This window comes from Gastrolobium bilobum, unplaced genomic scaffold (assembly GCF_033153095.1).
Source record: "Gastrolobium bilobum isolate Gb01-03AN ecotype WA unplaced genomic scaffold, APGP_CSIRO_Gbil_v1 utg43723, whole genome shotgun sequence".
Taxonomy (NCBI): Eukaryota; Viridiplantae; Streptophyta; class Magnoliopsida; order Fabales; family Fabaceae; genus Gastrolobium; species Gastrolobium bilobum.
Genome location: NW_026899130.1, coordinates 5,497 through 73,035, shown reverse-complemented (window position 1 = coordinate 73,035; position 67,539 = coordinate 5,497). Strand labels below are relative to the sequence as shown.

Sequence of the window (67,539 nt, the reverse complement as noted above, 5' to 3'; positions counted from 1 at the left end):
TATCATCATCAACATTCAAGTAATAAACACAATGATCATAACTACACCTATTGAAACCTTATGATATCACAAAGTCATCAAATCTCTTGTACCATTGCCTAGGTGATTGTTTCAGGCCGTACAAGGATTTCCTAAAAATTTGTCTTTGGAGCCTTTCTTTATGAAGCCATCAGGCTGCTCCATAAAAATTTGCTCCTCTAAATTACCATGCAAAAAGGCAGTTTTGACATCTACCTGTTCTAATTCTAAATTGAAAATAGCAACAGCGGATAAAAGAAGTCTAATAGAAGTGTGTTTAACTACAGGAGAGAAAATTTCATTATAATCTACTCCCTCTACTTGGGCATAGCCTTTGGCTACCACCCTAGCTTTATACCTTGATCCTTCTACACCAGGGATAGCAGGTTTTCTTTTGAAAACCCACTTACATCCAATTACCCGTTTATGTTGAGGTCTGTCCACTAAGAGCCGCGTTTGGTTCTTCATCAGTGAATCCATTTCATCCTCCATTGCTGCATGCCACTCCTTCCAAGTACTTGTCTTCATTGCCTCCATGTAGGATGTTGGTTCCTCTTGTTCCATCAATTCACCAACCTGCAAAGCAAAAGCAATGATATCAGCATGTGCAAATCTGCTAGGAGGTCTTATTGCCTCCTAGCTCTATCCCTGGACAACAAATAATCAGTAGGAACTTATCCTTGTTGGTTATTTTCAGTCTCTAGTTCCCTAGGGACATCAGAAGTATTTTCTTGTTCATTTTCAGAAGAATCCTCATGATCCTCTCCTGGATCAAAGACATTAGCATTCTGCCTTGTATGGGCAGATTGCTCCACCTCCAGCTGGACCTTATTGGGGTGGTTATTTTGCTCCTTAACCTGCAAAATATCTTTGTAGAAAGTCAGCTCATCAAAAGTGACATCCCTACTAATTATACATTTCTTTTCACTAATCAGCCACAACTTGAAACCCTTTGTGCCTTTAGGGTAACCAATGAAAACAGCTTTTAATGCCCTTGGCCCAAGCTTATCTTGCTTAAAATGTACATAGGCCAAGCACCCAAAAGGTTTCAAGTAGTTCAGATTAGGAATTCTATTATTCCAAAGCTCCATGGGAGTTTTAAAGGCTAAAACAGATGAGGGAGATCTGTTTATCACATGGCATGCTGTTGAAACAGCCTCAGCCCAAATTTTTTTACCCAAGCCAGATTCAGATAACATGCATCTAACTTTATTTAAGATTGTTCTATTCATCCTCTCAGCTATACCATTTTGTTGAGGTGTTTCAACACATGTTCTATGTCTAGCAATACCATGTTCCTTACAATAATCAGAAAATTGACTATTGCAAAATTCAAGACCATTATCAGTCCTAAGTACCTTAACCTTCATGCCTTTCTCAGTTTCAACAGCAACCTTCCATTCCTTAAAGCAATCAAAAGCCTGATCCTTTTGCTTTAGGAAGTAGGTCCACACCCTCCTTGAATAGGAGTCTATAAGGGAGAGGAAGTAGTGGCAACCCGAAAGGGAACTAGGAATATTGGGAGAACCCCAAAGATCAGAGTGAATGTAATCAAGGGTCCCTTTTGTTTGATTCTTGGCTGCTGTGAAGCTTTGCCTATGGGACTTCCCTAGGATGCAGCTCTCACAGAAGTCAAGAGGGGAAAAATTCTTTAAAGGAAGAATCCCTTGCTTACATAGCTCTTGCAACCCTTGGTTGCTAATATGCCCCAATCTTTTATGCCAAAGAAAGGGCAGATCAGAACTCTTCAAGGCCACACAGGACTCCAGTCCTATGGCCTCACCATCTAAAATGTACAATCCATTCACTAGCTTACCCACTATACCCACCCTAGACCCCTTAACAACCTTTAGAGTTCCTTTCTCACTCTTAAAGTTGTAACCATTCAAGTCTAACATCCCCAAGGATATTAGATTTCTCCTTAGGGTGGGGACAAGTCTCACATCCCTTAGGACTTTGACAGTCCCATCACTCATCTTGAAACTGACTGACCCAATACCTGTTACTTGACAAGTATCATCATTTCCCATTAAGACTTTACCTCCCTCAAATGGTTTAAAACCACTTAACCACTCTCTCTTGGGTGTCATGTGAAATGTACACCCAGAATCCAACACCCACTCCAAATCAGTGGAGTTATCAGACAAGACCAGCAGCTCACCATTCTCATAATCAGTCAACAGATTTGCTGTCTTGTGATTATTAGAAGGGGCAGCTTATTGTTTTCCCTTCTCCGGGCAGTTCTTTTTCATGTGCCCTTCCTTGTGGCATAACCAGCAGATTAACTTCTGCTTACCTTGGTCTTTGTTTTTATTTTGATTATTATTATTTCCCTTACTCTTGTTAAACTGGGATTTCCTTTTGGATTTCCCTTTGACATTCAGCCCCTCTATAGGATCCTTTTTATTGGAGTTCATCTCCAATTCCTTAGACCTAAGAGCTGCCAACACATCCTCAAGGGACAAAGACTCCCTACCATACTTAATTGCAGCTTTCACATCCTTGAAAGCATCAGGCAAGGCATTTAGGAGTGTAATGGCTTGGTTTTCATCACAGATCTTCTCATCCGTATTAGCCAAGCTTATAGTTATCCTCTTAAATTCATCTAAGTTCTCATCTAATGATTTATTAGAGTCCATTTTAAATCCAAACAATTTTTCTTTAAGATAAATTTTGTTTGAGAAGGACTTAGTCATGAAAAGGGATTCCAGCTTTAACCAAACCCCAGCAGCAGTGGTTTCATCATCCACTTGTCTAAGCACATTGTCAGTCAAGTGCAAAATCAGCAAACTGAATGCAGTTTCTTGTATTTCCTCCTTATCCTCAGCACTCATGGTGTCAGGAAGATCCCTAGCACCACCTAAGGCCTTGGAACACTTTTGGTGAACCAGTACAACCTTCATTTTCTTCCTCCACATATTGAAGTCTCCTTTGCCATCGTATTTCTCCACCTCCACGCGTGCAGTGCCCATCTTGATGACTTTCAGCAACCAAGATAGCAAACAGAACAGATGCGATACAAGAAAGAGGGGGAGAGGAAGCGCGAAAAAGATAACAGATAATATTCTTGAAATAAAGAATTCAGAAACAGCAGTAATTGCAGAAGCAGAATAAAGCATACAATAAAGAATTGCAAGAAAGAAGGCAATCAACATGAATCAGCAATTACAAAAGCGCAGAAGCAGGCAACAGGAAGCACATAACCTAAGCTCTAGATACCAATTGTTGAACTTTCAGTGGAGAAATTTCTGGTTTCTTTTATTTCTTTAAACGAAAAAGAGGAGTAAAGAGAGAAAAACACACGTAGGATTTTTACTTGTTCAGAAACTTGTGTTACCAAGTTTCCTACGTCAAGGATCAATTAGGGAGACCACTCCCTGGCACTTGCACTAATTAAAACAAGAAAGAACAGGGTACACAATATTCAGTTACAGACTTAAAACCAAAGCCCCACATAAAACCCTAAAGCCCCAAATATTACACGGACCAAATAAAGAAATCAGCCACTGTCATGCTATTACAAACACAGCAGTATACCAAATCGCACATGCATATGCTCAGGTTACCAGGAATCCACAACACAAGAGAATCCTCCTCTCGCACCGCATGAAGCTCCTAGACGAACCAACCCTGAATCTGTCCTCTTCAAGAACACCACCAACCAGTCGATTGGAACCTGCAATCAAAGCCACAAGGACAAACAGAAGAGAACAAAACCAGAAAATAGCAAGGAGCAAGATCAAATTGGTCACAATGGGTTTTGATTGAGAAACCCTAGCAGAGCTTCACAAGGGAACCGAAGAAAAGAATATCGTGAAAGTGAGAGAGCAAGAAAACGATTCAGAACAACAAATGATACTGCACAAGTCTATTAACTATATGAAATAAAGAAACGCAGCGTTTCATTTTATGTATTAACATAAAATGACTTAAATGCCCTCTAACAAATATGCATAACAGAACATACTATAAGGCTACTTATGGGAATACTCAATGCATATATAACACTATCCTATTTTTTAATTATTATCTTAGTATTACTGAAAAACTCTGGAAAAATATTATTATCATTTGTTTGTAGATAAGTTTTAATTTGGTTTCTTCTATTATAAAAGTCTGATTTTTAATTTATTAATTAAAATATATTTTTATATATTACTTTTAGATATCTAACGTAATTGACGTTGCATTTAAAAGCGTAATTTACTCTCCTTTTTCTTATAGCATACGTAAATATTTTTGTCTTTATTTCTTCTAGCATACTCTTCTTAGAAATGCATTGATTCAGTGCCCCATGTTCAGCGAAAAATATTTAAGGGTCCTTGCACCAAGTTAGGTGGATGTGAGGGGTTAAGAAGCTAGCGTTAGGCCATTATTCACAAAGTGATGCACCACATTGGTGCCCAGATGTGGTGAAATGTGAGCTAGGCTCTTCACAATTTTATGTGCTAGTATGGGGGGTAAGAAATGCCTAGGGGTGGGGATCACTTGAGTAGTTGGAATATAGGAACTTTAATAGGAATTTTGAGGGAATTAGTACATACCTTTGTTAGAAGTAGGGGTGTGTAAAGAACCAAAAAAATTAAATTGAATTATGAACTGAACTGAACTGCTCTTAAAATAATTAATTTTTAAAAATCAGTTCATGAACCGAACTAATTTTTAAAGAATCAGTTCAAGAACCGAACTGATTTTTAGAAATCAGTTCAAGAACTGAACCGAATCATTTTCAAATTGAACTGAATCGATTTTCAACTGAACCGAATCATTTTCAATCTGAACCGAACCATTTAAACCAATTCAGTTCGATTCTTCAAAAATTCAGTTCAATTCAACCCATGCAGATCCTAGTTAGAAGGGGAGTAACTAAATGGGTAGAGGAGAAAATGGTGAGTGGAAGACATTTGTTTCAAGCTATGGTACGTATGCACACAAAAAGGTAAAAATCGAGCTAAGGTTATGATGGATTAAAGTTTCAAAGATAGGATGGTTATGCTAGTTGTGAGGGAATTGATCTTGACTATCCTTAGTATGCATGCCTCCTATGTTGGAATGCAAATACTGATAAGAACAAATTTTGGAAAGATCTAGAGGAAGTATTAAGGGGGATACCACACGAGGAAAATATATTCATAGAAATAGATCTTAATGGACATATTGGAGAAACTAATGAAGGTTTCAAGTAGAGTTTATGGAGGTTATTGCTCTGAGAGTATAAATTAGGTTGTCAAAATTATGATAGCTAAAATCGGGATTTAAAACGTAAAATTGGGATTTTAATGCTTCTTTTGTCAAAACAATTTCGCTTGCAAGTAAAATCGTTTTACATGTGAAATCGATAAAATCGTCTCCATTAAACGTAAAAGCGCAAAATCGTACATTTTTTTTCTTCAGATTGATCGATTTTAAAACCCCAATTTTTTTCGTCGGCTCTTTGACCTATTTGGAGTTTTTATCCCTTTTATTTTTCAATTTGATATTCGATTCACGATATTTACTAATGAGAGTCATTGAGTGATGCAAGGGGGACCCAACGACATTGACTTAGTCCGGAAAAGAGTCAAAATCCATAATAAGATGAATTTGATTTGATGTTGGTGAATTCCTTCTTTAAGAAAAAAGAGTCACATCTAATAGCGTTTCGTAGTGGTTGAAATCATAGCCAAGTTAATTTCTTTTTTGATAGAAGAGAAGATAAAGCCTCGTGTGTAGATTGCAAAAACTACAATGGAGAGTGTTTAGCTATACAACATAAGTTGGTGATTTTAAAGCTTTGATATGACAAAGTATAAAAAATGTAGAGAAGTGTTCAAATCCATAATAAGATTGTGGAAGTTAAATAAGAAAAAACAAATAAATATTAAGGAAAGAGTGCTTCAAGAACGACCATAATAACTAGTTGGAGAAGCAAATATTACGAGCAACAACATAATTAATTATATCCAAAGCCATATTATTCAAGCAAACAAAATGGTCCAATTTAATCAAATAAGATGTTAAGCAAACAAACCAGTCTGAAACTATTGAACTAGCATTAAACCAACACCAATTTTTTTTTTTTTTTTTTTTGGTGAACTAACACCAATTTTTTTAGTTCAACCTATCTTTGGAATTTTGTGTAAATCCTTTTAGTTCCACTTATTTGAATTTTTCTTTATTCCGATATAATGGTGGCACTGAAATTTAAATTTATAACTTCGTGCAAACTATCAACTCCCCACACCACTAAATCAATCCTAGTGACTTATTTGAACTTTAGTCTTTAAAAAAATTAATACCTTAATAATTGGAAATCAGAACTTTATAGTATATAAGAACCAATACCTTAATAAGTAGAAACTATAAAAACTAAAAATCAAATGAGTCGAGAAATATAAAGATAAATACCTTAACGGTTAGATCAAAATTCAAATGAATAACCCTTAAGGGTAGCTCACTTGATAAGTGAGTACCCAAAGGATTGCTTTGCTCAATGTTCAAACCTTAAATAAAATAATTTCTTGAAATTCTTTGTGGATCAGAGAGAAATTACCTTCTTCTCGAAAGAGGATTAGTCTCACTCTTTCTCTAGTGATAGTGGTCCAATGCATCCTTTGCTTCACTGAGGAGCTAAGCTAGCCTTAGAGTCCTACTTCGAGGGCTGGGTGAGAGAAGGTTGAGTGAGGATATCTCCTAGTTACAAACCAGAAAATTATTAAAAAAAAAAATTCAAATGAAAAAAATAAAAACTGATACTTAGAAAAATTAATAACTACAGAAATCAAATTTAAATAAAAAATTAGAGAATAATTATTTATTTGAACGAAATATATTTCTTGTATCAGGTAAATTGCACCATTTCACGTAATACATTCAACATGAATGGATCAAAATAAGCTAGCTAACAAAATTATAATATATTTTTTTTTTAAATTTCATTTTAATTATAAAGTTCAAAATTAATATTTAAATAGATATTTCAAATTTAAAATCCCAAATGTCGAAATTCCAAACTGATTAAGAGAATCTTTCGGATTTAAACTTTTTTCTTATTTTCTAAAGAAATGTTTTTCTCTCGGATAATTGATTTCAAACTCCTCAAAGTAAAAACTCTTATTGGCTGATGGCAAAAGTCACAGTGATTTGAACTGGGTCTTCTTTTTGAAAAATAAATTCCTTTTTTTAATTTTCTTTTGCTATTAAAAACTAAAGAACAGACAGATTCTTCAAAAGAGTATATTTAAAATTGAAAATATAACTCATACTAATAATCCTGTCATAAATCTGAATATATAAATAGAATTTATTATTTTTCTTACGACTTTAATTATCAAAGTATATAATTTGTTTTACTCCAATCCAAATCTATGTGGTTTTGGATTGCTGTAAATAGGAGAGAATCATTATTCTAAGTGTCGTTTGGTACGCGGGGGGTTTTGGGAATTTTTGAGAAACTGAATTTTTTTAAATTTTAAATTTTTAGATATTATAAAAAGGGGAATGATATTATAACAACCAAATTATGTTACTACCAATCAATCTCACCGTTAGATCTATTATGTTGATCCAACGGTTATATTTATTTCCATCTTTATATGGTCATGATTTCCCATATTTAAAGTGAAAGCATAAAATATAGAAAATCATAACCATATAAATGTGAAAATAAATATAAAGTATTAAATTTAGGAAATCATGACCATACAAAAGTGAAAATAAATATAACATAATCGATCTAACGGTAAGAAATAAATTCAGTGGTCCCTTTCTCTCTCTCCCTTCTCCTCACTCCTCTCTCTTCTCTCTCACGGTGCATTGGGTCGGGAGCGTGCAATATTTGCTCCTAACGGTGAGATTGATTGGTAGTAATATAGTAGTAACACGACTTGATTGTTACAATATTTTTCCCCTTATAAAAAAGCTGAATGTAAAAATCATATTTTAAAAATTGAGATTCTGAATAAAAAAAATTTATCGTCTTCCAAACACCCGTGAACAGCAGCTGAACAAGAAACATATTTTCATTTCTTTAGTTGTTAGGGTATTGGGTATCCTTTCACCCTCACTACTCTCGTTTTTGGAGCATTTGAACTGAATTCTCTCATCTTCTCCCACAAAACGCATCGTTGCTGCATCCTTATTATCATGTTGTTCAATTCTCAGTTCTACAGAGCCCTTGTCCATCTCAAGGCCCCTAAATTTTACCCTCTTTTGTCATTGCCGTTTTCTCTGAAACTGGGATTCTGTACAAGCACTTCAGAATCAGAGTCAGAAACAGAATCACACTCTTTTACGGTTTCCTACCTCATCAACAATATTGGGTTACCCCCAGAAACTGCTGTAAAAGCTTCCAAACGACTTCGTTTCAAGTCCTCAGAGAAACCCGATTCAGTTCTCACCTTCTTCAGAGACCGTGGTTTTTCAGACTCGAACATACGTGACATTGTCAGAAGGGAACCGTGGCTGATTTCGACGGATCCCCACAAAACGATTTTGCCAAAGTTTGAATTTTTTCTCTCCAAAGGTGCTTCTGCCTCTGACATTGCTCGCTTGTTGACAGCGAACCCTAGAATCCTACAAAAAAGCTTGGAGAAACGTATAATCCCTGTCTATGAATTGGTAAATAGATTCTTGCAATCTGACAAGAACACCATTGCTTGCATAATTCGTAACTCGATTTCCTTCTCTTATACTCTGTCCATAGATAATCTCAAATTGTTGATTGATTGTGGAGTTTGTGATTTAAGCATTGCCAGATTGCTTGTCACGCGGCCATCTTTACTTGGCTCAAATGACTTGCTAAAGACTGTGGAGGAAGTAAAGGGTTTGGGATTTGACCCTTCAAAATCAACTTTTGCTGTGGCTATGACAGCAAAGAAAGCTGTTAGTAAAGCCAGGTGGGATGATAAAGTTGATATCTTGAAGAAGTGGGGGTGGTCTGATGAAACTGTTCTTCAAGCATTTAGGAGGCAGCCTAACTTGATGTTGGTATCCTGTGATAAGATTAATTTAGTCATGAGTTTTTGTGTCAATCAGTTGGGTTGGGATGCTTTGGCCCTTGTCAAAAAGCCAGGGTTTTTTGGATATAGTTTGGAGAAAAGGATGGTTCCAAGGGCTTTGGTTCTCCAGAATTTACTCGCTAAAGGCTTGAGAAAAAAGAATGCCAGCTTGTTTACCCCATTTACTATTCCTGAAAAGTTGTTTCTTGAAAAGTATGTGAAATGTTTTAAGGAGGAAAAATATCAACTCTTAAAGTTATACCAGGGAAAAAAAAGAGTATTCAAGAAAACCGGGACGATGGTGCAGTGTAGCATCTAGCCTTTATCAGATGGTTAACTTATGAGTACAAATTTCGTGTAATTCAACCTTGTTATGCTTCTTGATCCCATTCAAATACTTGTGTTAATCCTGTCTAAATTGCAACTGATTTAACTGAATTGTTTCATTTTGCTGGGTTGGAACTCTTGTTGCACTCTTCAGATGTCTAGCTGGGAAATATAGTGTGACAGATTCTGGATACAGCATTGTAGTCTAGGTAGAACTATTTAGTTTGTAGTTTGTTTGGTCGCATGAGATGGATAAGTGAAGCTAAGAGGATATTAACTAAGGATCGGTAGCTTACTTTCTACTTCAGTTTTGCAGTTCCTTCACCAGGTTTGATCAAGAAAAAACTTAGCTGGTTTACTGTGTTTATTCCTCTGAAAAAAGGTGCTTCGAGAAAAGCTTTTGACCTATGAGGGAGAAGCTTCTAAGGATTCAAGTTATGTGAAGATAGTTATGTTCTTCTTTGCAGCATAGTGATCATGTCAATAAGATAGGGCAAATGTGAGATCAGTTCTTTCATTGGAGAAAGATGAGGTAAGCAAGTGAATGTTTAAATGTTGGATTATGATACAATCAATAGAAGCCATAGGAATTTTTATTTTAACATTTTGTGGTTCTGTCCCCCCCCCCCCCAAAACAAACTAGTTTGGGATAAAGGTATGATTGATGTTGATGTTGTTTGTGGTTGTGTTCCTCTTTCGCTCCATCCCCGCAGGGGCAGAGAACCCATCGCTTTCTGGGGGGGCCCGAGCCATCAGTGAGATACCACTCTGGAAGAGCTAGAATTCTAACCTTGTGCCAGGACCTACGGGTCAAGGGACAGTCTCAGGTTTCCAAAAGCTTCTTGTACTTTTCAGGGGGGGTTATATAGAGGATAAAAACAAAAAAATTGGAATTGTTGGTTTATTCCCCCCCCCCCCCTCTCTTTTTTTTCTTGGACTTTATTGTTTTAATTGAGTTATAATATCAGCGTTCAGATGTGAGTAATTGTTAAATGAGTTATATTAAGTTAAAAAATTGTTGTCAACATGGGTTTATTTCTAACTTGCTTTTCTGAATTTAACAATTTATCTAAATATTGATTGAAAGTGGTAATGCATTGCATTGTTTTGGTTATAATAAAGGTACAGGCTAAGGTTGAGCCTTGGTGCCATACCTCATGATTTGGTGGTGAACGGATCAAGTCACAGAAACAACCTCTTCGCTCGTGGGGACAAGGTTTCATACATTTGACTCTCCAAAACCCCACAATGCATCACACCCATCTTAAGCATCGAGACCGATGCAACTTGAGCTTGTAGCTCATTGACAATTTAGTGCATTGTATTAACATAACTATGCCATTATTTTTGCATGCACTGCTTAATCTGCTGTTTCAATTTTGGAACTAATTTCACTTGTCAACTTTTGGTAAACCTGTTAAATGTGTATAGTTCGTGAACACCTCCAAATTTGCGTGGAAGCTCACATGAGCTTGCAACATAGGTGCAAAATCTCTGGGTACCCATCAATCGATGTTTGAAGAAGTTTCATGCAGATAATTTTCATTAGATTGTTAAGCTAGGCCTGTATGCTTGGGATGCCATAAGGGGAAGAAGCCTAAGGAACTTTTGGGCTTGTCATCAAGAGCTCCTTTGTATGGCATAACAATGGAGTGATTTACTAGCTGTAACGAGAACGTTTGTATAGTGAGGATACTATCTTCTGTGGATTGGATATGATATATATAAGATATTATCTTCTGAAGATATCGGTAGAATTAGATAAGATTACCAATTTTTTTATTTTTTAAAATAGAATAGTTTGTAACGACCTTTGTATTCCCACGTCTATATAGACGTATTGACTGATTAATAAATTTACACAAGTTTTCTCCAAATTTTATCATATGGTATCACAGCAATATCCAAGAGAATTTGTGCCACCACTTCCTGACTATCTTTTTACAGACTAACTACTTCCAATTAAATATGCCTAGAAAAGAAAAGAAAAGATTAAATATAACTGATTACAATTTAATCAGTATTAAACACATCTAAAATAAGAAAACAGTTCAAATTAAATTGACCTAATAATTGAAAGATTAGGAAAAAGAAGCAACATCACTTCTAAATTTCAGCCTTCCCATATAAACCAGTTCTAGTTGCATCACTCGGTCATTAATTTTTGTGTTAAATTATGACATAATTTAGTGATTGCTGTCCTTGGTTGAGCCTTCCCCATCATCTGCTGTGTGTTGCTTGCAGGAAAAATACCTCATGAACTCCTATTTCATGTTCAACCTTGTTACAATCATTTCATGGTGTTTGGCTGCTTATGTTAGGTATTCACTAGTCTTAAATCCAGCAATAAATTTGTTGTCAGATATCGCAAATGTGTGTTTCTTGGGTATCCTTACAAGAAGAAGAAAGGATGATGTCTCAACTGGGTTGAATCTAATACATTTTTTAGTTTCAAGGGTGTTCAATTTCATTAAAATATATTCCCTTGCATTGAACCTGGATCTCTTCATGGTCAAACTCCTCGATTGCGACTGCCAAGCTTTGTTATGCTCTTCAGGCATTTGCTTTTCTTCAACCTTGTGCAAATTATACACTCTTCACTCTTCAACATAATGATGTATTTCTTGCTTTGCTTGTGTATGTCAATGATATAATGCTTGCAGGCAATAATTCCACTGCTTGCTAGAAAGTATTTCCTTGCAGAGAAGTATACAAGTCATTGATGGACCTTCACTTGATAAATTTTTGGGTTGAATTAGTTCTTTACATAGTATGTTTTAGTGATCACAAAGTCACAAGTTCGATCCTTACCGCTTTCGTTTTTTCTTATAAATTTTAATGGTAGGTGGACCTGTATATTATCCACTCTTCCAGTGGATTCTCGTACAAGAGGATGTGTTAGAAAAATATATAAACCATTGATGGACTTTCATTTAATAGCTTAAATTTTTGGATTAAATTAATTTTTTACACTTCATAATCAAAATTTTAAGATACTCAGATCTCAAGTGTTTCCTTGGAATCAAGATTGTTCTTGTGCCAACGCAAGTATGCTTCAGACATCTTATCCGAATCAGGAGTACTTGGTTGTAAGCTTGTAGGTTTTTCGGTAGATCAGAATCGTAAACTTGCTTTTCTTGATGGTTTGATTATTGTGATCCAGGACGCTATAGTCATCTCATTGGAAGTTTTGTTTACCTTACTATTACTTGTCTCTATCTTAAAAAATTATAATAAAAAAGATTATTATAATCCTGAAGTAAATTATAATTATAAAAATATCTTAATTTTTGTCATAAAATGACGTTATTTTGAGCTCAATGCAAATAATTTGTCTACATTGATTGTAGAAAAAATGAATACACACACATATATATATATAAAGATCTTTTAATATTGATGTCAAATTAAAAAATTTAACATCAAATCTTAACTATTAGTTTTTATTAATTTAATAATTATAATACATTAAAAATTAATAATTAATTAATAAATATTATTCAATAAATTATAACCATTATTCACAAAATTAATTGTTAAGATTTGATTTGAAATTTTTTAATTTGATAATAGATATGACATAATATGTACGGAAGGAGATAAGAAAATACATTTCATGAGGAGGAAGTATTTGATTGAAAATTGAGTCATCCGTGTGCCCAAAAATTTAATTCAAATGATTTTTTCTGTGCTTAAACTAATCCAATCCAAATTGCTTAACACTATATTTCCATTTCATCTCCAGTGGTTAGGTTATATACAAGTACAACACTTTCAACTCAAAGCACGATTATTTCCTTCCTCCACCATTACTCATGTTCGAAAAAGTTGATGTAAATTATCTTTTCTTCTCCGACAAAACTTTCGTATCTATATCCTTAATACCATGTTCGATTCCCTGCGCTGTAGAGCCCTTGTCCATCTCAAGACCCCAAAATTTTACCCTCTTTTGCCATTGTCGTTTTCTCTGAAACTGAAATTCTCCACTAGCACTTCAGAATCAGAATCAGAATCACACTCTTTCGTGGTGTCCTACCTCATCAACAATGTTGGGTTCCCCCCAGAAACTGCTCTAAAAGCTTCCAAACAACTTCGTTTCAAGACCTCAGAGAAGCCCGATTCAGTTCTCACCTTCTTCAGAGACCGCGGTTTTTCACACTCAAACATATGCCACATCGTCAGAAAGGAACCGTGGCTGCTTTCGTGGGACCCCCACAAAACGATTTTGCCAAAGTTTGTTTTTTTTCTCTCCAAAGGTGCTTCTGCCTCTGACATTGCTCGCTTATTGACAGCGAACCCTAGAATCCTACAAAGAAGCTTGCAGAAACATATTATCCCTCTGTATGAAATGGTTAATAGATTCTTACAATCTGATAAGAACACCATTACTTGCATAATTCGTAACTCAATTTCATTCTCTTATACTCTGACCATACAAAATGTCAAATTGTTGATTGATTATGGTGTTTGTGATTTAAGCATTGCCAGATTACTTATTACGCGGCCATCTTTATTTGGCTCTAATAACTTGCTGAAGACTGTGGAGGAAGTAAAGGGTTTGGGATTTGACCCTTCAAAATCAACTTTTGCTGTGGCATTGTTAGCCATGAAAACTGTTAGTAAAGCCAGGTGGGATGAGAAAGTTGATATCTTGAAGAAGTGGGGGTGGTCTGATGAAATTGTTCTTCAAGCATTTAGGAAGCAACCTAATTTGATGTTGGTATCCGGTGATAAGATTAATTTAGTGATGAGTTTTTGGGTCAATCAGTTGGGTTGGGATGCTTTGGACCTTGCCAGAGGACCTGATATTTTTGGGTATAGTTTTGAGAAAAGGATGGTTCCAAGGGCCTCAGTTCTGCAATTTCTTTTGAGAAAAGGCTTACGAAGTAAGAGTGCAAGCTTACTCATTCCATTTACTATGCCTGAGAAGTCGTTCTTGAGCAAGTTTGTTCACTGTTTTAAGGAGGATGCTTCTTATCTATTGAAGCTGTATGAGGAAAAACTGAATCTTGAATACTCCAGGGAGAAAACTGGCATGCCATTCAGCAAATACTTTTTCTGTCTAGACTAGGATTGGAGCTAGTTTATCTGACTTGTTTCATTTGTTATCATCAATTTTGGTCACAGTTGTCATGCATCGGTCATACGAATACTACAATACTTTACCTGATGTAAATGCTTTATGTCTAGTACATGTAAAGTTCAAATGGTCTTTTGTATGGGCATGGAATACTTTTCTAATTGTGTTACTTTGCCTTGCTAGTTTATTTAATCCAAGAATTCATTGTTTATATAAACTTTCTATGCTGGTTACAATTTCTTGATTAAGGCTTTAAGCTTTAGATTGTCAAGTACTTCTGCTAACTACTTTTCCTTTGGTTCTTTACACATTGTCAATTTACTTTGTTATGATTTAAAGGAGTTTCTATTACTGGTATGCAAGAGATTATACAATTGTGGTCTCTTTGACCCTCCCGGTATTACTTTTGGACTTTGCAATGGGGGCCAGCCCACAGCTTGGAGGGTGTATCATCATAGGAACAAACCTAACAAGGATGACCAGATCACCCAGGGGCTGATTTTTGGTTGGGTAACAGGTGTATAGGCACTTAGGAAGTTAGGAGTTTCTGTTAGGCAGTTAGGAGATTTTAGACTTATGAAAGAAGCTAGACCTTGTATATATTGGCTAGCATAGTCCTAGTAGAGGGCATCTGAGTATCTTGTAACAGAATTGGGAAATTGGCCAATGAAAGGGAGAGCTCTCTTGTAAGAGGATTCCTCTTGTAGATTTCTTTCATATTTGATTGAACAACACCATTCTTTTACTTCTGTTTCTTGTATTTACCTCTATTATTTCCATTGAACCTAGCCCCAAATCTGTGTTACTGCTGTTCAAGAATTCAGGATCGCAACACCATGGCTCACTGTTTTCTTAGATTTTCAATTTTGGAGAATATCTTATCTACCCGTCGGGGGTGGTCTGAAGAAACAATTTTGGAAGCATTTAGGAGGCAGCCCAACTGTATGTTAGTATCCAATGATAAAATCAATAGGTTGAGGTGATTTTGGGTCAATCAGTCAGGTTGGAGTTCTTCTTACTTGGTCAACGGTTCGCGGATTTTTCGATATAGTTTGGAGAACAGGGTTATTTCAAGGGCTTCGGTTGTCCAGTATCTTCTATTCAAAGGTTTGAGAAGCGAGAGTGCCAGCTTACTCACACCGTATTTTTGGTCTGAGAAGTTGCTCCTGCAAAGGTTTGTTGAATGTTTTGGAGAGGAGGAAACTTCACAGCTACTAAAGCTATATAAGGAGGAAACGTTCATAAAATATTTGAATTATGATGAGTTTTTGAAATGTTTTAAGAAGGAATCTTTTCAATAAAATTTGTATGAGGATGAATCTAGCATACAGTAGACCAAGGAGGACACTGGCATGTAGTGTTCATAAAAATATTTCGTTATTTAATCCATATTTGGTGTAATTTAACATTATCAGATTGTTTCTTTATTTCTTCAAAATTCTTTGTCATGCACTGTCTATACTTGGCTCAACCAACCTGCTGAAGACGTTGGAGAAAGTAAAGGGTTTCAGATTTGATCCTTCAAAATCAACTTTTGCTGTGGCAGTGATAGCAAAGACAGCTGTCAGCAAAGCTCGGTGGGATGAGAAAGTTGATATCTTTAAGAAGTGGTGGTGGTCTGATGAAATCGTTCTTCAAGGATTTAGGAGGCAGCCTAACTTGATGTTGGTTCCTGTGATAAGTTTAATTTAGTGATGAGTTTTTGGGTCAATCAGTTGGATTGGGATGCTTTGGCCGTTGTCAAAGGACCAGATATTTTTGGGTATTGCTTCGGGAATAGGATGGTTCCAATTCAAGGGCCTCAGTTCAGATGTTTCTTTTGAGGAAAGGCTTACAAAATAAGAATCCAAGCTTAATTAGGCCACTCACTATGCCTGAGAAGTTGTTTTAAAGTAAGTTTGTTCACTGCTTTAAGGAGTCTTCTTATTCATTGAAGCTGTTTGAGGAAAAACTGAATCGTGCATACACCAGGAGAACACTGTGTTGCTATTCACCAAATATGTAACTTCTTAATTTTATTTTATTTTTTGTCTTCTCTTTTTTTATGTAATTTAACCTTAGTTTGTTCCCTCTTTGATTTAAAATACTTGTTCTGTCTAGGACAGGATTGGAGCTAGTTTAGCTGACCTGGTTCATTACTTCATTTGGTATCAATTTTGATCACAGTTGTGATGTATATCAGTAATAACAATACTTTACCTAATGTTAGTGCTTTATGTTTAGTACATGTAAAGGGAACTTCTCTACACGTTGTCATTTTAAGGGAACTTCTATTTTGCTATGATTTAAGGGAGTACTAAAATTATTTTCTGTAGTAGAAGACATATGAGTATTTTGTAAGAGATTTGGGAAATTGGCCAATGAAAGGGAGAGTTCCCTTGTTAGAGGATTCCTCTTGTACGTTTCACTCATCTTTGATTGAACAAACCATTCTTTTACCTCAGTTTCTTGCATTTCCCACTCTAATTCCCATTGAATCTAGCCCCATATCTGTGTAATGAGCAAATAATTTAAAGAACCATCATCTACTTGTAAGCAAAAACCCGGTGCGATGTGAAAGTTGATGCCTATAAGGTGGTAGTGACAATCAATGAATAAGATCTTAGTCTTGGATCCTAGAGGAACAAGTAAAAATTCACTCACGTGATTATATTCGAAGATTTCTTCCTGTAAAAAGGTTACTCCACTAACTAGCCCTTCAGTGTCGAGGGATTTCAAACATGTGTGTGCGTGTGTGAAATTTCATGTCCTTAATTTGCAATTTTAATTGCTTTCCCGAATATGAATGCATGACTATTGGTGAATTATCTAAGGATGATGTTGAATAGAATTATCTGGCTCTTTGACCCATGGGGTTTTTTACCCTTAATATTTCAATTTGGTATTGGGTCGATATATTTTACTATTGGGGGTTGTTTAGTTCCGTGGGCGAGCCCAATGGATTTGAGTTCCATCCACATCCTTTCGTGGAACTTTTTTATTTTTAACCAGTTCCACCCCTCCCTTGGCGGAACTTGTTTACCATTTGATCTCACGGGTTATGACAGTGTGATGGTTTTATTAACTATGATCAACCAGAAAGAAAGAAAGCATGGAAGAAAAAGGTCATTGTATATTCCATTAAAAAGAAAAAGGATACAGGAGTGTATATATAAGGAGAGTCACACACGAATGGTGCACATCAGCACTAAAAGGCATAACAGAAAAGTGAAAAATAGCACTACTAATAGAAAAAGATAACAGCACTACAAAAAGATACAATCAGTAATAAAACGGTTACAACCAAAATGACAATAAGTTAAAAAAATAAAGTATATACAAATAGTCCCCCTCAAGATGGAGAGTGAATGTTGAGAACTCTCATCTTGGATAACAGAGCTGAAAATTTTAATGGAAGCAGTGGTTTAGTAAACAGATCAGTGAGTTGTTTCGTAGAAGGAACTAGAAAAGTCTTCAAGTGGCCTTTGATGATGTGCTCACGAACAAGATGACAGTCAATTTCTATATGCTTTGTGCGTTCATGGAATACCAGATTTGCTGGTACATGTAAAGCAGACTGATTATCACAAAAAAGGTGATCAGGTCCTGAATGCAGAACATGAAGATCCTTAAGCAGAGAAAATAACCATAACAATTCACAAGTAACATTAGCCATGGACTGATACTCAGATTTAGTAGATGACCTGGAAACAGTGCTTTGCTTCTTTGATTTCCAAGAGATGATGGAATCTCCAATGAAAACACAAAGGATGACTTTCAAGGCAAGCAGCTCAATCAGAGTCATAAAAAGCATTAAGCTGGACAGTGGATGCTGAAGAAAAGAAAAGGCCTTGACCAATGGCGTCCTTCACATAACCAAGTAACCTATGAGCAGCTTGAAGATGAGGAAGACGAGGAGAGGCCATAAATTGGCTAAGATGATTAACAACATAATATATATCAGGTCTAGAAATCGTCAAATACATTAACCGCACAATTAATCGTCTAAATAGATAAGGATCAAGGAGATAACCATCAATAGAGGCAAGTTTGACATCAACATCCATGGGAGTGATACGAGGTTTGCAACCTGAATGACCAGAATCTTTGAGAATCTCTAGAGCATAATGACGTTGGCAAACAGAAATGCCTTTGGCAGAGCGAGCAACCTCAAGGCCAAGAAAGTATTTTAAGGAACCAAGATTCTTCAATCTGAATTTGTTATGGAGCACATCAGTGAGCAGCTGCACTTCAGTAGAATTATTAGAAACAACAATAATGTCATCAACATATACCAAAATAGTAATGAAACAAGTGTCCGAAAAACGAACAAAGAGAGAGTGGTCAGATTGGGACTGATGAAAACCAAGCTGTACAAAGGTGGATGAAAATTTAGCAAACCATTGACGTGAAGCATGTCGAAGACCTTATAAGGAATTATTGAGGCGGCAAACAACATCAGTTATGAAAGGCTGCAAGAGCTAGAAGGACCCTAACAGTGGTTAACTTCGCAACAGGGGAAAAATATCCATAAAATCAATCCCTTCTTGTTGGGGAAAACCCTTAGCAACTAAACGGGCCTTATACCTTTCAAGAGAAACATATGAGTTGTACTTAATTTTGTAGACCCACATGCAGCTGACAACATGCTTGCTTGAGTAAGAGAGACAACATATCAGGTTCTATTATGTTCAAGAGCTGATAATTCAGCTTGCATAGCACCCTGTCATCCCAGTAATTGAGAGAGGCTTCAGAGTAGGAATGAGGCACAAAGTGAAAAGAAACATAATTAATAAAAGCTAAATGGGAAGGGGAGAGTCTATGATAGGAAATAAAATCAGATCAAGGATGAAGGGTGGAGGAAGAACAAATATAATCATTAAGGTGAGTGGAAGGGTGACGAGCACGTTGAGGATGCAAGGGAACCTGAAGATCAGGGTGGGATATATTAGACGAATCAGTGGCTGGAACAACAAGAGAAGAGGAAGAAGGGAAGTTCAAAAATTCAGTAGAGAAAAAAGAAGAAGTATGGACCAGAGCAAAAGGGAAAATATGTTCAAAGAACACAACATCACGAGATGTGAAGGTGCAATTTAACTCCAAATCAAGGAGTTTGTAGCCCTTGTGGCTAGGTGGGTAACCAAGAAAACTGCAGGTAAAGCACGAGAGGAGAATTTATTTCGGATTTTTGGAAGGGTAGAGCTGTAACAGATACAACCAAAGACCCGAAGATGGTCATATGAGGGAGGTTTATGGCAGAGAAGTTCAAAGGGGGATTTGGAAGACAGAAGAGGAGATGGAGTCATGTTGATAAGGTAGACTGCTGTGAGAACACAGTCTTGCCAAAACTGTAAAGGAATGTGGGATTGGAAGTGCAATGCACGAGCCACATTGAGGAGATGTTATGCTTTCGCTCAACAACAGAGCTCTGTTGGGGACCGTTAACACATGAATGGAAGACTTGTATTCCCTTAGAAGAAGAAAAAGATGACAAACTAAATTCATGAGCATTATCAGAACAGAGAGATTTAATAAGAAGACTATACTCAGTATAAACAAGGTTGTAAAAAATAGAGAAAATAGAAGAAAAATCAGACTTGTTGCGAAGAAAATAAGTTCATGTGAACTTGGTAGCATCATCAGCTATAATAAGAAAATACCTAGAACCTTCAACAGAGGGAGTATTAAAAGGACCCCAAATATCACAATGCAAAAGATCAAAAGGGGATACAGATAATTTGGGAATTAAAATAAAAGGAAGACATTTTTGTTTAGTAAGAGGGCACACAGAACAATGATGTGAAGCATTCAAATTATTAAAAAAATCCCAAAATACATTTCATAGAGTTCAAAACAAAAATAGAAAGATGACCTAATCTAGAATGCCAGAGAACAGGATCTTTGACAGTTAAAGAAAAACACAGGGGTTGGGGAATATTATCTGTGGGAAAAAGGTTTGTAGTGTCAAGAATGCAGAGGTCCCTGTGTCTTCTAGCAATCCCAATCATCCTTGCCGAAGTACGATCATGAAGAAAACAATGAGAATCAGAAAAATTAGCAATGACAGGAGAATCTCGAGTTAAGGCACTAATCGAGAGAAGGTTGAAAAAGAAAGAGGGAACACTAAGAACATTGAAAAGCGTTAAGGAATCAGAAATGGAAACAAAAACAGTAGCATTAATGATGACAGACGACCCATTAGGGAAATAAACGGAGGAATCATACAAAAAAGAGGAGAATAAGAGACTAAGGGCTTGTTTGGTGTGACGTATAAAGCATGATAGTATAGGCTGATACTATACGTTATGACATTTTCGGTTGTTCGGTGTGACCATCGTATAGTATAAGCTTATACAGCATAATCCCTTAATACATCAAAATGATGTATAACTTAATCCGGCCTAAGGGTGAAGGATAAGACTTGATAAGAGATTGATGTATTAACATCGTTGACCAATGTAATTCTCAAAAATTAATATATTATTTTAATATTAATCTATTAAAATAAAAATTAATTTTTCAATATATTTATTTTTAAAATATTGAATATTTTTATTTTTATAAAAATTAATTTATATTTTGGACACACTGATCAATAAATTTTTATAAAAATTAATATCATATGACATTTTTTGAAGAATTATATAAATTTTTTATTAAAGGATATTTTTATTAAAAATGTTTATTTTTATCATATATAGTACAATACAGTGCACTACCAAAATACTAGATGATATTATCTTATACAATATATTATTTTATACAATACCGTGGGCTTTTTTTACCTTTATAACCTTTTATTAATAATTAATTACCAAATTGACCTTCATTATAAACTATTTCAAAAATTTAACCTCCCCAACAAACATAACACCAATCTGCCCCTGTTTGACCGTTGACCACCAAGTCTACCCGGGTACTCCCCTCCCTACCCGGGTATTTTTTGAAATTTTTGCCTACCCGGGTAGGGAGGGGTGTACCCGGGTAGAGTTCTTCAATCTGGAAAAATAGTTGAATTATTTACCCGGGTACATAGGGGTGTACCCGGGTAAATCTCCACCAGAAACCCCAAAACCCCTCCTAGATCTCTGCAGCAGCCAACAGACATACAATTTACAAAATCGGTTTCTCCTCCTTATCTTCATCTTATGTTAATTTTTTTATCCCATCTTCCCACGGTATTGTCACCTACCATTTGCTATGGTTTTTTCAAATCTTGGGTTGGTTGAAAGTTCTAAACTTTTTTTTGATTTCTTTGCAAGTTTGGTTTTGAATGAATGCTTCTGAGAAAAGGGTACCTTTCAACTTTACTGCTCTTGTACTTGTTCCTCATACAATTTTTTCCTAATCTAGTTTGTTGCAGTTTTTGAACAGGTATCGCTTCTTGTCATTGGATGTGTGAATTTCTGAACCTATTCGACAGAGGCCATGCATTATTCTGCCTCCTCCTGCTTCATTTTGCATCCAAGGCCTGGTGTCAGTTTCCGAGTTCTGGTAGAATTCCTGGTGATGACTGTTAATGTAAGTAAACTTACAAGTGCTATAGGAGTTGCTATGTAGCAGTCTCTTGAGTTCAATGAGATTTCATTTTAGTCTCTTGAGTTTTATTTCATTTTGGGGTTTTTGACAGAGATTTACCCGGGTACACCCCTCCCTATCCGGTAAATAATTCAAACATTTTCTCAGATTGAAGAACTCTACCCGGGTACACCCCTCCCTACCCGGGTAGACAAAAATTTCAAAAAATACCCGGGTAGGGAGGGGTGTACCCGGGTAGGCTTGGTGGTCAACGGTCAAACAGGGACAGATCGGTGTTATGTTTGTTGGGGAGGTTAAATTTTTGAAATAGTTTATAATGAGGGTCAATTTGGTAATTAATTATTAATAAAAGGTTATAAGGGTCAAAAAGCCCAATACCGTGCCAAACACTGGATAGTATTAAAATTCAATCAGGTCTTATACAATCAAGCCTTATACTATCAGGTCTTGTACTATCATGCATTTTTTTTTTTGATAACATTAAGGGGCGAAGCCCCGTACTATCATGCATTATCCTATACTATGTATCAAACATGCCCTAAGAGTAATACAAACATGGTGCGTAGCACCAGTATCCAGCAAGACAGAGGAAGAATAAGGATAAACTTACCATTGAAACTCGACACCGAAGGAGAAGACTCGATGATTGAAGGAGTGGAGGACGATGGAGACAGTGTAGAACTCTGTTGAATGAGCGAAAGCAATTGATTGTATTGTGTCGATTTAAAAGCTAGAGGAGCATTAGCTTGTGAAGAGGTAGGGTTCGATGAGTGTTTGGGAGAAAGTTTGGGGTTGCCAGGAACGAACTAAATGAAACGGGCTTGGGCTAAATTAGAGAAGGTATTGGGTCTAGGCACAATGGGCTAGTAACCAGGTGGGTAGCCGTGTAGCTTAAAGCATTTTTCACGGGTGTGGCCTGCAAGGTTACAATATGTACACATGGGTTTTGAACGACATTGAGTGACAGTCGCCAGGGGTGCAAGAGAGGGAGGTGAGGTTGTAATAGGGTTTAGGAAAGAGGAATCCGAAACAACAGAAGCGGGTAGTGAAACAGAGATCTGACGTTGGTGCTCTTCCTGAAGAATCATATAGAAGACTTTAGCAAGTGAAGGCAACATATCAATCAACAAAATATGAGCACGGGCTACCGAGAAGGAGTAATTGAGTCCGATCAAAAATTGGAGAACATGATCTTGTTCCCTACTAGTGCTTATTTGACGAAGAACACCACAACTGCAGGCAAGGAGGGGAAGATAATCTTGTAACTTATCCCAAAGAGATTTCAATTTCGTGTAATAACCATTGACACCAGAGCCTTGACGAAGAGAAGAAATCTGTTGTTTGAGTTGAAAAATTTGAGGACCATTAGCCTGTGAGTAACATGTTTCTAAATTGGACTAGACCACATAAGCATTGGAGAAGTAGAGAAGACTGTCAGCAATGTCTTTTGAAACAAAGTTTAATATCCAGGAAATTACCATGGAATTGCAACGTTTCCAAGAAGAAAATATGAGGTTAGAAGAAGGAGAACGAAGGAAAGTACCATCGACAAACACCAGCTTATTTTTTGCGGTCAAAGCAAGAATCATGGAACGATGCCATGAATTAAAATTGGAAACAAAAAGATAGAGACTCGAAGAGTCGTCCATGGATTGGGATGAACTAGAGGAAGAGTCCGTTTGTAGTGTTGTTGCCACGAGCCATAAAAAGAGGCAAGGGAAAACAAGAGATTTCTGATACCATATTAACTATGATCAACCAGAAAGAAAGAAAGAAAGCATGAAAGAAAGAGGTCTTTGTATATTCTATTAAAAGAAAAGAGGATACAAGAATGTATATATTCAAGGAAGGAGAGTCACACACGAATGATGCACATCAACACTAAAAGCTATAACAGAAAAGTGAAAAATAGCACTACTAACAAAAAAAGATAACAACACTACAAAAAAAAATAAAAACCAGTAATAAAACGGTTACAACCAAAATGACAATAAGCTAAAAAAAGAATAAAGCATATACTAATAGAGCCATATCTTGGGGAACGCACCATTTTAAAACTTTTGGGCAAAATAATTGACCAATTAAAGCTGATTGGATAAGTTTTTCTAAAGTAATGCAGTCAAACATGTCACATATGCTGACGGGACTAGTCCCGTCACCGATAATGACGTGACTCGGGTATCGGTGACGTAAAACTTCAGAAGGCCATAACTTAGTGATTCGGGTATCAAATCAGATGATTTTTTTTGATTTCATATAACCTTTCAAGATTTACGCAATGATACATAATTTAACATATTTTATCTCCCACAAATATAATTTGAAGATCTTCTGGATTTAAACGCTCTTGAGATTGTGTGATTGTGGTACAATTATTACAATTCAAACTATGTTTGTCGGAGATAAAATATGTCAAATGAGGTGTCATTATGTAGATCTCGAAAAGTTATGTGAAATAAAAAAAAATCATCTGATTTGGATAACCGAATCACAAGTTATGGCCTTCCGAAGTTTTACTGGACTGCATACATGACGCTGACATGGCACGAGTCCCGTCAGCATATGTGACATGTTTAAATGCATTACTTTGAAAAAATTTATCCAATCAATTTTAACTGGAGAATTCTTTTGCCCAAAAATTTTAAAATGGTGCTTTAGCACCATATCTGGGTTTACGTTATCCAGCCACTGATATCCCCATGCTACACGCTTTTTTATTTATGAAGAACAAGGTCCGTATGATAGTTGATTGTCGTTCAAAATATGTGAAAGTGCTACAAGATAAACAAATTCCATTTGATTTGACTTTGTGTGGATCAGCCTTAAGAAGACGTTTGGTAGAGGAGAATTTTTTTTTATCTGAAAATCTCAATTTTCAAAAATATAATTTTTATATTCAGTTTACAATAATATTCAAAAATTAAAAATTTATAAAAATTTAATTTTCCGAGAATCCTACAAAATGACGCGTACCAAACACGCAAGGGCTCCTCACAGTTGCCATTTACAATATATGGAGAACATGAATTCACGTGCTTCTCTTGTTATGGCAATTGTGGTCGGTCAATCACAACGATGAAAATTGTGATAGCTTTGATGTTGTTGAGCCACAAAAGAGAGAAAGAGACTCTGGGTTTAGTAACATAAAAAAAAATTTAGATGCCGAAGAAGCAATTTTTTTGAACTATAAATTATTATAAAATTTATTGTAATGTATTAAATTCAAATATAGTACTATATTTATGTGAGAGTGTCTTATTTTTTTTAGTTTATTTTCCTTAAAAGTAACATATGTTAATTTTATTTTTTTTAAATATGAGATTTCTATTCCCTTTCAACTAATTATACATTATAGAATTTTACATGAATCTATTAACCGTTAATATAAAGATGATGTTATTTAGTCTTATTTTTTTTATAGATAATACTCAGTCTACTTTATTTAAAGATTTCAAAATAAGATAAAAATATTTTTTGCATTTTTCTTTGTCTTTATATATATATATATGGAATAGTATCTCTTCAGTCACTGGGGATAAAGTTATCTCCCGTGAGCCCAAAACGACGTCGTTTTGGATTATAAAATTAAAAAATTATAATGATAAAGACTAATATAACCTTGCAATATATTAGAATTACAAAAATACCTTCATTTCCGTCCCAAAACGACGTCGTTTTGGACTCACCGGAGATAACTTTATCACCAGTGACTTGAGAGATCCTTTACCCATATATATATATATATATATATATATATATATATATATATATGGGAAAAATGTTTCTGCAGTTAATGCAGATAAGTTATCTGTATTTATTCCAAAACGACGTCGTTTTGGTATTGAAATCTTAAAAATTTATAAATATAAGGACTATTATAACCCTGAAATAAATTAAAATTACAAAAACACCATGATTTCCGGCCCAAAACGACGTCGTATTGCTTATTGCAGATAAGTTATCTGCAGTAACTACAGAAAAACGAACCCTATATATATATGGGAAAACATTTTCTCCTTTTAAAGGAGAAAATTTTTCTCATGTTAGTGATTCATAGCATAAGTGGGTCCCACCTTGAAATTTTTTTCTCTACTATTTTGTGGGCCCCACTTATATTATGAGTTACTAACATGAAAAAAAAATTCTTTTTTAAAAGGAGAAAATGTTTTCCCATATATATATATATGGCAATTTATTGTTATATCAATATAAAGATAAATTTTATACTTGACTTTTGTGTAAAAAATGAGTTTTATTAATCTCATGTCAAAGAAGATAATTTATCTCATGTCATAGAGACAAATTTGTAGGCTCCGCCACTTGAAAAAAAAAAAGAAAAAAAAATGTGGCACAGTTATCGAAACATGTGTAGGAGAGAAACTTATCTCATGTAGCATAAGAGTAGTTTTTCCAGTAAAAAATTTATTGAATAACAAAAACTAACTATTAAAAGTTGATTAACGGAGATGATTCTGTAACTTCATGCGAGAAAATTTTAACCATTAATAATTGAATTAACGGAGATGATTCTGTAACTTCATGTTCTTTTATTTTATTTTTTTCTCTTCTCCCTTATTACCATTAACTTACCGTGTATGATTATAAGTGTCCCACATGACATGATTCTGTTAATTAGCACATAAGGATCCACTCCCAAGTTGATTTAATGTTGCATTCATGGGCTGCTCTTCGTAGCACAACACACTCTTCTTCCCTTTTTTTTTTTTTTTTGGGAAGCACACTCTTCTTCCCTTTAATTGTATCTCACTGTTCTCCGTACTCACAAACAACAACACAACAATTGAATCATTTTTTGCCACAAAATTCTTCATTGATTCTAAGCCTTTGAATGAATCTCAATACCATGTTGAAAGCATTTCTCCGTCAGAGTGGTTTAGGCATCTCAAGAAAATCAACAACCCTAAAATTTGACCCTCTTTTGCCGCGCTCACTGTTCCCATTTTCTCTCAAATTCTGCAGCACGAGTTCTTCAGATCAACACGCATTTGCGGTGTCCTACCTCATCAACAATTGTGGGTTCTCACCAGAATCTGCCCTCAAAGCTTCCAAGGTTGTTCGTTTCAAGACCTCACAAAAACCCGATTCAGTTCTCACCTTCTTCAGAAACCACGGTTTCTCAGACTCAGATATATACAGTATCATCAAAAGAGAACCGTGGCTCCTTTCATGCGATACCAACAAAAGGATTTTCCCAAAGTTTCGATTTTTAATCTCCAAAGGCGCTTCTACCTCTGACATTGTTCTCATTGTGACAAGGAACCCCAGATTCCTAGTATTAAGCCTTGAGAATCGTATAATACCAGCATATTATGTGGTAAATAGTATCCTCCAATCTGATAAAATGGTCCTTGCTTCTATAATTTGTTGTCCTTCTTTGCTTTCTAGCAATTGTCTGGTCCCTAATGTCAAATTGTTGGTTGATAATGGTGTGGCCCGTTTCAACCTACTCAGCATCCTTCGTACGAAGCCATATGTAATCTCCTCTACTGATTTGGGGAAGATCGTGCAGGAATTAAGATACCTGGGATTTGATCCTTCCAAATCATACTTTGGTATTGCATTGGTTGCCAAAAGATCTGTAGACAAATCCCGATGGAATGAGAAAATTGATACCTTTAGGAGGTGGGGTTGGTCTGAAGAAACAATTTTGGAAGCATTTAGGAGGCAGCCCAAATGTATGTTAACATCCAATGATAAAATCAATAAGGTGATGCAATTTTGGGTCAATCAGTTAGGTTGGAGTTCTTCTTACTTGGTCAAAGGACCTGGGATTTTTGGATATAGTTTGGAGAATTGGGTCATTCCAAGGGCTTTGGTTATCCAGTATCTTCTATCCAAAGGTTTGATAAGCAGCAGTGCCAGCTTAGTTACACCGTTTATTATGTCTGAGAAATTGTTCCTGAAAAGGTTTGTTGAATATTTTGGAAAGGAGGAAACTTCACAGCTATTAAAGTTATATCAGAGAAAAATGAAAGATGAAGATAAGAGAGTACAGAGGGAACCGTGACATGTCACGTCCAAGAATCCATTTTTTATATAAACTATCTTTGCTGTTTTACAAGTTCATGATTGCGGCTTCAAGGTTTAGATTTTTAAGTACTTTTAACTACTCTTCCATTGGTTCATTGTCATTTTAAGGGAACTTCTATTTTGTTTAGATTTAAGGGAGTTCTTGTTACTGGTATGCAAGAGATTATACAGTTTTGTTGCCTCTTTGACCCACCATGGCTCGCTGTTTTCTTTCATTTTCTATTTTGGATAATATCTTATGCACCCCTTAGATTTACTTTCTTCTCTTTCTGATAATATAGTGATCTCACAGAGTCATACTTGTGGGAAGGTGTTGTGCAAAAGGGATTTATTGCTTGGAAGGCCTTTCCATGTTTTAGCACGCCTTTGTCTCTAAAGTTTGACTGAAGTGTAATGAGCAAATAATTTGAAGAACCACATCTGCTTGTAAGCAAAAACTCGGAGGGATATGAAAATGGATGCCTCTGGCAAAAAGATTTCAATATTGCTTTTTTAATAACAAATTACGCAAACATAGTCGTTTTGGATGTATTTACGCAAGTATAGCACCCAAATACGTCCTAGGGGGGCGTGACCACTTGGAGAGAGACACGCCCAGAGAGAACATGAGCTAGGAGAAAGACACACCCAAAGGGGCGTGTTTGAGGAGAGAGACATGACCCTGTGGGGGTGTGTTCTGCATGGCAAACCTGTCGAGTGCCACAAATGTATGTTAACATCCAATGATAAAATCAATAGGGTGATGCAATTTTGGGTCAATCAGTTAGGTTGGAGTTCTTGTTACTTGGTCAAAGGACCTGAGATTTTTGGATATAGTTTGGAGAATTGGGTCATTCCAAGGGCTTCGGTTGCCAATATCTTCTTTCCCAAGGTTTGAGAAGCAGCAGTGCCAGTTTAGTTACACCGTTTTTTATTTCTGAGAAATTGTTCCTGAAAAAGTTTGTTGAATGTTTTGGAAAGGAGGAAACTTCACAGCCGTTAAAGCTATATAAGGGGGAAAATGAATGTTGAAGATAAGAGGGCACAGTTGGAACTGTGACATTTCACATTCATAAAATAGTTGAATTATGATAAGTTTTTGAGAAGATTTTAGAAGGAATCTTTTCGTCAGTAAAATGTGTATGGAATGAATCTAGCATAGTCATAGACCAAGGAAAACATTGGCACGTTGTGTTCATAAAAAAAATTCATTATTTAATTCAAATTCGGTGTAATCTAACCTTATCAAATTGTTTATTTCTTCAAAATTCTTGTCATGCACTGATCTATACTCTGCTCAACCAACTTGCTGAACACGTTGGAGGAAGTAAAGGGTTTTGGATTTGATCCTTCAAAATCAACATTTTCTGTGGCATTGATAGCAAAGAAAAAAGCTGTCAGCAAAGCTTGGGGGGGCTGAGAAAGCTGATATCTTTTAGAAGTGGGGGTGGTCTGATGAAACTGTTCTTCGAGCATTCAGGACTCAGGAGGCAGCTTAACTTGATGTTGGTATCCTGTGATAAGATTAATTTAGTCATGAGTTTTTGGTTCAATCAGTTGGGTTGGGATGAGAGGGCCAGATATTTTTGGGTGATGGTTCCAAGGGCCTCAGTTCTGAAATTTCTTTTGAGTAATGGCTTAATTAAGCCACTTCCTATGCCTGAGAAGTTGTTCCAAAGCAAGTCTGTTCGCTGTTTTGAGGATGAGTCTTCTGATATTTTGAGGTTGTATGAGGAAAAACTGAATCGTGCATACACATGGGAGAACACTGGCTTGCCATTCACCAAATATGTAACTTCTTAATTTTTATTTTTGTAATTTAACTTTAGCTTGTTCCCTCTTTGATTTAAAATACTTGTTCCGTCTAGTCCAGCATTGGAGCTACTCTTCACTGTTGTGTTGTATCAGGCATAACAATACTTTACCTAATGTTAGTGCTTTATGTCTAGTACATGTAAAAGTTCAATTGATCTTGCGTATGGGCATGGAATGCTTTTTCTGATTGTGTTAGTTCTCCTTGCATGTTTATTTATAATCCAAGAAATCGATTGTTTATATACCCTATCTATGCTGGTTCACATTTTCATGATCAAAGCTTTAAGCTTTAGATAGTTAAGTACTTCCTCAAACTACTTTTGCTTTGGTTCTCTACACATTGTCAATTTAAGGGAACTTCAATTTTGTTATGACCCACGTAGTGTTCCTACTGAGCTTTGCAATGGGGCTTGGAGGGTGAATCTCTTAAAGAATGGTATAGAGTAGCTGAAAACCCTTGGTAAGACATATTTCTATCAATGAACTAAGATAATATTAAGGGAGAATGAAATCACATCTCAAACCAAAATTAAGGTAATGAAACCATCGTTCTTTTTTGCATATATCATCCTCCCTTATTCATTTCTAACCGATACCGGACTTTCCACTCATATTTGAATTTTATTTCCAAAAATATCTACAAAGCTAACAAGGATGACAGACCACCCAAGGGTTGATGGAAATATTTTTTATGATCAAGGAGCACTCAATAATTTAATACTTTTTCTCACAACACTAATTTTTTCTTTCCCTTTTTGTCCTTGTTATTTTTTTCTCGTTCTCAATTTTACCCTTCCATTTACATCAAGGGACCACCTAAAATATGGTGGTCCGGATCATAATAAATTCTCTCAAGGGTTTATATTCGGTTGGATGACAAGTGTATAGTAGTTAGGAGTTTCTTTTAGTCAGTTATGAAATTTCAGAATTAGTGCTTGTTTGAGATTTTTTTTAGCTTCTTTTCTCTTTATAAATAGAAACTGAGTCAAACATATTTGATGTAAAAGTATTAAATATGGAAAATCATAATCATGCAAAGGTAAAAATAAATATAAAGTATTAAATATGAGGAATCATAACCATACAATGATGGAAATAAATATAACTATTAGATCAATATAATCAATTTAACGATGAAATTAATTAGTAGTAACCCTAATGGGTTGTTACAATGTCCTACCCAATTAAAAATATGAGATTTCTATTTCCTTTTAACAACAGAATATGTGAAAAAGTAATTCATTTACATTAGGGCCACGTTCATGACATTCTCCTCTTCCCGTAGAATCGTATCTCAATGTTATCAGTTCTCACAACATAGTCATAAACACAGTAATTGAATCCTCTATTGCCACAAAATTCTTCATTGATTTTAAGCCTTTGAATGAATCTCAATATCATGTTGAAAGCATTTCTCCGTCAGAGTGGTTTAGGCATCTCAAGAAAATCAACAACCCTAAAATTTGACCCTCTTTTGCCGCGCTTGCTGTTCCCATTTTCTCTCAAATTCTGCAGCACAAGCACTTCAGATCAACACTCATTTGCGGTGTCCTACCTCATCAACAATTGTGGGTTCTCACCAGAATCTGCCCTCAAAGCTTCCAAGGTTGTTCGTTTCAAGACGTCAGAAAAACCCGATTCAGTTCTCACCTTCTTCAGAAACCACGGTTTCTCAGACTCAGATATTTACAATATCATCAAAAGAGAACCGTGGCTCCTTTCATGTGATACAAACAAAAGGGTTTTGCCAAAGTTTCAATTTTTACTCTCCAAAGGCGCTTCTACCTCTGACATTGTTCGCATTGCGACAGGGAGCCCCAGATTCCTAAAATTAAGCTTGGAGAATCATATGATTCCAGCATATAATTTGGTAAATAGATTCCTCCTATGTGATAAAAAGGTCATTGCTTCTGTTATTTGTTGTCCTTCTTTGCTTTCAAGCAATTATCTGGTCCCTAATGTCAAATTGTTGGTTGATAATGGTGTGGCCCGCTCCAACCTTTTCAGAATCCTTCGTGTGAAGCCTTATGTAATCTCCTCTACTGATTTGGGGAAGATGGTGCAGGAATTAAAAAAACTGGGATTTGATCCTTCCAAAACATACTTTGGTGATGCACTGATTGCCAAAAGGTCTATGAGTAAATCCAAGTGGAATGAGAAAATTGATAGTTATAAGAAGTGGGGATGGTCTGAAGAAACAATTTTGGAAGCATTTAGGAGACAGCCCAACTGTATGATAGCATCAAATGACAAAATCAATAGGGTGATGCGATTTTGGGTTAATCAGTTAGGTTGGAGTTCTTCTTACTTGATCAAAGGACCTGGGATTTTTGCATATAGTTTGGAGAATAGGGTCATTCCAAGGGCTTCGGTTGTTCAGTATCTTCTATCCAAGGGTTTGAGAAGCGAGGGTGCCAGCTTTCTTACACCGTTTTTTATGTCTGAGAAATTGTTCCTGCGAAGGTTTGTTAAATGTTTTGGAGAGGAGGAAACTTCACAGCTATTAAAGCTGTATCAGGGAAAAATGAACGTTGAAGATAAGAGGGCACAGGGGGAACCGTGACATGTCAAGTTCATATAATATTTGACTTATGAAAAGTTTCTAAAATGTTTTTAGAAGGAATCTTTTCATCAATATAATCTGTATGAGGAAACAATGAATCTGAATCTAGCATAGAGTCGTAGAACAGGGAGCACACTGGCATGTAGTGTTCATGAAATTTTTCATTTTTTTAATCAAAATTTAGTTCAATTTAAACTTATCAATCTGTTTCTTTATTCCGTTGAAATTCTTGTCATGCACTTTCTAGACCAGGATTGAAACTATTTCTGACTTGGTCTTTTCTTGCTTCTTCTTGTTTTCAATTTGTGTCACAGTTATATTAATGATACTATTACCTGATGGTCTGGCGTTTGGTGATAACCTGCGTTTGTGTTTATGCTATAGGGAGGTCCTCCATTTTTCTATATTCTACCACTTGTGTTGCTGGCAATTTCTTTTAATTTTTGGCCAAATTGCTTGGTTATGAGGGATATATATTTTAAATATATCAAAGGTCTAGGATCGTACCAGTAACAGACCAAGAACAACCTATTTGTTTCACCCCTATTTTTCGAGATACCAAGGTACCAAACCTCTTTTCCCCCTTCCCACTAGATCATTTTGCGGGTCATGTTTAACTGCTGTGTTTGATCTTTTTGCATTTTGTATTGGAAAAATGTTGATGAATAAATCATCATTAAAATTATCAATTTCTTGTCATGAACTTATCAACTTCTCAAATTGTCATGAACAACCAGAAACAAACATTGTTGATGAATAATTCATCATTAAAACCAGAAACTTTTTGACAGAGATCAACAAGATTGAACATCATTTCAAATAAATTAGAACATGAACCTACTACAAATTGCAGCTACTACTGCAAGATCTCTTGCTGTGTCTATTATTGTCAATCCACTGACAACATTCAAAAGCTGTTTCTACCATTGGCAATCCATTAACAACATTCAAAAAGACAACTTACACAGACCTAAAACAGATACAGTCCCGATATTTTCATACATTATAGTTTTCAACAATTATGTAAATAGGGTGGCACATTATAGTTTATTGATAGTTTAAAAACCTTTAGTCTATCAGTATATCATATTGAGTTCCTAGAGTATACATTACTAGCTAAAGCAGCTGATAAAATGCAATTACAAGCATAATAATCATACCTCATGAGTCCTCTAAGGTACTAACATAATTTGAATCTTAAAAAAAAAAAAAAAAATAGTAATTTACAAACCTTGACATTGAAATTTGTTCTGTACTATATCACTAACAAGTAACAAGCATGTATCATTCAATTCTATTTACTGTCAGCCGTGCAGAGTTTAAATATAGCATTGCTTTTGGGTGGATATACTACTATCATTTTAGTTTTATTACATTTATTATTTATTTGATTATCATTAAATTAATTTGAAATTAATGATTGAAAGAAAGAAAAAATTAACTATCGTTGATTTTAAATTAATCAAACGGTAATCAAATAAGTAGTAATAATAGTAAAATAATGTTATATTATATTTACCGAGATTTTTACCAAATAAACCTGCCTTACCCATATTTTGAAAGTTAATCCAAAATCTAAGCAAAACATCTTCTGAAAAAGGAAAAAAAAAATCAAGAATAAACTATAGGTAGATCCAAGGCATTTGATAATAAATTATAGAGAAATATTTCTCTCACTGACATACATAAGAGAATGCACTCACAATTTACAATTTAGAAGAAGGGAAAAGTGTGTATCATTTTAAAGGATGTAAAGTTGTGTCATTTTAAGTAAGAGAAAGAGATAGATAAAGGAGGAGAGAGAGTGGACAAAAAAATATAAATATGTGGGTCCTATCTCTTTGTGAAAGTGAAAGAATATAAGTTGTGTCATTTAAAAGGACAAACACTTTTCCCTTATAAGAAAGAGAACAAAGGAGTGAAAAAAAATAAAAAATCTTGATTTATGGGTGCACGACTCTCTTGTCACGTGATGGTAATATTCCCCTAAATTATGGTGACTTTGAGATAAACTTACATTTCGCATATCTCTCTTTCTCCCACAAACTCCTCTCCATAACACTAACACTCTGCTTTTCCGCCTTACTGTTCTTACAACATGAACACTAATTGAATCCTCCTTTTTGCCACAAAATCATCCATTGTTTCTTAGCCTTTGAATGAATCTCAATACCATGTTGAAAGCATTTCTCCGTCAGAAAGGTTTTAGAATATCAAAAACCCTAAAATTTGACCCTCCTTTGTCGCACTCGCTGTTCCCATTTTCTCTCAAATTCTGCAGCACAAGCACTTCAGATCCACACTCATTTGCGGTGTCCTACCTCATCAACAATTGTGGGTTCTCACAAGAATCTGCTCTCAAAGTTTCCAAGCATGTTCATTTCAAGACCTCACAAAAGCCCGATTCAGTTCTCACCTTGTTCAGAAACTACGGTTTCTCTGACTCAGATATACACAACATCGTCAAAAGAGAACCGTGGCTCCTTTCGTGCAATACCAACAAAAGGGTTTTGCCAAAGTTTCAATTTTTACTCTCCAGAGACGCTTCTACCTCTGACATTGTTCGCATTGTGACTGGGAACCCCAGATTCCTAAAATTAAGTTTTGAGAATCGTATAATCCCAGCATATAGTTTGGTAAATAGATTCCTCCAATCTGATAAAAGGGCCATTGCTTCTATAATTTGTTGTCCTTCTTTGCTTTCTGGCACTTGTCTGGTCCCTAATGTCAAATTGCTGGTTGATAATGGTGTGGCCCATTCCAACCTTTACAGAATCCTTCGTGTGAATCCTTATGTAATCTCCTCTACTGATTTGGGGAAGATGGTACAGGAATTAAGAAACCTGGGATTTGATCCTTCCAAATCATACTTTGGTGTTGCATTGCTTGCCAAAATATCTGTAGGCAAATCCCAATGGAATGAGAAAATTGATACCTTTAAGAGGTGGGGTTGGTCTGAGGAAACAATTTTGGAAGCATTTAGGAGGCAGCCCAACTGTATGTTAACATCCAATGATAAAATCAATAGGGTGATGCAATTTTGGGTCAATCAGTTAGGTTGGAGTTCTTCTTACTTGGTCAAAGGACCTGGTATTTTTGGATATAGTTTGGAAAATTGGGTCATTCCAAGGGCTTTGGTTGTCCAGTATCTTCTATCCAAAGGTTTGATAAGCAGCAGTGCCAGCTTAGTTACTCCGTTTGTTATGTCTGAGAAATTGTTCCTGAAAAGGTTTGTTGAATATTTTGGAAAGGAGGAAACTTCACAGCTATTAAAGCTATATCAGAGAAAAATGAAAGATGAAGATAAGAGAGCATAGAGGGAACCGTGACATGTCACGTCCAAGAATCCATTTTTTATATAAACTATCTTTGCTGTTTTACAAGTTCATGATTGCGGCTTCAGGTTTTAGATTGTTAAGTACTTCTTCTAACTACTCTTCCGTTTGTTCAAGTTTTTAGCTTAATTTTTGCATCCCATTTTGTTGTTCGAGATAGGAATTTTGGTATTATTTTTTTAAAAAAATTTCTCTAGTGTTTTCAATAGAAAAAATAAAAAATGAAATATCAACCATTAAGATAGTAGTTCTTATTCTTACTAACATTTAATATCAACCATTTTGTTCCCCTTCCCACTAGATCATTTTGCAGGTCATGTTTAATTGCGCTCTGTTTTGATTTTATTTATTTTTTATTTGACAAGGAAAAGTTGTTTAATTATGCATAGTTTTCCATGTTTCAGAAGTTATATATATCCTTTTGGATATTGTATTGGGAAAATGTTGATGAATAAACCATCATTAAAATTATCAATTTCTTGTCATGAACTTATCAACTTCTTAAATTGTCATTAAAAACCAGGAACAAACATTGTTGATGAATAAATCAGCATTCTTGTCATGAACTTATGAACTTCTCAAATTGTCATTTAAACCCAGAAACAAACATTGTTGATGAATAATTCATCCTTAAAACCAGCAACTTTTTGACAGAGATCAACAAGATTGAACATCATTTTAAATAATTTAGAACATGAACCTACTACAAATTGCAGCTATTACTTCAGGATTTCTCGCTGTTTCTATCAGTGTCAATCCACATTCAAAAGTATCATTGGCAATCCGTCAACAACCATTCAAAAACACAACTTATACAGTCCTAAAACAGATACAATCCCGAAAGTTGATACAGCCCCAAAACAGATACAGTTAAAATCAACAAAAATCACAAAAGTTGAAATCAAGATGCTAATTATACAGCACAAAAGGAAGCATACGACCCTAAGCTTTGCAACTTTGAAATTTCAGGATTTTCCTTCTGCTTTACCTCATCCTCAGCTGAGTTAGGAACTTCAAATGTATCTTGTTCTGTACTAGTTTCCTGTTTGTTTTCCCATAGTTTACCAGTCTTCCCAATTGCTAGAATCAGATCAAGTTGTTTTGCTATTGTTCCTACATGAACACTCGGATACAATCAAGTCAAACATGATGGTCCTCTGACTCCTTTCCCACCCAGAAAGTACTTTTGTAAATAAAACGCCCACGAAAAAGTTTAACATAGTCATAGACTCATATGAGTAGTGTATTTTCGGTACAAGGAGAGTAGGTACTCCCTACCAAAAATGGAGAAAATAGGGATATGGAATGAATTAATTATAAAAATAAGGGTAATGCAGTATAAATGTGTTTTTTTTTTTTTTTAATATTTGGTAAAAGACATATCGAGTAATCCGTAGATCTATAGTACTGAAAATATTTTCTATTCATATATAGTTCTGAAGTCTAAACTCCAAGGTAATAACATGAGCCATTTAATCTGCTGTCAGTATAATGTATAAACTCAGTAATAGCATACCGAAGTCTCATATCAGTATTAGAAAAAAAGAAAAAAAAGAAAGAAGTGTCATATCATTGTAGTAATTATGATATATATATTTTCATTTGTGGGGAAAAGTTTTCAACAATTATGTAAATAGGGTGGCACATAATAGTTTATTGATAGTTTAAAAACCTTTAAGCTATCAGGTGATCCTATTGAGTTCCTAAAGTATACATTACTATAGCTAAAGCAGCGGACAAAATGCAATTACAAACATAATAATCATGCCTCCTGGCTCCTGAGTCGTCTAAGATACTAACATAATTTGCATCTTAAAAAAAAAACCAAAAGAGACTTAGTAATTTACAAACTTTCACATTGAAATTTATTAGGTACTATATCACTAATAAACATGCATCTTTTACCAAATAAATCTGCCTTACCCATATTTTGAAAGTTATTCCAAAAACTAAGCAAAACATCATCGGAAAGAAAAATAATCAAGAATAAAATATTGGTAGACTCGGAGCATTTAATAATAAAGTACAGTGACTTTTAAATTTTAAGTACAAGGAAAATTTAGAATACCTTTTGTTGAGACTTGAGACTACAAATGAGTAGAGATGGCAAAGCGGGATGCTCATTCTGCTCCGCCTCAACCCGTCAGAAAATGGGCTGGCCCGCTCTGCTCTGCCTTTGAAGGTGGGCAAGAAAACTTAGCAACTGGGTGGGTAAGACAGTCTACCCACCAAGTTCTGACATCTTATACTAAAAAAAATATATATTAAAAATCTAGCCCAGGCTGGCGGGCAGCGGGTTTGAAAAATGCAGCTTGTCTCGCTTCGTTTGCTGAATGGGGCGGGCCGAGCCCGTTTTGCCATCTCTACAAATGAGTGTGCTTTTAGGAGGAAAAGCTCCAACATAAGAACAACTATAAATTATTATAAATTTACTCTGATATATCATATATCATATTAAAATTCTTTTTTTAATTTTTACCAAAAAAAATACTTTTTTAATTTAAAATTTGTACTCCCTTTCAACTAATTATACTTTTTTAATTTATTAATAAAAAATTTAAAAGAACCTACAAAACCTAGTAATGTAATTAATAAAGAAATTTTTATATTAGCAATAATGTTATTTACGCTTTATTTTTCAGATAATACATATAGTATTTTATTTTACAAAAAGAAAAAATATTTGTCCTTTTAAACGATATATTTTGAATATTTTTAATGAAATTATGTTATTTTATTGTGTTTAATTATTTTCCATTTTTTATAAAATTAGGAAGATAAAAAAAATAAAGGAGAGAGAATATAAAAACACGTAATTTGTTAAAAATAACATAAATTTGTGTGAAAATGAAAATCACTTCCCCCTTTACAAAATTTGATAAACATGGGCAAAAAAATTAATTTAATGCTTTTTAATTAAAAAATTATAAATTTACAGTTGTTTTCAAAATAATTACGAATCTACTGCACAATGTCCCGCCCAAATTGGGCGTCACATGTCATGCCCCATTTAGGCATGATACCTGCATGGGTCATGCCTAAATGGGGCGTGACATGTGACACCCAATTTGGGCGTGACAAATGAAGCCGTGATGCCCCCTGGGCATGAATGGGTCAAAAAACTCTATATAATCCCCTACCACTCTATGCACTTTTCACATCTCTTCTCTGCCATCAATTCTTACATTTTACATACATAATTGTTATCTTAAATTTAGTCTTTTATTTTATTTGTTATTCCATTTTAAAATGAGTTCAAATTCTGATTCTGTTTATGTTGTGTTATATTACAATGGTAGGAAGGTAGAAGGTCGACGAGGTGTCATGTTTGAAGGTGAAAAAAGGCCGACATATATCCAACGCCACGCAACCATTGACGAACTGCATCAGAAAATTTGTCAGAAGTTAAGTCTTCAAGGTAACCAATGTATCACTCAGATCACCACAAGGTTATGGCAATCTGAACAATACATTAGTTTGCAAGTGGTTGACGATGAAGACGTGGAGATGATAATGGAAGAATTTTTGAACCAGTCAAGGAAAGATTTTCTGGAGTTGTATGTGGACATTGCAGGATCGGAGGATGTTCCATTACTAGTGAGTTTAGTTGCTTTAAATTCTCCCCATCTTGCATCAACTTCTGCTGCTTATGCTTCTCCAGTTGGTAACATTTCTGAGGGAGATGAAAATGATCCGACTTGGGTTATGCAAGACGACGACGACGATGATGAATATCATAATGGAAGAACGTCTTTTGGCCGAGGATGTTAGTGCTTCAGAAGGAGGTGTGTAAGAACCCGCACCGTTAATTAAGGAAATTAATTAATTAATTATGAGAAATTAGGAAATAATTCCATAATTGACTTTAATAATTATGAGAAGGCTTAAATAATTATAGAAATTAATTAATAATGCTGAAAGTCGCTTTTCTGACGAAAAGTGCAGATATCGGTTCTGCTACTCGGTGTAAATGCATACCAATTAAGTATCCCGAAAAATTATGAAAAGTGTGTATATGTCACTAGAATAATATGTAGGACTTGTAAAACAAGTTTCAAGTTAAAATGATGAGAACTGGTGCCAAAACTAATAGTGGCTATGGAAAAGCGCGTACCGAAAAGGTGCTGCGAAAAATAAAATAAAAATATGATAAATCTTAGAAAAATGAGTAGGTTCAGAATCCTGAGTTTGGGATTAAAATGCTAAGTGTAGCTATTAGTACTAATACAGTGTGATCAAGACTTAAGTGAGTTATATATACCCATTTGGCCCAAAACCCTAGGCCATGTTGTGCCTTCTACGTAGGATTTCTGAAGAGAGAAGTCAGCTACCTTGCCTTCCTCTCCCACCTCCATTGAAGATCCAAGGGAGCACCTTTTCTTCATATTCCTTCACCTAAACACCTTGGGTGAGTGTGAATCATCATTGTGAGTGAGAAAGGAGCACCATTTCTGAGTTTGGGTTCTGTTTAGTGAGGGTCTTGTGGCTGAGTTCTTGGGTTGTGGTGTTGGGGGCCATTATCTTGGTCGTTGAAGCTCCAACTGTCAACCTTTGTGAAGAAAAACCAAGTCTTGTGCGCCATTTCCGTGCACCCTTGTTGTCTGAACTTTGGAGCTGAAGTGAGAGCTCCAAGAGCACCTTTAGCTTCTGTTTTGAAGCCTTGGGTATGTTTCTTAACTTGATCATGAGTTTTAATGGGTTAAAGCTTGAGTCTTGGCATGTAATATGTTAAAATGAAGTAACCAACACGTATATGAATCTGTACATGCCTAAAAATGGATGCTTGGACATATAATAAGGGTAAAAGTTGGACCTTTGGGTGATATCTTCGCGAAAATGTAGAACTGCATTCTGTCGCAAAATATCCGGATATTGATATCCGGATATTGCCCCGACAAATATCTGGATATTCTGGGTTTGCGTGAACAGTAACAGTACTGTTCATACAGAACTGAGTTATGGGTTTGTGGACTCTAGATTGATGAAGTTGGACTTCTGCAATGACTTATTAAGTCAGAATCTAAGTGATTAAGGGCTTGTGGCTTTGTGAAAAGCCTTAAGATATGAAATGTAAAGGAAAGGCGTTGTCTTTATATTGTATACTTGTTGAGTATGATTATTGATATGTTTGCTGGTCCAAACAGATTGTGATTGTGCTGTGTATGGACTTTGAGCTTGTGTGGATTCTTGGTTCGGATAGTTAGCTTGAAAGGTAAGCTTTCGTGTCCTCGATTTAGCCATTATTTGTTCCACCATGTCCCATGGTGGGATGGTCATATGCATGATGTGTTTTCATGTACTGCTTATTTGAAATGCTACGGAGTTGTTAAGTGCAATTGCTTATGATATGTATGTGGTGTTTCGCCTAGACAGGAGGCCATGGGGTGGTCCTGTGGGCGGGTACAACATGAGCGTGTACTGTGTGAGTAATAAACGTATTCATGCACTTCTCTGATCAGTAGAATAGTTATAACATACATGACATGATTATCTGCTGCATTGCACTGGTTTTGGAACTGATATTGAATTACTATTTTTAGAACTTATATTGCACATGTAAGTGAGCTTGGGGTGAAAAGTCATTGATAACCCCTTGTCTTACTGAGATTTCTGTTTAGAGATCTCACCCCACGTTTGGGGCGCTTATTTCAGGTTCAGGTAATGCGGGGGTTGAGACCTCTAGCGGCAGGAGGCCGGAGCTTAGTTGATTTATATGTTGATATGCTGATTATGTTGGATGTTGTATTATGCTTGTTGCTATTTGCTGTTAGCTTTATGAGTATGTTGCTGCTGTTGTTGAGACCTTGGTTGGCTATGTTGCCTTATTTGGTGAGCATGGAGATTGTCCATGCCACATTGATTGACTTGCTTTATTTTAGATTCGAGTTGTAATAATGCATCAGGATTATGTCCGGACTACGGGGGGTGTATTGGATTAGGATTTTAAAAGATTTTTTTGAGATAAAAAATCCTACAGATTTTAAATGACATTTTAGAATTGGAGAGACTTTATAGACTTTTTAAAATACTTTTTTTACAATCAAGATTTCATAGGATTGGATTTTAATAGAATTCATAAGATTTGAAAGGACAATATGGATTTATAAGATTTTAAAAAACCATATGAATTTTTAACAAACATTCAAAATTACAAGAGTTAATATAAAAGGGAAAGGTTATACTTACAGCCTATTTTTGTTTACAATATTTTACAATCATATCTTAACCGTTGATTTATGTCAATCAACGGTTATCATTCATTGCAAATTAAATATTATTAATAAGTTTGACTTGCGAAAATAATAACCATTAATTGACGAAAATCAACGGTTAAGATATGGTTGTAAAAGGTTGTAGACAAAAATAGGTTGTAAGTATAATCTTTCACATAAAAAAAATAACAAAGAAATACAATGAAATTAATAAAAAAAGTAAAACCAAATATAATTTTCTCAATCAGTAAAACATAATGGGAAGGATATATTTACCACAAAAAAGTTTACCACCTTTACAACTAACTTAATCACCATTGATTTTCGTCAATCTAACGATTATAATTTATTAGAAATTATTAGGTCGTATTTATTAATTCCCAATAAATTAAAACCGTTAGATTGAAGGAAATCAATGGTGATTAGGTTGGTTGTAAAGGTGGTAAAATTTTTTGGTTGTAAGTATATCCTACCCCAAACATTAATATAATTTTTAACAAACATTTAAAATTACTAAACAACAACTTTTCACATATCTAATGGGTTAAAAATCATCTTCTTCATTTGGTATCAAAGCTATGCATATATGATTATAAGACCCAATTTTTTTTAATCATGAAAATAATTCTAAATTTGCATATACAACCTAAAGTTCATGATAAAATTTCGTTTGGAATTTTTTGCAATTGATCTTGAAAACCTTGGGGTTTTTGAATTTTTTTAATCATATATCATATGCATATTTTCATTGAATATTAAGAAAATTTTGAATCTGAAATTTTGGGTTTAATTACATGAAAATTAAGAAAATTTCTCAAATTTTTTTCAATCGATACATTGAAATCTTAAATTGCTTTGAGGCTTTTGAGAAACAAGCTTTTAGTTATCTATTGACACAAAAATTGCTTGAAATCGTTTCTTACAGTGAAGGAATTTCATTCATGAATGTATTGTTACGAAATATATGGTTCATATTATGAAAGTTTCAATCTTTCTTTAAATTGATATTGTTTCATTGATGTAAAACGAAAATAATACGAAAGTTTCCCTGTTATTTTTTCACTATTTTATGTTATTTTTAATACAAAAAGCACATTTTTGTGCCAAGAAAAATTGCGACCCATAGCTTGAAAAATCACTTTTTAAACTTTCTAAATTTCTCAAAAATGGATAAAAAATATGTTATTTTTGAGATAGATTATATTAACATGTCGTTGATTTGTTGTTTCTGGGTTATTTTGTGATGAAAATCGTTTAAAAAGTATGTTTTTTTTTTAGTTTTGACGAAGCTCCCATGGCGGAACTCAATTTCGAGCAGTCAACCTACCAAAGTAAGAAGAAAACACTGCAATAGAAGAATCTCAAGAAATCTTAGGGGTTGGGGTGAGATTGTGAGAGAGGCATCTTATTTATATTTTTTCACAAAAAAGTCTCACGAAATCCACACCAATAGAAAATCCATTAAAATTGTCAGATTTTTGAATACCACGAGATTGTGATTCCATTGTTTAAATTCCTGATTAAATACCAACAAATTTGGACGGATTCTAAAATAATCCTTTAAAATTCTAATCGAATACCATATGACTTTTTTTCAATCCATTAAAATCATAATCGAATACCAACGGATTTTTTTGTCCAAAAACAATCCATTAAAATTATTTGAAATCTCAATCCAATACACCCCTACATGTTGTAGTTCTGTGATTTTTAGATACTCACATTTAATTATATATATGAGGTATTTCAGTTAATGTTGAACTGCAATTACATACCGGCGATGTTTTTATGAAAATGATTAAGTAATGAACTTGACTAAGTATAATGACATCATAATTGAAAAAAAAAAAAATATTCCGCAAATTTAATTAAGCGTGACTGAAATGTTAACAAACCTGGTATACACCGTATAAACACTATAATTTGAATCATCCTTTTTGCCACAAAATCCTTCATTGATTCTAAAGTCTTTGTATGAATCTCAATACCATGTTGAAAGCGTTTCTCCGTCAGAAAGCTTTTGGTGTCTCTAGAATATCAACAACCCTAAAATTTGCCCCTTTTTTGCCGCACTCGCTGTTCCCATCTTCTCTCAAATTCTGCAGCACAAGCACTTCAGATCAACACTCATTTGCGGTGTCCTACCTCATCCACAATTGTGGGTTCTCACCAGAATCTGCTCTCAAAGCTTCCAAGCGTGTTCGTTTCAAGACCTCACAAAAACCCGATTCAGTTCTCAACTTCTTCAGAAACCACGGTTTCTCAGACTCAGTTATATACAATATCATCAAAAGAGAACCGTGGCTCCTTTCATGCGATACCAACACAAGGATTTTGCCAAAGTTTCGATTTTTACTCTCCAAAGGCGCTTCTACCTCTGACATTGTTCTCATTGTGACAAGGAACCCCAGATTCCTACAATTAAGCTTTGAGAATTGTATAATCCCAGCATATAATTTGGTAAATAGATTCCTTCTATCTGATGAAAAGACCATTGCTTCTCTAATTCATTGTCCTTCTTTGCTTTATCGCAATTTTTCAGCCCTTAATATCAAATTATTAGTTGATTATGGTGTGGCCAGTTCCATGATTTTCAGAATCCTTCGTAACAGTCCTCATGTAATCGGCAGTAGTGACTTGGTGAAGACGATGCAGGAATTAACAAACCTGGGATTTGATCCTTCCAAATCATACTTTGGTATTGCACTGATTGCCAAAAGATCTGTAAACAAATCCCAATGGAATGAGAAAATTGATACCTTTAAGAGGTGGGGTTGGTCTGAAGAAACAATTTTGGAAGCATTTAGGAGGCAGCCCAACTGTATGTTAACATCGAATGATAAAATCAATAGAGTGATGCAATTTTGGGTCAATCAGTTAGGTTGGAGTTCTTCTTACTTGGTCAAAGGACCTGGTATTTTTGGATATAGTTTGGAGAATAGGGTCATTCCAAGGGCTTTGGTTATCCATTATCTTCTATCCAAAGGTTTGATAAGCAGCAGTGCCAGCTTAGTTACACCGTTTATTATGTCTGAGAAATTGTTCCTGAAAAGGTTTGTTGAATATTTTGGAAAGGAGGAAACTTCACAGCTATTAAAGTTATATCAGAGAAAAATGAAAGATGAAGATAAGAGAGTACAGAGGGAACCGTGACATGTCACGTCCAAGAATCCATTTTTTATATAAACTATCTTTGCTGTTTTACAAGTTCATGATTGCGGCTTCTAGGTTTTGATTGTTAAGTACTTCTAACTACTCTTCCATTGGTTCATTGTCATTTTAAGGGAACTTCTATTTTGTTTAGATTTAAGGGAGTTCTTGTTACTGGTGTGCAAGAGATTATACAGTTTTGTTGCCTCTTTGCCACCTCTAGTGACAATGTATAATTTCTTAGCATTGGATCCTTGGGGAGCATGTTAAAGTTCACTCAGATGATAATATTCAAAGATTTCTTCCTGAAAAAAGGTTGCTCAATTAACCCTTCAGTGTTGAGGGATTTCAAACACGTGTGTGTGAGAGAAATTTCATGTCCTTAATTAGCAAATTTGATTGCTAGCTTTCCCAAATAAGAATATAAGAATGCATAACTATTGTTATAAATTATGTATAATATACTAATATAAGTGAAATTGGAGATTCGATTGGTTATATGTACATGGGAAAGAAGGATGAAGGAAGGCATTGATGATTGAAGCAAAAAAAGTGGTCAGGGAATTGGGGGAATACTGATTACTGAAGGCTAGTATTTTTTATTTTTTTCTTTTCTTATTCTATTTATTTCCAGCATTGCTGCTAGAACGATTTTTATCAGTTTTGCTTGTTTGGTTGTTCTGCAAGGAGATCGCCTCCAATTTTCCATTTATACCAATTTGAAGTTTTATAATTTGGTTTCATAGCTCCCAATTCTAGAAGCAGTTAATAAGGAAGAATAGAGGAAATGGAGCTACGAGCTGCACTTTAAAAGGGAGAAGGGAAGAAATGATGTTCCCGTATTAAATTAAAATTTATTCTAATATATAAAATTAAAATTTAATAATTAATTTATTTAAGGAAATGAAAATAATTCAATGAAAGGGAAAACTTAAAAAAGTTGAGAGAACATATTTTGAGGAGCGATTATTTGATGGTCCGGGAGTATGATGCTCTTGACCAAAAACGAAAAATAAAAAGAACTGGGAGGGGAATATAGAAAAAGATAAGGGTTTAAGAGTACTTTTCTTTACCAAAAAAGGTAAAGGAACACAAAAAATTTAGTGGGCCGGGTGTATATTAAAATTTTCCTATTTTGAGATAGTTTAATGATTTTTTTAGATATGAGCCAAAAATTTATTGGAAAAGTAGTTAAAAAAAGACTTTATGGAATGAATACTAAATTGGCGCATGTTTTATTTTATGATAGAGTGGAAGCAACCTATTAACATTGTGGAAAATGGCTAATAAGTTGTGTGTTCAATTTCTTAACATATTCAAAATAAAAACAAAATATGTGAAGGATGTGGTCTATGAAGCACCGAAACTTCAAAATTCCTGACGTGTCGTGTCCGACACTCCGACACTTCCCGACATACTCGTTGCAAAGATTAAAAAAAGTTCAAAGGTTACGTTGCATTGCATTTTGAGTTTCAATTATTAGATTCTTTGGATTACGATTACTATTTTATTGAGTTTAATATAAATATTTGGGATATCTTATGTTCTTTGCAAAATTGATAGGTATTATAAGTTTAGCTTTATTTTTGTGTTAAATTATTGAATATTAAATATACACTACATAAATTTAAAATATTATATAATATCGAAACGTGTCATGATGTGTCGAAATTTAATAGTTTTTAAAATTAACGTGTCGGAGTGTCGTGTCAGAGTGTCATATCCCGTGTTGGTGTTGGTGCAACATAGGATGTGGTGATATTCTTTTTTTTTTTTGGTAACCAGATGTGGTGATATTCCAAATGACCTCTTTTAGTACTTTTTATAGTTAATTATTTATTTATTTATTTTTTCTCTTATTTATTTTTCTTTTATCTCCATTTTTTTATTCTTTTATCTGGGTATGGGTTAAAGGAGATAATAATGTTGTTAATTTAAATTAGAGTATATTATTTTTGAACATCATGAACTTATCAACTTCTCAAATTGTCATTAAAAACCAGAAACAAACATTGTTGATGAATAAATCAACAAGGTCGAACATCATTTCAAATAAATTAGAACATGAACCGACTACAAATTGTAGCTATTGCTGCAACATTTCTCGCTGTTTCTATCAGTGTCAATCCACCTGACAACATTCAAAAGCTGCTTCTATCATTGGCAAATATTTTATATGGTTCAGTAATACTGAATCTTTTGGTGCTCTTTCTTACAATATTAATTTTTTTTTTTTATTCCAGTTATTTTTTTTTTAATTTTACCCGCCTATTTACACTAAGGGACCACCTAAAAAATAGTGGTCTCGGTTCACAATAAATAATCTCCTATCATTGACAATCCATTATTAAAAAACACAACTTATTATAAACAACTAATTCAACCCAAAAGTTTAAATTGTTGAATGAGGTTACACTAATAATTTTATATATTTTTAATATATCTTCTCACATGAAAGTCCATTGGGCTCGAAGGGTAGACAATACATCATGTCCAACCTACTCGTGCTAAGAAACTCCACAAGACATAATTAATTATTAATAAATAGAGGCAGTGGGAATCAATCCTGTAATATTAAAAATCTGATACCATATAAAAACCAATTCAACACAAAAACTTAAGCTATTGGATACAAAAGTTAAAATCAAGATGCTAATTGTACAGCACAAAAGGAAGCATACGGCCCTAAGCTTTGCATCTTTGAAATTTCAGGATTTTCAGTTAGGCTCTTCTAAAGTATCTTGTTCTGCACTAGCTTCCTGTTTGTTTTCCTATAGTTTCCCAGTCTTCCCAATTGCAAGAACCAGATCAAGTTGTTTCTGCTATTGATCCTACATGAACACTTGGATACAATACAATCAAGTCAAACATAATTGTCCTCTGACTCCTTTTCCACCCCATCCCGGCAGAAAGTACTTTAGTGACTAAAATGCCCACGAAAAAGTTCAACACTGTCATGTATAGTTATGAAGTCTAAACTCCAAGGCAATAACGAGCATTTTAATCTGATGCCACTGCAAACTTAGTATACAAAGTGGGCTTTTTGAGCAGGGTAGCTCTTATTTAATAATTAATTATTAAATTGATCTTGATTATAAATTATTTTAAAAATTTAACCTTGCTTAAAAACTTAACACCAATCTGTTGATGTTTGACCGTTGACCATCAAGCCTACCTGGGTATCCTTTCCCTACCCGGTATATATTTCGAAAATTTTATCTTACCTGAATAGTCAAGGGAATACCCTAGTATATTTCAAAAATCTGAAAAAATAATTAAATTATTTATCCGAGTAGAGAGGACTGTTGGGTAAACAATTCATCTCCGAAAATTTTATCTTACTCGGTCAGAAACCTTCCACTACGGTCAGGTGTAACAAGCAAATGTGATACAAGGTCTTCAGTAGGTAACACCCTCTTCTCTTCCAAATTCACTTTCCTTTTTTTCAGAATCATTTTAATTTCTTTCCTTATTTTATTTGCAGCTTTCATTGCCCTATAAAACCTTGTTCCAGGCAAGTTGATGGGGAATCCAATCATCCCTTTCAGAAATTCATCAAATTTTGAGGAAAGCTTTGACACAAGGATAGAGTCTTCAATGCTTAAAAATAAGCAACAAGCCAATTCAAACGTGTATAGCTGTACTATGGGATAGACATGCACCTGCACCTTTCCTTCAAATTTGTAAAGTAACAAAAGAATAAAATTATTGATCATGACATTCTTTTTCTTTTCATTTCTAACTGATAACCCATCTTATGAATCAAAACAAAATAACTCAGTCAATCAACACTGTTTCATAAGCTTGTAAAACCGGTGTCCCTCTTAAGACTAGTTATAATCTAAAAGATCATTCATATGATAATTTTTTTATTTCATATGACCCACTTGTTTCAATAAAATGAAAAGAAACCCACATTTGAGCATCTTACCTTCCCAATGTGTGCTTATATGGCGCTGAGCAATGCTTATAGAAACAAGGAAATAAAGATGAATCTTTACTCGGGTAGTCCCCTCTCTACTAGAGTAAATAATTCAATTATTTTCTCAGATTTTTGAAATATATCAGAGTATCTCCTTGACTACTCGGGTAGGATAAAATTTTTAAAAAATACCGGGTAGAGAGGGAGATACTCAGGTAGGTTTGATGGTCAACGGTCAAACAGAGGCAGATTAGTGTTATATTTTTAAGCAAGGTTAAATTTTTGAAATAGTTTATAATCAAGGTCAATTTGATAATTAATTATTAAATAAGGGCTACAGTGGTCAAAAAACCATACAAAGTATCATATCATTGTTGTAACTTGTAATTAGGATTTTTTTTTTTCATTTGTGGTGAAAAGTTTTTAACAATTATGTAAATAGGGTGGCGTATCATAGTTTGTTGATAGTTTAAAAACCTTTTAATCTATCAGTAGATCATATTGAGTTCCTAAAGTATACATTACAAGCTAAAGTAGCAGATAAAATGCAATTACAAACATTATAACTGTACCTCCTGAGTCCTCAGGCACTTGCATCTTAAAAAAAAAAAAAAAACTTAGTAATTTACAAACCTTGACATTGAAATTTATTAGGTACTAATGTACTATATCACAAATAAACATGCATCTTTTACCAAAGAAATCTGCCTTACCCATATTTTGTAAGCGTTATGTCCTAAAGATAGAAATGTTTAGTCAAGAGATTAGAATAGTGATTTTGGATTTAGATACTTTCTCATATATTTATGGATTATATATATTTGAGTGTAGCAGATTATTGTGCATTGTTACTAATGACATTAGCCAAAGGGGTGGTATGTGTATGTTGGGAACTCGGATCCCCCAACTCGGCTCACAAGCCTTTTCGCTGAAGTCAGTCAACAAGATCCTGTATCTCGAATCTCGACAATATTATCTCGGCCTGAACTTCACCGGTCGGGCAGCGCAGTGGAAAAAACAAAAAACACAAAGGAGAGAGAGAGAGAGAAAGAACACAAGCAGATTTTAACGTGGGAAAACCTTCTTCAATGAAGAAGTAAAAACTCACGGGACCTAGTCCAGTTCAAACGTCCGCTATGAAAATAATGGATACAAAGAATCAAAATTCACCAAAGTGGTGGTTAACTCAACCTCTCCAACAATGGTGATAATCAAACTTCTCTATTCACTCAAACTCTTTATAGAGATCTCTCAAATACAAAGCTCAAAACTTTGCTCACAAATCTCTCAAATAATTTTCTCTCAATCTTCTTACCTAGCTTCCACCCACAACTAATGAATATATAGAGGAGGTGGAATATAGGGTTAGGGTTTTTAGGAAGCCCCTTAATGGGCTTGGACTTAGCATTGAAGGAGGAAGCCCAACAAATCTCCCCCTCCGACTTCAATGCGTTGGCTTCAGCATCAACCTGGCTCCTTCACAGCAGTCTTAAAATTTTCTTGCTGGAACCAGCTTTGTCATCTTGTCGGACCAATTTTGGTCAGTGTGCACTTTGACGAGTTCGAGCTCTCCACTTCCACCACATCCTGGATCCAGTGATACCTCACATCAATGTGTTTGGTGCGGGAGTGATAGGTCGAATTATTCGCAAGATGAATTGCGCTTTGATTGTCACATCCTAACTCGTACTTGTCTTGATCATGACCGAGTTCCATGAAGAACTTCTTCATCCACAGCATCTCTTTGCTTGCCTCAGTAGCGGCAATGTACTCAACCTCAGTTGTCGATAATGCAACACACTTTTGAAGTCTTGATTGCCAAGAGATAGCTCCTTCGACAAATCTCATCATGTATCCTGTCGTCGACTTTCTCAAGTCAGAATCTCCCCCTAAATCAGAATCTGAGTAGCCTTGCAACTCGGCCGTGCCTTCTCTAAATTGGAGGCATAAGTTGGTCGTACCTCGGAGGTACTTGAAGATCCACTTCACTGCTTCCCAGTACTCTTTATCGAGGTTTGCCAAATATTGGCTTACCATTCCAATAGCATATGCCAAGTCGGGTCTAGTGCAAACCATTACATACATCAAGCTTCCGACAGCGGATTGGTACGGGATCTTCAGCATCTCGTCTTTGTCTTCATCAGATCTCGGACATTGCTTCTGGTTCATCTTTATGTGTCCGGCTAGGGGTGCTCATTGTTTTGGCTTTGTCGATGCTGAATCTCTTCAGAATCTTCTCAATATACTTCTCTTGACTCAGCCACAGTAGCTTCTTTTGTCTATCTCGGATAATCTTGATTTCGAGCATCTGCTTTGCAGGGCCGAGGTCCTTCATTGCGAAGGACAAGCTCAACGCCTTCTTCAGGGCGGCTATCCTCGATTTGTCTTTCCCTACAATAAGTATGTCGTCAACATATAACAACAAAATCAAAAAATCTCTGGCCTCATACCTCTTCACAAATACGCAGTGGTTGGCCTCAGTCTTCTCAAACTTGTGATTAGTCATGAATGATTCAAACTTCTTATACCACTGCCGAGGTGATTGCTTTAAGCCATAGAGGCTCTTATTCAACCGACATACTAAGTCTTCTTGGTCTGGAGCTCAGAACCCCTCATGTTGCTCTATATATATTTCTTCTTCAAGGTCACCGTGAAGAAATGTCGTCTTCACATCCATTTGTTCTACCTCGAGGTCCATTGAAGCCGCCATGGCTAACACTATTCGGACCGAGGTCATTTTCACTACAGGAGAAAAGATCTCGTCGAAGTCTACTCCTTTCTTCTGATTGCAGCCTTTCACTACAATTCGGGCCTTAAATCTCGGCTTCTGCACGTTCTCTTCGTTCTTAATCTTGTAGACCCATTTATTTTTCAAAGCTCATCTTCCTTCAGGCAGATCGATCAGCTCATAAGTCTGATTTTCGTGCAGAGACTTCATCTCGTTTTGGATTTCCTTTTTCCATTCTTCTTTCTCTGAGCTCGTCACAGCCTCATCATAACTCCGAGGCTCACCGTCTTTAACAATAACGGTGCATTCATCATATGGGTACCTCGTAGAGGGTCTTCTTTATCGAGTAGGATATCTCAGCTGTTCTTCAGCTTGAGAACCCGGTTCATCATTCTCATTCCGGATCTCGTCATCAACTCGAACCTCAGTATCTTGGTCATCATCATCTTGTTGCTGGTCATCAATTTCTTCATTCTCTTGATTTTCTCCCCCTGCTTCAGCTCGAAGAGGAGGAATGAATTCTTCACGTCTGACAGTAACCCGGACTTTGGGCTTCAAGATGTCATGAATAGTCATATCTTCATAAAAAATCACATCTCGGCTTCTCACTATCTTCTTATTGATTGGATTCCAAAGTCGAAACCCGAACTCACATCTCAGCGAACCAAGGTAAATGCCTTATTTAGTCTTCGCATCGAGTTTTTCCCTTTCATCTTTAGGGATATGCACGAAAACTCGGCATCCAAATACATTCAGTTGATTGTAGGCCGCTTTCTGACCTGTCCAGACTTCTTCTGGAATTTCTTCTTCAAGTGGTCGTGATGGTGAGAGGTTGATCAAGTCAACAGCAATTCTGACTACTTCTCCCAGAATGATTTCGGTAACCTGACATTGGATAGCATGCTTCGTACCTTCTCTTCAATAGTTTGAATCATCCTCTCAGCCAGTCCATTCAACTGTGGAGTCTTGGGGGGCGTCTTCTCAAGTCGGATCCCGGCTGCTCTGCAGTATTCATCAAATGGGACGTAGTACTCACCACCATTATCAGATCTGACTACCTTCAATTTCTTGTTAGTCTTCCTTTCAACCATTGCATGGAATTCTTTAAAGAATTGGAGTGTCTGGTCTTTAGACTTCAACAAATATACCCACACTTTACGGGAATGATCATCAATGAATGAAACAAAAAACTGAGCTCCTCCAAGGGATCTCTCCGACATGGAGCAGGCATCAATATGGTTGAGGTCAAGAATATACCTGCATCGTCTGGGTTGATCCGATTTCACGAAAGAAAATCGGTGCTGCTTTCCAGCTAGGCAGTGCATGCAACTTTCCAACGTTTGGCCTTTCAACCTGGTCAGTAATCCTTTCTTGTTCAGGATTTGGAGCCTTTTCACGCTCATGTGGCCGAGGCGCTTGTGCCATATCTCCAAGCTAGGTCCATCTCAGACAGAATTGGCTTTTCCGTCATTAATCTTTCCTTGCATCACATACAAGGAGCCTTCCTTCTTACCTCGGGCAACAACCAAGTTTCCCTTGGCCAGCTTTCATCTAACACTACCGAAATAGTTCACTAACCTGACATCATCAAGCTTGCCTACCGAGATTAGGTTCAAACATATGTCAGGTAGATGCCTCACATCCTTCAACACAAGTCGGAACCCAACATCCGTGGTCAGGGTCACATCACCGACACCAACAATCTTGTTGGTCACCTGATTTCCCATCTTTATGACTCCAAAATTACCACCTCGGTAAGAGGAGAAAAAACCTTTGTGTGGAGTAACGTGGAAGGAGGCACTGGAATCAAAAATCCAGGTGCAGTCATCATATGCAACATTTAAATAATTATCCTTACCAAGGAGGAATATCTCGGCATCCGAGTTGGCAGCCACTGCAATGGTTCTTTTGTCTTCCCTCTTCTTGGGAATAATTTGATCCGGCTTCACAGAGTCGTTCTTCTCGTCATTCTGCACAGTCTAGCAGTCTAGCTTCTTATACCCTATCTTCCCACAATAGAAGCACTTCAACTCATATTTCGGCTTTGATCGGCCTCTGGACTTTCCTCGTCTGTCACGATCTCGACCCTGGCTCTTACTTCTACCTCAGGAGTCAGATTTTCCTCTGTTCTCAGCAACATTGGCCTCAAATGTGCTCGAAACACCTCATTCTCTTCTGCTGATTCTTCATTCAGGAGACTATCTGTTACGACATCCATCTTCAATTTTCCTTCTGGAGCCAAATTACTCAAAGTCACCACCAGAGTATCCCAGCTTTCTAGCAGCGAGCTCAACAGCAGCAAAGCCAGCATCTCGACATCAATTTTCATCTCGGCTTTAGACAACTGATTAACAATACCTTTTTAGGTGTTGAGGTGTTCAATCATGCTCATGTCATCCTTGTATTCGAGTTTCACAAGTCGGCGAACCAGGTGTGCTTTGTTCCTGGGAGTCTTCTTCTAAATCATGGACTCCAGCTTCGTCCACAACTCGTACACGCGTTCGTGAACTCGGACACGTGCTCAAAGAGGCTTTTGTCAATATATTTTCTGATCGTAGCTACCGTCTTACGACTCAGGATCTCTCACCCCTTATAGGTTTTGCCTGTCGGTCTCTTATCAAGGATAATGGGCTCATGTAAATCTTTACAGTAGAGATGATCTTCCATCATCGGTCTCCAATATGTGAAATTGTCTGCGGTCAGCTTGAACATATCTTTGTCATGGGTTATACCACTGGTCTCCATCTCGTCTCCCTCAGAATCCGTCAAACCCGGGCTCTGATACCACTGTTGGAAACTCGGATCCCTTAACTCGGCTCACAAGCCTTTTTGCGGAAGTCAGTCAACAAGATCCTGTATCTCGGATATCGGCAATATTACCTCGGCCTGAACTTCACAAGGTCGGGCAGCGCAGCGAAAAAAATGAAAAACACAAAGGAGAGAGAGAACACAAGCAAATTTTAACGCGGGAAAACTTTCTCCAATGAAGAAGTAAAAACTCACGGGACCTAGTCCAGTTCAAACATTCACTATGAAAATAATGGATACAAAGAATCAAAATTCACCAAAGTGGTGGTTAACTCAACCTCTCCAATAATGGTGATAATCAAACTTCTCTAGAGATGTTTCACTCAAACTCTCTCTAGAGATCTCTCAAATACAAAGCTCAAAGCTTTGCTCACAAATCTCTCAAATAATTTTCTCTCAAATAATTTTCTCTCAATCTTCTTACCTTGCCTCCACCCACAACTAATGAATATATATATGAGGTGGAATATAGGGTTTAGGGTTTTTAGAAAACCCCTTAATAGGCTTAGACTTAGCATTGAAGGAGGAAGACCAACAATGTATACAGTGACAACATAATAATAGAGAGAATAGGTATATAAACTTATAGATTTTACCTTTTATTTATAAGATTTACCGGTGGATAGTGGATTAGTATCTTAAATTGATATTTTCCTTTATTTGCATTTTCTCTTTGTGTTTTTCTTCTTTGAGCTTTCTAGAGTATAGGCCTCACACGCGTCATAAGAGTAAGTTATTCCAAAAACTATGCAAAACATTTTAGCAAAGAAAAATCAAGAATAAAATATAGGTAGACTCACCATTTAATAATAAAGTATAGTGACCCTTTGAAATTGCACCTACACGAAAAAATTAGAATACCTTTTGTTAAGCCAATAGTCTTGGAGTAATGGTGGAGCAAGGAAGGGACCAGTGAGAACGTTAGCTCCTCCCTTTAAATTTAAATAAATCTTTAGAAATGAATATTGTTTTTAAATATTTAGTCCTATATTTAATGTCCCTTTCATAATTTAAAGAAATCTTTAGTTGTAAATATTAACTTTATTTTTTTATATAAATAATTGTAACTTAAAAAAATATTTACATTACAATTTTGTCTCTTTTTAAAAATTTTCAAACTCTGCTTGAGAATTCATACGAAAAGAGAGCTCACGATCGGGGCCACACCGAACCTTACCAGGCAATTTGGAGAAAAAATCGCATTTGAGAATTGAAACTACAAATGAATGTGTTTTTCGGAGGAAAGGCTTCAACGTAAGAACAACTATAAATTATTATAAATTTAATCCGATATATCATATTAAAATATATTTATTTGAAATATCTTAACTTTATTTTCGGCAAAAAATTAAAATATTACTATTTTAATAAATAATTATAGATAGATGGTTGTTTAAAAACTATTTTCAAATCTGTAGCAGTCATTCACGTTCAAGAAGGGCTGGACAATTCACGTCCAAATGAGGCCTGAATGTCACGTCATTCCCGCCCAATATAGGCGTGAATAATCACGCCCCATGAAGGCGTGAATTACTTCATTTTTCTATCCCATTTGGGCGTGACTCAACCCCCTCTCCTGCCTTATCTAGGCGTGATTGGCATTTTGGCACCCACATTCCTTATATAAACACCTACTATCTCCACATTCTCATAACTCTTCTACATCATAACTTCTTAGTCTTCGATACAGTCTCACTTGCTTATGCTTACTCTGTTTTGTGTTTTTTATTAATATAGTTAAGAATGAGTTCACATTCTGATTTTGTTCGTGTTGTTTTATATTATAATGGTAGGAAAATGGAAGGTCGACGTGGTGTAATTTTTGAAGGCAAGAAAAGGCCAACACGTATCATGTGGAACTCAATAGTTAGCGAACTACATCAAAAAATTCATCAAAAATTAGCGCTTGAAGGTAAGCAATCTATCAATATGGTCACTGCAAGAATATGGTGTGAATCACAATACATTAGTATGCAAGTTGTTGACGATGAAGACGTAGAAATGGTAATTGGAGAATTTTTCAACCAGTCAAGGAAAGATTTTTTAGAGTTATACGTGGATATTGCTGAAGCAGAGGATGTTGCTTTACCAATGAGGTCAGTTGATTTCAATTTTGCACATAATGCATCATCATCTGCTGCTCCAGTTGTTAATCTGTCTGTCGAAGGAGAAAATGACCCTACCTGGGTTATGGAAGATTACGGTGATGATGACGATGATGAAAATATTGCAATGGAAGATCAACTTCTTGCTGAGGATGCTAGCGCTTCAGACAACGATGATGGATGTGGTATTGCTAAAACTCAAATCCTAGAATATAATGTTGTGGGGGAGTCTCATGTCCAGGAACATCATGACGTCGCGTCCACTCAGTTATCGCAAATTTCAAAAGGTCTGTCAGTAAACAATGAAATATACGTTTATATTCGCAGCTTTTTGTAAATTTGTTTTATTTCGTACATGCAGGTGACGATTTTGTTCTATTTTGGAAAGAAATTCCACACTACACATACATTGATTGGATCATCCGAGGGAACAAGATTCTTATAACGAGGGTTCAAGTTCAGACTCAGGTTCAATTAATGGTCCATGGATAATAGGTAACATTTAACAAGTTGTATGTTAAGCAAGAATTTGAATAAAAAAAAGAGGCGCATATGACAATCAAGAGAAACCTAATAAAAGAGCATCAAGAAGCGCTTGTCCTTGAGAGCACGCCTAATTTGGGCGTGAATTGTCCAGCCCTTTTTGGGCGTGAATGACTGCTACAGATTCAAAAATAATTATTAATTAGCCATCTATCTGTAATTATTTATTAAAATAGTAATATTTTAATTTTTTTTGCCTTTTTTTTCTTATCCCCACTTTTCATTTTTTAACTTTTTTAAATTCCCTTTCACCTAATTATACCTTTTTAATTTTTTTTAAAATTTTAAAAGAACCTACAAACTTAATAATGTAATTAAGAGTTAGATTATTTAACTACACTTTTTTTATGCTCGGAAATTTTTTTATATTAACAATAATGTTATTTACGCTTTATTTTTCAGATAATACATAGAGCCCGTTTCTTCGGCTTCTAGAAAAAATAATTTTTACCTCTTCCTTATTTTAGAAGTACTTTATACAAAAGTTAAAGCTATTTATATTTTTATAAAAATATTTAGCTTTTGAAAAAATATTTGACTTTTGACTTTTATTTTATTTTAAAAGTTAAAATTTTTAGCTTCTAAAAAAAAGTAGATTTTTGATTTTTTTTTTATAATTTCTGTTTTTTTAAAAGCAGACATCCAAACAAATTTAAAATGAAAAGTGCTTTCTTTTTTCTTAAAAAAATAGCTTTTAAAAAAAAAACCTATCCAACTAGCCTAGTACTTTATTTTACAAAATTAGATAAATATCCTTATGGGCAAAAAAATTAAAATATTATTATTTTAATAAATAATTACAAGTATTTACGGACCTATTGCACTCATTCACGCCCAAATTAGGCGTGACTATTCACGCCTAAGTTAGGCGTGACTCAGTAGGCATTCACGTCTAATTTAGGCGTGACTCGTCTGAAGTTAACACGTAGCACAAAAAAGTCAACTTACTTAACCGTAAAACTTTGTAAGACCATAACTTTTGACTAAATTATCCGAATCAGGTAATTTTTTTTTTGATTCCACATAAATTTTTGAGATCTTCGCAATGACACCTCATTTGACATATTTTATCTCTCACAAACACAGTTCGAATTTGCAACGATGGTATTATAATAGCGTTTAAACCTAAAAGTCTCAGAGTTCTTTTCGAATTAACAACAAACAAAGTTTCTTTTTAAAAATCTTGAAATTGTAAAAATTATTACAAAAAACAAACATCTAACTTTGTTAGTGTTGGGAAATAAAAACTTAAATAACTTCGTTCACAAAGATAATAACTTTGTTTGCGATTTATATTAAATAAAAAATAAACAAATTATTATTAATAAGGAAAAGAAAATAAATATTTGATTTGTAATTTAAACTCAAAAATTAATCTGAAAAATCTGTATTAATAAATGAAATAATTAAATAAATATTCTAAATCTCTAAGGAAGAAAGATTTTATTTTCCAAAACCATTCAAAGACTATAAGCTTCCAACGAATTCATCCATAAAGACCCAGCCATTGTTTCGTATTTGAGACGTTTCGAAACTTCAGAAGGATGTAACTTATATAAAAGTCATAAAAAAAGTTATATATTTTTTAATTAATTTTTATTATATTTTTGTATTTTACAATTTGATATGACTCTCGATACGAAAAATTGGTCGAACCATACATAATACATATTGCGATTCAATAATCTTGTACAGTATTTTTTTCAAACATTTGGTAGAAAGTATTTATTGTAATATGACATTAAGTATCCTTATTTATAGATTGACTAATCCACTTTGGTGCTATCTTTAATTTTAGAATACGACTTAAAAGATAAAGTCTAAATTCACAGTGATAAGAACACAGCCATAGGACAGTGATATAAAGGTTCTAGTAGGCAGAAGATTGTCTTTGACTATTTGATGTTGATTCGAAAAGAACTCAAAGGCTTCTGGGTTTAAACACTTATATAGTACTATTGTTGCAAATTCGAACCTTGTTTGTGAGAGATAAAATATGTCAAATGCGGTGTCATTGCGTAGATCTCGAAAAAGTTATGTAAAATAAAAAAAATTACCTGATTCGAATATCCGATTAAAAAATTATAGTCTTCTGAAGTTTACGATTAAACTGTTAACTTTATGTGTCACGTTTCATGTCTAAATTAGGCGTTCACGCCTAACTTAAGTGTGAATAGTCACGCCTAATTTAAATGTGGATGAGTACAATAAATTCACAAATAATTTCAAAATATTTATATATTAATAATTATTTATTAAAATAGCAATATTTTAATTTTTTTTTTCTCATCTTTACGGTTTACGCAGTTCTCTCTCTTTTACTCAGACAAACTCCTCTGTATAACACTACACTCTGCTCTTCCTTCCGCCAGAAGGGTATGTCACTGTTCTCACAACATAAACACGGTAATTTGAATCCTCCTTTTTGCCACAAAATCCTTCATTGATTCTAAAATCTTTGTATGAATCTCAATACCATGTTGAAAGCGTTTCTCCGTCAAAAAGGTTTTGGTATCTCTAGATTATCAACAACCCTAAAATTTGCCCCTCTTTTGCCGCACTCGCTGTTCCCATTTTCTCTCAAAATCTGCAGCACGAGCGCTTCAGATCAACACTCATTTGCGGTGTCCTACCTCATCAACAATTGTGGGTTCTCACCAGAATCTGCTCTCAAAGCTTCCAAGCGTGTTCGTTTCAAGACCTCACATAAACCCGATTCAGTTCTCACCTTCTTCAGAAACCACGGTTTCTCAGACTCAGTTATATACAATATCATCAAAAGAGAACCGTGGCTCCTTTCATGCAATACCAACGAAAGGGTTTTGCCAAAGTTTCGATTTTTACTCTCCAAAGGCGCGTCTACCTCTGACATTGTTCTCATTGTGACAAAGAACCCCAGATTCCTACAATTAAGCTTTGAGAATTGTATAATCCCAGCATATAATTTGGTAAATAGATTCCTTCTATCTGATGAAAAGACCATTGCTTCTATAATTTATTGTCCTTCTTTGCTTTATAGCAATATTCCAGCCCTTAATATCAAATTATTCGTTGATTATGGTGTGGCCAGTTGCAACATTTTCAGAATCCTTCGTCAGAATCCTCATATAATCTGCAGAAGTGATTTGCTGAAGACGGTGCAGGAATTGACAAACCTGGGATTTGATCCTTCCAAAACACACTTTGGTGTTGCACTGATTGCCAAAAGATCTATAAGCAAATCCCAGTGGAATGATAAAATTGATACCTACAAGAGCTGGGGGTGGTCTGAAGAAACAGTTTTGGAAGCATTTAGGAGGCAGCCCAACTGTATGTTAATATCCAATGATAAAATCAATAGGGTGATGAGATTTTGGGTTAATCATTTAGGTTGGAGTAGTTCTTACTTGGTCAAAGGACCTGGGATTTTTGGCTATAGTTTGGAGAATAGGGTTATTCCAAGAGCTTCGGTTGTCCAGTATCTTCTATCCAAAGGTTTGAGAAGCGAGAGTGCCAGCTTACTTACACCTTTTTTTGTTTCTGAGAAGTTGTTCTTGCAAAAATTTGTTGAATGCTTTGGGGAGGAGGAAACTTCGCAGCTATTAAAGCTATATCTGAGAAAGATGAAGGATGAGGGCCAAAAGTTTGGGGAATTTTTTTAAAAGGAATCTTTTCATCTATGAAATCTGTATGAGGATAGTTGAATCTGAATCTATCTTAGTGGCATGTAGTGTTCAGAAAAAATTATGCTATTAAATCAATGGTTGGTTTAATTTATTGAACCCTATCAAATTGTTTCTGTATTCCTTCAAAATTATTGTCTTGCACTGTCTAGACCAGGATTGAAACTTGGTATTTTCTTGTTTTCTATTATAGTCACAGTTATATCAATGATACAAATACCTGATGCGTGGTTAGGCTTAAAATGTTAAATGTCCAAATGGTCAGGCGTTTGGTTAAGGCTTGGTTTTGTGTTTATGCTACTGGGAGCTCCTCCATTTCTTTATGTCTATCACATGTTAACCTTCTTGTTTTGTAATTTCTTTTAACTTATGGCCAAATTGCTTGGAGCTGATTGATATATATGTTTAAATACATCAAGAAATTATGTTTGCATGAAGGAGTAGAAGAAAAAAACAAGATATGGGAAATGTATTTTTCATTTTAAAAGACACAATTTTGTGTCATTTCATATTAAATGATATTATTTTTGTGCATAATTGATGTTTTTTTCATTTTCTTTTCTCCATTAAATTGTGAAGATAAAAAAAGTGGAGTAGAGATAATATAAAAAATTATCAATTATGCATCACAAAATTGTATCCTTTAAAATGATAAATAACTTTTCCTTAAAAATATAGGCCTATAACTTCTCCTATCACAAAAGAAGTTATAAGTTTCTAGCAAAAGAAGTTATAAGCTTTTAGTAGAGAGAAAAAGTGATGGGTGAGTCCCACTCGTGTAGAACAAAAAGTTGGTATGCAAAATGAACTATATGAGAAGAGACTTCTCTTATAACAGGAGCAGACTTTTTCCATATATATATATATATATATATATATATATATATATATATATATATAACATGAACATTATTTAACAAAAATAATAGTAATATAATCATTACCATATCAGAAATATCAAGAATTATTTTTTATATTAAAAATATTAGTTTTTATCTCAAAAAGATTCTCTTAAAAAAATATATTACAGGATTATTTTATTTTAACTTTCAACGCCAAACAACTGTAAATTTAAGGATTAAGAATTTTAATTAAAATACAGGTCCTCCCACATAGGGGTGTAAATGGACTAGGCCGGTCTACAAAGGCATACGACCTAGCCTATATTAGGTCAGACTTGGCCTATTATAAATAGTAAAATAGAACAGGCCTAGACTTTTAAAAAAACCTATTTAGAAAACAGGCCATAGCTTTTTTTGTACATGTCGGGCCTACAAGGCCGGCCTATATCATATTATTTATTTAAAATATAATAAATAAAATTATTATTTTAATAATTTTGAATAATAAAATAATATTATTTTAGTTATTCTTTTAATTATTGAATGTTAAATAGGCTTAAACACGTTAACAGGCCTAGGCCAAGACTTTTATTTTTTAAATACAAATCAGGTCAGACTTATAATTTAGGGTCTACACAGGTTAATAGGCCAGGCCATACCCAATGTTTTTCACACAGGCCTGGCCTATTTAAGCCAAAGCCAAAGCCCAGCCTAGCCTAGCCTATTTACACTCCTACTCCCAACAAACAAACTTTTAATCACCTCGACTATGGTTTATATATTCTTTTTTTTTTTTTAATTTAATCAAAACATTAATACGTTATTTTTAACATGACTAACTATTAATAATTGAATAAAAGCTGCGACTTTTAAATGGGCCTGTATGTCTGTTGATTTTAACAGGATATGGGCCTGGGCCCAGCCCATGTAAAACCCTAGCTTGAATTCCTTTATAATGATCACACACAATTCACAGTCATACACAATCATAGACTTCTCTTTCTGAAAATATTGAGTCTGCGTTTTGCGGTGAGATCTTTGGTTTTTGAAACTCATACTAGTTAAAGAGCAAGATCAGCTTCTTGATTGAACCTTGTTGAATCTACGGTTCAATCAATCATCTTTACAATCTTGCGATATCAAAATTTTGCAGTGTCACTCGCCTGAACTTGATTTTTCTCTGATATTTCAGGCCCGTTATCACTGCAACATCTCTCTCTCTTTTTTTTCAATATGTTTTGTTTATTTATTATTATACTATCTCTCAATGTTCAATCTGATATTCGTTTTTTTTTTTATTAACATGATTTGTTAAAATTGGTATCTTCCTTGTTGAGCAAACGCACTCTGTCCCAAAACCGTGTTTGGCACGAATGTTTTGAGGCAATTTCTTCGTTTGCGATAGTAATGGAGTTCTACAAACCAATGGTTGTGGAAATTTCGTTCCAGCTAACTCGCCCTATTTGGATTTCTGATATTTTCGGGCACATTGTTGGAATACAAATTGTCTCAATAATGTTTAACCCTAGAAGTTTGATCTGCTTTCTGGAATATTAATTTATTATTTATTCATGATACAAAATCGAGATGAGATAATGATTGCTGAAATAAGAATTTTGTTATTTATTGTGTTAAATGTAAAGTTTATTTTTTTTGTTGATAATCCTGAATGCATCCGCAAGATGAATGCCCTATTCCACAATCTGGGATGGGGGGTATTTGAATAATAATGACACTAAACTACTTAGATGAAGTGACTAAATTTGTGGAAAGCTTCTATACTAGACTTTTGCACTGTAATTGAGATTCTGCGGAAGTTGCAGAATGCAAAATTTACCTATAGTACGCTGCTTCCCCATAAGCTGGGCAAAAATGATCCATGATCTATCTTATTTTGGTGATGGCGATTCAAGTGGGATAATTATACAGTTGCCGTGATAACATAGCCCTTTATTCCCTTACTGTAAAGGAAGTTTTCATGGTATTTAAACACAGCTTGGATCTAGAACTTGAGCTTTGTTCTTGAAAATTTTTAAAGGAATTCATGCAATATAAATCTCTTAAGGCTAAAACCTTTCAGTTTTTAATATCTTCTGTTTTGTAGTGCTTACTGAACTTTTTTCAATTATTTATTTTTCGATTTTCTTATCTCAGTAAATAGGTGCAAAGACTGCTTTTGTTTTCAACCCAGTATAATTTTCTTTTGTCTTTTGTCCTTTATTATGCAAGTAAGATGTCTTGGTATGCATGTTTTGTAATGTTAGGCCCATTTCCATTCTCCATGAATCAGTCTGAAAGAAATGTACCTGAGGTTCCCTCAACTGCTATATGACTTAAAATTGAGATCTTGATCTTATTGTATGTCTGGATTAGCACGACATATTTCCATCCTTGCCTATTTGTTAGCTCACCCAATTTATTAAATTTAACACTCATTTGTCCCATTCAGTTATTGAACTTATAATTCAAGATAAGGTTTAAACTGAAATCAGACTGATTGACCGTTTTGCCTCTATTTTTTTTAATTTTTCTTAAATTATATATCAATTTATTCATTTTCTCAAATTATATACTAATTTGCTTTTATTTAACTAAAGTTTGGCCAAACCTTTCATTTATGGGTTTTGCAACTCTTCTTTGACTGCAAAATTTAAGAGTTTGCAGCACCAAAAACATGGTGAGTTTCATCATTTTTAAAAATAAAAAAAAATAAAAAAAAATGATGGTGAGATTGTGACAGGAGAAAATCACCTCTGCAGTGATAGAAGTGATTTCCCCTTCGTTTATTCTAGTAAATGGCTCATCTACTTCGGTACATATCGGTGGCAGATTGCTATATAATTTGAGAAAATGTGCACGCTGGTATATAAATTGGAAAGAGGAACAAAGTAGTAATTTTTATTAAAAGTAGGGACAAAATAGTCAAGTAACCCTAAAACCAAACTGATCTGGTTCTCCTTGGATGTGACTAGGCTAGGTTAGGCTTTGGCTTAAATAATTTCGGCCTGCGTAAAAATCATTTTGTTAGCCTGTATGACCTCAAATTACAAGTTTGGCCTAATTTATATTTAAAAAATAAAAGTTTTGGTCTAGGTCTGTTAGTCTGTTTAAGCCTATTAAACATTCAACAATTAAAAGAATAACTAAAATAATAATAGTTTATTATTCAAAATTATTAAAATATTAATTTTATTTATTTATTTGAAATAAATAATATGATATAGGCTTGTCTTTAGGCTTATTGGCTCGATATGTACAAAAAAGTCTATGGCCTATTTTTTAAATAAATTTTTTTAAAATCCTAAGTCTGTTCTATTTTACTATTTTTAATAGGCTAAACCTGATTTAATATAGGCTATGTCGTAGGCTTCTGTAGGCCGGCCTAGTTCATTATGTGACAACTCATAGTGGATACTCATGATTTTTTGTGGTTCATAGATGGAGAATGAGTAATAAGTAATCACCCCAATCATTATCCTCGTCTTAAGGATTATACATTTATCTGGCATTAGAGATGTTTCTTTAAAAAGTTCATGGTTGTTCAGTAACATTGTGTTAATGCGCCAGGTGCTTCAAACATTGATATTATATTTATCTAAATAAATTCGATTTTGATTTTAAATTTTACATAAATGAGGCAAATCTTACTAATTAAGCCCGTACTTACATTGCCGATTGTTTCACATTTTAAGCCTACATCAATCGCTTAGATACACAGAATATCAACCCACGTTACAACAAGATGAAGTTGACCATATATCAATACTAATCAATCAATTCTTTTTGTTTATTGATGATTATTATAATAGTTTCATGTTTAAATATTGATATTCTTTCTTTGAAGTCGTCAATCCTAGTGTTTCGCATTGTTTCATATTAGTTCTTCTTGGGGAAGGACCTTAACAAAGAGGTCATAACATCTCTAGTCTTAGCATAATGGAAAATCAAATTCAAGCATTTAAGTTTCTCAATCCATCACGAGTTTAGGGAATACAAATATGTCAAGATTTTGCCCCTTGCCACTATATCTATTTTGTCTTTTACTGGGTCAAAGGCGTGCTTGAAGACTTGCAGTTGCAGGTTATACCAGTCCACTCCAAGCAAAGCGATGGTTTTTGGCAATGGTTCACTCACATTGTTTCTCTTCCCGGAATAAGAACAACTCATGGGCTTTGAATGTCCGATGTTTTTACATGTGCTACTGTGATGAACTAGAGAACAGAACTTTTTTCAAACAAGGGTGTCAAATAAGGTTTAACATGAAAGAATAATTGCATCAGAGTGTAGGATCATTATAGTTTGAGATGTTAATGAATCATCATAGTTCATCAACACAAATGGTATATATTTCATAGTGTAAACACATGGAATATCCTTGTCTGGCATTGAATCTTCTTGTAGATAGCTACTACGAGATGGTAAAATCTTTCAAGTTATAACTCAATAAAGAAAAAAGAGGTGTGTGGGAACTATTCTTTATTTCAGATAGCAAGACAACTCAAGTGACTAGAGTTGGTACATATAGGAATCAAACATAACTAGGTCTCCTTAGGCCTTTTTCATATACTAAAGCTCAAAAGGCTTTTAAGTAATCAGAGCATAACCCAATAATTTTTCATTTGCTCACAAACTTGAATTCAATGTCCAAAATTACGTAACTCATTAGTCATCCTTTACTAAAAAATTTCTCACTCCTTTTCTTAATCTAGTCTTGGATCTACCATATATTAATCAAGGCTCCTTATAATCATAAAGGGCAATATTTTAGTTTCTCGCTCCTTATGATCTACCATATACTCTAAAAGCTCGAAGTTGAACTCCAAAATTAATAATAATACTAATATAAATATGTATTTCTTTTATAAAATATCAATAATTGATTGACGAATTTTTTGTTAACCAATTAATTAATTATTTTCTTGTCTTAGATAGTTTCTTTAACGGGTTATATACGCTGGACAACATCTTTAATATCCGGGTACTAAAACATATCAAGAGAATATTTCACACAAATTCTACATTGTTTATTTCATAAATAATGGTAATTGAACAATCTCATTACTTAAATATTGAGTTATTGACTATCAATGAATTGGGCCTCACTCGTTAGTAAATCAAAGAATGATGACCCTTTAATTACCTATTTATAATAAAGTGATGATTAAGGGTAATATCAAAACTACTGTTAAGTGGAGATTTGATACCTTATGATAGAAACTCAACCTTATTCAAATCTGTAATTAATCCTTTCAATGTGAACGTAATTTCACAACAAAATTTTATAAGGATACCCAACTTTATTTAACAGCTATGGACCTATTCATTAAGGGATAAGATCCGTTTACAAATTTTTTTTGCAAATTACACTAAGTACGACTGGTCGTACACTGCATGATTAAAGTATGACCGGTCGTACTTAGTGTAGTTTGTAAGAGTTTGTAAACCAAAAAGTTTGTAAATATAATCTGCCCCATTCATTAATTGTGAGATCTTATAATCATGTCCTCCATGAACATATCAAATGATCATATACTCTATACTTAATTCGGACCTTTATGTTTGCAATCTGTGTGCACAAAAGTGATTAATAGCACCTCATGAATATATTAAAATTAGAAAAATTAAATTGTTATAATGTCGTGCTCAAAAAGAAAAACTAACAAAACCCCCACTTTCCTAAGTTAAAAGCAAGTCTAGGACATTCCTAAGACCCAAAGATGTTAGATGTCTCTCGACACATGTTCAGGCAAACTCTTGGTGAAATGGTCTGTATGATTTTCCTTTGAAACTATCTTGGTTACCACTATGTCACCTTTCTCAGTAATTTCTCAAATCAAGTGGTACTTTCTTTCTATGTCTTTCTACCATTTGTGACACCTGGGTTCTTTGGATTGTGCTACAGC

General features: G+C 34.8%; 7 protein-coding genes across 8 annotated transcripts; all 7 read left to right on the top strand.

Annotated features, from left to right (window-relative positions):
* Nucleotides 1–8,013: 8,013 nt before the first annotated feature.
* Nucleotides 8,014–11,635, top strand: LOC133287522 (uncharacterized). Of its 2 annotated transcripts, none has more exons than XM_061485151.1 (2): nt 8,014–10,539; nt 11,568–11,635. In XM_061485151.1, exon 1 carries the CDS (start codon nt 8,143–8,145, stop codon nt 9,313–9,315), a length of 1,173 nt encoding a protein of 390 aa, XP_061341135.1. In that variant the 5' UTR covers nt 8,014–8,142; the 3' UTR covers nt 9,316–10,539; nt 11,568–11,635. The 2 variants fall into 2 exon arrangements, with proteins under 2 accessions (XP_061341135.1, XP_061341133.1); XM_061485149.1 differs by lacking the exon at nt 11,568–11,635 and having other exon boundaries at nt 8,014–9,855; nt 10,037–11,167.
* Nucleotides 11,636–13,081: 1,446 nt separating this feature from the next.
* Nucleotides 13,082–16,597, top strand: LOC133287521 (uncharacterized). Its single transcript, XM_061485148.1, has one exon. It carries the CDS (start codon nt 13,210–13,212, stop codon nt 14,392–14,394), a length of 1,185 nt encoding a protein of 394 aa, XP_061341132.1. The 5' UTR covers nt 13,082–13,209; the 3' UTR covers nt 14,395–16,597.
* Nucleotides 16,598–26,727: 10,130 nt separating this feature from the next.
* Nucleotides 26,728–28,385, top strand: LOC133287527 (uncharacterized). The gene is made up of 2 exons (XM_061485156.1): nt 26,728–28,024; nt 28,254–28,385. The coding sequence occupies exon 1, from the start codon at nt 26,771–26,773 to the stop codon at nt 27,947–27,949; it is 1,179 nt and encodes a 392-aa protein (XP_061341140.1). The 5' UTR covers nt 26,728–26,770; the 3' UTR covers nt 27,950–28,024; nt 28,254–28,385.
* Nucleotides 28,386–31,111: 2,726 nt separating this feature from the next.
* On the top strand, nt 31,112–32,451 carry LOC133287526 (uncharacterized). The gene has a single exon (XM_061485155.1). It carries the CDS (start codon nt 31,151–31,153, stop codon nt 32,327–32,329), a length of 1,179 nt encoding a protein of 392 aa, XP_061341139.1. The 5' UTR covers nt 31,112–31,150; the 3' UTR covers nt 32,330–32,451.
* Nucleotides 32,452–34,503: 2,052 nt separating this feature from the next.
* On the top strand, nt 34,504–35,646 carry LOC133287525 (uncharacterized). Its single transcript, XM_061485154.1, has one exon. The coding sequence runs from the start codon at nt 34,504–34,506 to the stop codon at nt 35,644–35,646; it is 1,143 nt and encodes a 380-aa protein (XP_061341138.1).
* An 8,219-nt stretch (nt 35,647–43,865) lies between these two features.
* Nucleotides 43,866–45,156, top strand: LOC133287524 (uncharacterized). Its single transcript, XM_061485153.1, has one exon. It carries the CDS (start codon nt 43,866–43,868, stop codon nt 45,027–45,029), a length of 1,164 nt encoding a protein of 387 aa, XP_061341137.1. The 3' UTR covers nt 45,030–45,156.
* Nucleotides 45,157–59,609: 14,453 nt separating this feature from the next.
* LOC133287523 (uncharacterized) lies at nt 59,610–60,773 on the top strand. Its single transcript, XM_061485152.1, has one exon. It carries the CDS (start codon nt 59,610–59,612, stop codon nt 60,771–60,773), a length of 1,164 nt encoding a protein of 387 aa, XP_061341136.1.
* The last annotated feature ends 6,766 nt before the right edge of the window (nt 60,774–67,539 follow it).

Excerpts from the sequence above, each read along its gene's own strand:
- LOC133287522 (XM_061485151.1), top strand. The coding sequence starts at position 8,143 with ATGTTGTTCAATTCTCAGTTCTACAGAGCCCTTGTCCATCTCAAGGCC.
- LOC133287521 (XM_061485148.1), top strand. The coding sequence starts at position 13,210 with ATGTTCGATTCCCTGCGCTGTAGAGCCCTTGTCCATCTCAAGACCCCA.
- LOC133287527 (XM_061485156.1), top strand. The coding sequence starts at position 26,771 with ATGAATCTCAATACCATGTTGAAAGCATTTCTCCGTCAGAGTGGTTTA.
- LOC133287526 (XM_061485155.1), top strand. The coding sequence starts at position 31,151 with ATGAATCTCAATATCATGTTGAAAGCATTTCTCCGTCAGAGTGGTTTA.
- LOC133287525 (XM_061485154.1), top strand. The coding sequence starts at position 34,504 with ATGTTGAAAGCATTTCTCCGTCAGAAAGGTTTTAGAATATCAAAAACC.
- LOC133287524 (XM_061485153.1), top strand. The coding sequence starts at position 43,866 with ATGTTGAAAGCGTTTCTCCGTCAGAAAGCTTTTGGTGTCTCTAGAATA.
- LOC133287523 (XM_061485152.1), top strand. The coding sequence starts at position 59,610 with ATGTTGAAAGCGTTTCTCCGTCAAAAAGGTTTTGGTATCTCTAGATTA.